Source organism: Felis catus, chromosome C1 (genome assembly GCF_018350175.1).
Source record: "Felis catus isolate Fca126 chromosome C1, F.catus_Fca126_mat1.0, whole genome shotgun sequence".
In the NCBI taxonomy this organism is placed as follows: Eukaryota; Metazoa; Chordata; class Mammalia; order Carnivora; family Felidae; genus Felis; species Felis catus.
Window position 1 is genome coordinate 87,317,315 of NC_058375.1, and position 72,089 is coordinate 87,389,403.

The 72,089-nt window shown below is 33.9% G+C and overlaps 1 pseudogene; it reads left to right on the forward strand.

Annotated features, from left to right (window-relative positions):
- Positions 1-31,269: 31,269 nt before the first annotated feature.
- Positions 31,270-32,615, forward strand: LOC101091888 (annotated as a pseudogene).
- The last annotated feature ends 39,474 nt before the right edge of the window (positions 32,616-72,089 follow it).

Below are 72,089 nucleotides of genomic sequence, written 5' to 3' on the forward strand. Positions count from 1 at the left end.
GCATGAACGGGGGAGGGGCAGAGAGAGAGGGAGACACAGAATCGGAAACAGGCTCCAGGCTCCGAGCCATCAGCCCAGAGCCCGACGCGGGGCTCGAACTCACGGACCGCGAGATCGTGACCTGGCTGAAGTCGGACGCTTAACCGACTGCGCCACCCAGGCGCCCCATGTGTTTCTTCTTTTTAAAAAATGTTTATTTACTTATTTTGAGAGAGAAAGAGAGGGAGGGAGGGAGAAGCAGAGAGAGAGGAAGAGAGAGATCCCAAATAGGCTCCACTCTGTCAGTGTAGAGGCTAACGTAAGGCTCAGTCTCATGAATGGTGAGATCATGACCTGAGCCAAAATTAAGAGTCAGATGCTTAACCATCTGAGCCACCTAGGTGCCCCATAGGTTATGTGTTTCTTCTTGTCAGTTTTATAGTTTGTGTCATTTTCATGATTTGTTCATCTATTATCTGATTTATTTATATATTTTATAGTATTTTCTTATTATCTTTTTTACTTCTACAAGGTTGGTAGCACTTACTCATTTATTCATGATTTTGATTTCTTTCTCTTTTGGTTCTTTCTCTCTCTTTCATTTGCTAAAGGCTTCTCAAATTTATTGATCTTTTCAAATAATCGACTTTTAGTTTTGTTGACTTTGTTTTCACCTAATATTATTTTTTTTCCTTTTGTTTCTGTGGGTTTACACTTCTTTTTTTTTTTATCATTTCTTGGGGTGGAATGTTAGATTATTGATATGAGATTTTTTTCTTCTTCTTCAGTTTAGGCATTTACAGCTATAATTTTCCCTCTAACCACTACTTTAGCTTTGTTCTATGTTTTTAGACGTTGTGTTTACATGATTATTTGCTTCAAAATAATGTCTAATTTCCTTTGTGATTTTTTTGGCCCATTGTTTATTTGGGACTGTGTGGTTTCATTTTCAAATGCTTGAATTTCTCAATTTTTTTCTGTTACTGATTTCTAATTTCATTCCATTGTGGTTGGATAGCATACTTTGTCTAGTTTCAATCATTTTAAATTTAAAGAGGCTTGTTTTGTAGCCTAACTTATAGTCCATCTGGACAATGAATGTTTCATCTGTACTTGAGAAAAAAGTGTATTCTGCTGTTGTTCTATATATGTATACTCTCCGGAGTTTTCCATACATATCTTTAGGTCTAAGAGGTTTATAGGATTATTCACATCTATGTTTTACTGATCTGCTTATTCTATCCATTATTGACTTGGAATATCGATGTTTCCAACTATTATTGTTCAATTGCCATTTCTCATTCTAATTCTGTCAAGTTTTGTTTCATGTATTTGGCTTGTATTGTTAGGTGTTTTGTTTTACAATTAACAGATCTTGATGGATTGACCTTTTTATTATTATAAATTATCTTTCTTTGTGTGTAGTAACAATTATTTTTTCTTAATATTTTGTCTGTTATTATAGCCATTCCAGCTTTTTTAGGTTACCATTAACATGGTATGTCTTCTTCCATCCTTTTACTATCAATCTTTATGTTTCCTTGAATCTAATCTGTAACTCCGGTGGAGAGCATATCATTGGATCATAGTTTTTTTTCATTCATGAGTTTTTTTTTTTCAATCTCTGCCTTTACCCCCTCTATACCTCCAGTACTAAATTTTGTATATTGTTTTAATTTTGAGGATTGAAGTTAATTTATAATAATCTAGTTTGTATTAGTACCAACTTAATTACAGTTTTAGTAGTTTATAATTTCTACTCTATATAGCTTCATTCCTGTATCCTCCTCTGTGCTATTGTATAAATGATATTTTATACATTGTAAGTACAGGTATACATATGTATAATTATTGATTTATGCAGTTTTTGTTTTTTATTTTTATCTTTATTTTTAAAAATAGACTGTTTTTAGAACAGTTCTAGGTTTACAGAAAAATTGAGCAAAAAATACAGAGAGATTTACAATTATTGTTCTATGCAGTTGTATTTTAGGTCAGATAGCAGAGAAAACATATTACTAATAAAAACTGTATTACACTGTCTTTTATATTTACATATTAGTCAACTTTACCATACTTTTTATTTATTCTTGGGGATTCAAAACAGTATCTAGTACGCTTTCATTTTAGCCTCATAGACATCCTTTACTTATTTCTGGTAGGGTGGGTCTGCTGGCAACAATTCTCTCAGTTATTGTGCATGTGGAAAAGTTTAATCTCTCCTTAATTTTTGAAGAATAGGTTTGCTGGATGTAGAATTTGTGGTTAAAAGTTTTATTTTCCTTTAAGCTCTTTGAATATATCATCACAGTACCTTTTGCCTTATGATTTCTTATGATAAATCAGCTGTTAATCTTACTGAAGATCTCTTGCATGTGATAGGTTACTTCTCTCCTGCTGGCTTCAAGATTCTCTTTGTGTTTTTCTTTTGAAGAGTTTGGCACTCAGGATTCTTGGTGTCTAGATATGGTATTTCTTTGAAAGTATTAATAATTGTAATGTGTTGATATTTTTGGATGTCTGGATTGATATTTTTCATCAAATTTGGGAAGTTTTAAGCCATTATTTCTTGAAATTTTCTCCCCCACCCTTTCTATTCTTTCCTCTCTTTCTGGGTCTCCCATTATGTATATGTTGTTGTGTTTGATTGTTTCTTACAGGTTTCTAGGAATGTTCATTTTTCTTTATTCTTTTTTTTTCAATCTGCTCCTCACACTAGATAGCTTAAAATGGCTTATCTTCAAGTTTGCTGATGTTTTCTTTTTTCATCTCAAATCCTTAGGCTCCTTTCTAAGCAATGTTAATGTGGGTCTTGAGTAGCCTGTTCTCTGGGTACAATGAGCCTACCTAAGGTGTGCCCTTTTTGTGTGTGTGTCTGTATCAAATGCCTCTGGTATTATATAAAGTCTATTCTTCCTGGCTTGTCAAAATTCACCTGTCTCCCAGCCCAGTATAATCTCTTGAAATTATTCAGTTTACATCTCCCAAGAAGTTTTTATTTTCCAACTTGAGTTTTGCCAAAGATTATACAGCTTGGTGTTCAGCAAAATGTCAAGGATATTTCTATGGAAGTTTCTGTAAGTCTTGTATTTAGGTCTTTCTTCTCCAGTATTTGTCCCATGAATTTTATTTAGCTGGTACTTTTCCTCTGAAGTTTATATGTTTCCTCAGCAACCATGCTCAGCTTGTGATATCTTTTACTTCACATGGTACATAAGTTGTTTCTCAGTAGAAAATAATGGTGGGTAAAGGGTTCTCCTTCCTACTTTTGCCAGTCTGAGTGATCACAATCCTACACACAATCCTACAGTGTTGTCCAATGTATAACAATATTTGCATTATATATTTAGTATAGTGTTCCATTTCTTTATACCAAGAAAGCAAGTACAGTATCAGTTACTTCTTTACATTAAAAGTGTAAGTCCTTCATTTTTTTGTTAACAGACAAATATTATTTCATTTATTTAACAATCCCTTCGTTGATGGGTATATGCATTGTTTTAAATCTCTACTAATGGAAAGAAATACTTAAATATATGTCATGCTTCAAATCAGCTTATATGGGTGTCTACTTTTACCTGAGGGAGAAATAGTCTATATGATTACTCCATTCAACAAATATATTTTGGATCCAGACATTGTGATAGGCACTATAGATAGACACAGGGAAAAACAGAAGCAAACATGAATTGGACATTTCTTCATGAAGCAAACAGTCCATTTTGACCAACAAGTAGTAGTTAAACAAAAATATACAGTTACTGTAATAAGTGCTATAAGAGAGTATGACAATAAACTCTGAAAATTTTTTAAATACAAATTGACATGTGTATAGGAGAGGGAACTGTGCATACAGTCTTTCTTGTGAAAGTGACTTTGAGCTGAGATCTAAAATGTGTATGAGCGTTAACTAGATAATAGAGAATGAAGAAGTACTTTCTGTGATGAAGTATCAGTATATGCAAAGATTTGAAACTGGATAGTATGCTGCAGATAATATTTAAAAATAGGAGAGTGTGCCCAGAATATAAAACAGGGAAGTGTCATATGTATGCAGGTAAGATCAGTGGGACTTTCCTGCTGTGGACAACTGAAGATTTTAAGTAAAGGCATGGCATGATAACACTCTATATTTAGATTTTGAAACATAGGCAGACAAATTAAATAAACAAATTAAATAAATAAATAAAATACCCAAATGGCCAATGGGTGCATGAAAAGAAGCTCAACATCACCTATCATTAGGGGAATGCAAGTTGAAATAATGGGATATCATGTCACATCACTTAGAATGGCTATATCAAGAAGACAATTTCAAAAGTGTTGGTGAGGATGTAGAGTTAAGGGAATATGTATAAATTGGTTCAACCACCATTGAAACCAGTATGGAGAATGCTCAAAAATTAAAAATACAACTATCATATGACCCAGCAATTCCTCTTCTGAGTTTATATATTCAAGGGCAATTAAATAGGATATTAAAGAGATACCTTCACCCCCATGTTTACTGCAGCATTATTCATAATAGCCAAGATATGGTAACAGCCTAAGTGTCTGTTAATGGATGAATGGACAAAGATGTAGCGTATACATATGTGTGCATGTGCACACACACACAATGGAATTTTTCAGCCATGAGATAGAAGGAAGTCCTGTCATTTATGAAAATGTGGATGGACACTGAGGACGTAATGCTTAGATAAGTCAGACATAAAAAGATGAATACTGTATGATCTCACTTATATGTAGAATTTAAAAGGCTTAACTTGTCAAAACAGGGAGTAGAATACTGGTTATCCCCCAGACTCTGGAGCTGGGAAAATTAGAGATATGTTGTTTAGGGTGCAAACTTGGAACTAGTAGATAAAAAAGTTCTGGTGAACTAGTGCACAGCTTAGTGATTATAGTCAATAGTATTTATTATAAACTTCAAAGTTGCTAAGAGACTAGATCTTAATTTTTCCCATCACAAAAAAGAAAGGATAACTATGTGACATGATAGAGGTGTTTGCTAATGATAAGATGGCAATCATATTGCACTATATAATGTATAATGTATAAGATCAACATTTTGTGCCCCTTAAACTTACTTACAGGAAATTATATATCAATTATGTTTTAATAAGAAAATAAACGTCCAAAATTTAGGGCCTCATCTGCATAGGTTTTGAATCCTAGAGACACAGAACAGTGAATGCAAAATACACAATTAAGTTCTAATGCATCTGGTGAATAAATCAATAAACTACTTTGTGATATCTTCAGTTGTAATTGATGATTTAGAAAATTTTCATGCGACAAATGTTTATATATGGTTTATAAATTTGTCTTATGCAAAAAGTATAATTAAAATAAACTTTTAAGCATTATAAACAAAAACAGAAGGATGATAAACAAATATGATATATAACAACCTTCAGATCCCTTCAGCAAGAAGCTTATGGTAATTTACAATAATGTATTCAAAACTGACTTTAGGGGTACCTAGGTGACTCAGTCAGTTAAGCATCTAACTTTGACTCAGGTCATGATATTGCAGTTCATGGGTTCAAGGCCCACGTCTGGGTCTGTGCTGACAGCTCAGAGCCTGGAGCCTGCTTTGGATTCTGTGTCTCCCCCTCCTTCTGCCCTTCCCCTGTTCATTCTCTCTCTCTCTCTCTCTCTCTCTCTCTCTCTCTCAAAAATAAATAAATATTAAAATAAGTAAATAAATAAACAAACTTTAGAGGTATAAGCTTTCAGTTATGGAATAGATAATTTAAAGATAATTTAAAGGTATAAGCTTTCAGTTATGGAATAGATAATTTAATAGATAAATAGATAGTTGTATGATGACAGATGGAAAATATACTTGTGGTGCGCATAGCATAATATATAGAGTTGTCAAATCACTATGTTGTATACCTGAAATTAATGTAGCATTATATGTCAGGTATGCTTCAACTAAAAATAATAAAAATTTTTCAAAAATTTAAAAAATGACTATAATGAAGTGAGAAAAAAATCTTAGGGTTGAAACGCAAATTTAGTATTTTGACACTCACTGTCCATCTAATATGTAAACCACTTGTGAAAATATTGAAATGGATTGGGATATTATAATATTACAACTATGATGTAGTAAAGTAACCCTCAGAAACTGCAGGTGACATTGGAATGGCCAATTTGATGTCATCAGTTGCAATTAGGTGGGATTAATTATGTCGCTTTTTGTTAAAAAAATCAATATGCTATTATATAATCTTAAAATGAATACATTTTTAATGTAACTGCTGCTTCAAGGTCAAAACTTAACTGAGGTATTTAATTGGAAACGTTGGATCGTGTACCTGGACACATTTGGTGCAATATTGATCTTAAACCCTTTAATTAGACACTTTTATTACATAACATAATTACATAATAGTATATCTTCCTAATATTCTCAGGTCATTTAATTTCAATTTTCCTTTGGTTTCTCATTCTAAAATTAATTTTTCTGACCAGCCTTTAATTATCACATTTTGGAATACTAAAATATTTTTCTAAAAGCACTAAAAATCAATAACTACTTGACATATACTATGCAATTGTACAGGTTTTCTAATCATATGAACTTTGGTCATAAATACAAGTGTTAAAATAAGCTCTCTGACATCCTAAAATAAATGTGTTCAATGTATTTAATATTTGCCACCCACTTAATCCCTATATTTTTCACAGTTATTTTACTACTGAAAAGGAAGGTTTTTAAATCATATTGTTCTAATATTTTAAGCTTTCTCAGTTTTTAAAGACCCAGGGCTTCACCTGAAAGTTGGGAGTCTTATTACACTTAAGCATCACAATATGTGAACTTTCCTTCATAAGATAATGAATGAATTTTCTTTAAAGGGCCTTTATTTCTATTGCTACCTGCCACTTGAAGTCCATGCTTCCCAACTCATCCTCACTTACCAGGCACTTAGCCTGGTTTTATGAGAGCCTCTTACTCAAACTTTATTTTCTTGATGTATGACCATTTGTTGCCAGTCTATCACCAGAGAGTCTAGATCTCTGTACAAATCTTCAGGAGTTACCTATTATCCTTCCCACCTATGTTAAGAACCTGAATTTACATCACTACCAGGCTCCAGTGTTGGCTCCTTCAAAAACTTCAAGGCATTAGTCCTTTGCTTAAATGTTGCTCAGTTCTGTTCTCCTTTACATAGGCTTGACCAAGGTTTCTTGCTTCCTGCCATCCTACATCTTCAGACCATTTCCTCCTTGCAGTAGAAGTACAGGTACTGAATTAATTGCTACGATTTAAGTCATATGTCTATCTGACTCTCCCACCCTACTCCGTAAATACAAATCTCTTTCTCAGGTTCTCCACTGAATGTTTATACAATATGTTGTAACTCTATTTTTCTGTTCTTGGTTTCCTTACTCCCATTTGTAATTTTTCAGAAACATAAATGGCATAATGAATTAGTCAATGTTTATTGCGTAACAATAATCTGATCACAGGCATGTCAGAACTAGGGAGATTGAAAAAGAGGAGAAAGTTGAAGATGTGATAATTAACAAATGATTTACCATATATATGAGCAGGAGATAATGAAGGGAATGTCACTCCATTACTATCTTCTTCTTTTACTTTGTTTTTTTTTCCAAACAAAGTAGGTTTTGCTAAGAAAGTACAAATACAACTATAGAAATACGTTAGGTGATAAAGATTGTCATGTATGGTATAAATGAGGAAATATTGTTAGAATTTACTATTTAAAATAATATCTATATAATAATAAACAATAGTATCTATCTAGAGTTCTAATAAAGATTTACCTTAGGTTTTCAAGTTTGCTCATTTTATAATATCAATTTATTAGGGATAATTAACTTGAGATTTAAAATTATTCATTTCCTTCTTTTTTCGAGTTTTAACCAAGAGTAAGACACTTAGGTGACTGAGCCACCCAGGTGCCCCAGTTTTCTTCTTCTTTTTTCAATGTTTATTTACTTATTTTTGAGAGAGAGAGCACAAGCAGGGAAGGGACAAACAGGGAGACAGAGAATCCTAAGCAGGCTCCATGCCATTAGTACAGTTCCCGACAGAGGGCTTGAACAAAGAACTATGAGATCATGACATGAGCTGAAATCAAGAGTTGGATGCTTAACCAACTGAGCCACCCAGACGCTTCACAATTATTCATTTCATTCTTAAAAGTTATGTGAGCTTTATAAAAGCAGAAATACAGGAATAATACAAAACATGTACATTACTTTTATTCTAATAAGTGAGGCTATTTCAAGTGTTTGGTCATCAAAAAAAGAGCAAGATTCATAGGTGTGCATATTTTAAGAAACCTGGAATGTTTATTTTAGGTATTTTCTATTTTTAAAACATAAAAAACACTTAATGTTTCAGTCATAATTCTCCATGCATTAACTGTATGCAAATTTTATTAGAGAGCTTTAGTTAATATTCACATTTTATTGAGGAAGAAACTAAAACACAGGGAGGTTAGGTAACAATATTTTATAGTAGTTACAAATAAATGGAGATTCTTGAGTACACTTGCTAGAAAAAGAAGTTGTGAGTTTTTTATTCTTTTACTTTTTATTTTTATTGTTATTTTTTTAGTGTATACCTAATACTGTGCTTTTTATTCCTGTAACTTACTCATCCCATAACTGAAGATCTGTATCTCCCACTCCTCTTCACCGATTTTTCTCAATACCCTACCACCTTTCCCTGTGGCAACCAACACTTTGTTCTCTATATTTATAGTTTTGATTCAAGATTTTGTTTATTCATTTTTTCTAAGATTCCATTTATGAGTTGTATCACATAGTATTTGCTTTTCTCTGATTTATTTATTTCATTTAGTGTAATACGTAACAGGTCCACTCATGTTTTCTTAAATGGCATGCTCTCATCGTTTTTTATGGCTGTGTAATATTCGTGTGTGTGTGTGTGTGTGTGTGTGTGTGTGTGTGTGTGTGTGTATACACCACATTTTCCTTATCCATTCATTTATTGATGGACACTTAGGTCACTTCCTTATCTTGGCTATGTCAATGAAGCTGTGGTGAACATAAAGTTACATACATCTTTTCACTTAGTATTTTCATTTTCCCTAGTGGAATTACTGGATCATATGGTATTTCTACTTTTAATTTTTTGAGGAATTCCCCACTGATTTCCCCAGTGGCTGTACTAGTTTGCATTCCCACCAATAGTGCATGGTGGTCATTTTTCTCCACATCCCCACCAACACTTGTTTCTTGTCTTCTTGATTTTAGCCATTCTGAGAGGTGTAAGTTGTTACCTCATTGTGGTTTTGATTTGCATTTTCATGATGATTAGTAATGTTTAGCATTTTTCATGTCTCTGTCAGCCATCTGTATGTCTTCTTCGGAGAAATGTATATTCAGGTCCTCTGCACAGTTTTAAATCAGATTTTTGTTGTTGTTAAGTTGTATAAGTTTCTTTATATATTTTGGATATTAACACTTCATCAGATATATCTTCTCCCATTCAGTAGGCTTTTGTTTTATTGATGGTTTCCTTTGCTGTGCAAAAAACCTTTTATTTTAGTGTTTTTCCCATTGTTTATTTGTACTATCATTTCCCTTGACTAAGGAGACATATATAGAAAAATGTTGCTATGGCTGATGTCAGAAAAAATACTGCTTGTGTTCTCTTCTAGGATTTTTATAGTTTCAGGTCCCATGTTCAGATCTTTAATACATTCTGAGTTATTTTTCTGTATGGTGTTAGAAAGCAGTCTAATTTCATTCTTTTACATGTAGCTATTCAATTTTCCCAGCACCATTTATTGAAAAAAGTCTTTTTCCCATTGTATGTTCTTGCCTCCTTTGTCATAGATTAATTGGCCATTTAAATATGGGTTTATTTCAAGGGTTCCTATTCTGTTCTATTGGCCTATGTGTCTATATTTGTGCCAGTGCCTTACTGTTTTGATTACTGCAGCTTTGTCATATATCTTCAAATCTAGAATTATGATACCTCCTGCTTTGTTCTTCCTCTGAATTGCTTTGGGTATTCAAGGCCATCTATGGTACCCTTCAGGTTTTAGTATTATTTGTTGTAGTTCTGTGAAAAATGTTGTTGGTGTTTTAATAGGGATTGTGCTGAATCTTTAGATTGCTTTTGGTAATATGGACATTTTGACAATATTAATTTTTCCAGTCCAGGAGCATGGATTATCTTTCACTTGTTTGTCTTCTTCAGTGTCTTTATAGTTTTTTATACTTTTTTATATTTTATAGTTTTATAGTTTTTTTATAGTTTTTATAGTTATAAAACTACAGTGTTTTATAGTTTTCAGAGTACAGGTCTTTCATTTCTTTGGTTAAGGTTATTCCTTAATATTCCAAAAAGATATTTTATTCTTATTGGTGTAATTGTAAATGGTGTTGTTTTTAAAATTTTTCTTTCTGTGACTTTGTTGTTAGTATATATAAACACTACTAATTTCTGAGTATTAATTTTGTATTCTGCCCCTTTACTGAATTTTTTTTTAAATTTTTTCTAGTAGTTTTTTTGGTGAAGTTTTTAGGATTTTTCACATACAGTACCATGTCATCTGCAAATAGTGACAGTTTAATTTCTTCTTTACCAGTATGGATGCCTCTTTTTTCTTTTTTCTTTTTTTTTTTTTTTTTTTCTTGTCTGATTGCTAAGACTAGGGCTTCCAGTTCTTTTTTGACTAAAAGCATTGAGAGTGGACATTCTTGTCTTAATCCTGACCTTAAAGGAAAAGCTGCTAGTTTTCAACATTGAGGATGATGTTAGGTTTCTCTTTATTATAATAAAGAAAATAAAAAAAGCTGCTAGTTTTCAACATTGAGGATGATGTTAGGTTTCTCTTTATTATAATAAAGAAAAAAAATTATTTATAATAAAGAGGTTTCTCTTTATTATGTTATATTCCCTCAAACCCCATTTTTTGAGAGTTTTTATCATGAATGGATGTTAAATCTTGTCAAATGCTTTTTCTGCATCTATCAAAATGAACATATGGTTTTTATTCCTTCATTTCTTGATGTGATGTATGATATTAATTGATTTGTGAATATTGAACCACTTTACATCCTGGGAATAAATCCCACTAGATTATGATGAATGATCTCAGAACTTGGTTTTAACTAAATGTTTTCTTGATCAAAATTGATTGCTTCATCTATTTCATAGTCCATATAAAATAATAACCATGTTAGGTTAATACAGTTTTAAAACTGAGCAAGATTATACGTATAATTTGATAATTTCCAAATCTGTGTTTATAATTTTTTTAATATTTTATTTTTAAATCTCTTTATACAATGCAGGGCTCAAGTCAACAACCCTGAGATCAAGAGTCACACACTCAACTGACTAAGCCAGCCAGGCACCCCTGTATTTGTAATTATTATCAAATAATTAGAGGAAGTACTTATTTATAAACTATGAAATAGAGAATATATTTTTTTTTGTCATTTGCTTTAGGGCATAGCCATGAGATAATAACCTTAAAACCCTTTTACTTCTATCATGTAATAGGTTACTTTTTAAATATCTCTGTGTGTATTACTAATTTCTTTCATTTAATAGTAATACAAAAAGTTAACTGAATTTCTTTACATTTTTGTCTGAAGAGTAAATAAAATATAATAAATTCATACATATTATAGGCAAACCATACAGAGTAAAAAAAGTAGGATATGGATATGAGTTTTCTTAAATTTCTCCCTTAAGAGAAATTCTAACTTCAGCCTTTTTTATTTTATTTTATTTTATTTTATTTTATTTTATTTTATTTTATTTTATTTTTTATTTTTTTTAAAAATGGGATCCATGCTCAGTGTGGAGGCTTGAATTCATATCCCTGAGATCAAGACTTGGGTGCTTAACTGACTGAGCCACCCAGGCACCCCCAAACTGCAGCATTTTTTATTCTATTTATCATTTCCATTTCCATCTCATTTCAATTTTTTGCCTTAGATATTATTATTTAACTTTAGACTTAAAAATGCATATTCCTATTCAAATATTTATATCAGTTATACCACACTGCTACTATTATTGTTTTCATTGGGCACCAGTATTTGTAATGATTAATTATATTCTATCTAAAGACAGAGGTGTCTTTTCTGATTATTTTAAAATACCTTTTCAAAATTATTTAGCATTCTGTTCATATAATATCACATACTGCCTCTAATATGTGTAATTGTATTCTATAATGGCATGACTTACTACAATTATGCTTTCATCTATCAAACACTTCTCTACTACTTCCCTCATAGAAAGCCCACATAATCTGTTTTTCTTTTTTTAATGTTTACTTATTTAACTGAGAGAGAGAGAGAGAGCATGAGTAGGGTAGAGACAGAGAGAGAGAGAGAGAGTGAGAGAGAGAATCCAAGCAGGCTCCATGCTGTTAGCGTGGAGCAAAGTCTGACGTGGGGCTTGATCTCATGAACTGTGAGACCATGACCTGAGCTAAAATCAAGAGTCAGATGTTTAACCAATTCAGCCACCCAGGTGCCCCCATAATCTGTTTTTCTTGATGTTTTATAATGAATTGTCTTGCCCCTGGTAAATACATATCAATATTCTTCTCAAGAAGTAAAATATTTTCTCTAGAAATTAATCAAACTATCAGTGATTATTTTGTTCATGGGGTTTCAAATTCCATACACAAATGTTGTTTCTTTTTTAAATTAAATGTTTCTAAAGAATATTCTCTCTAGTTAATCTTCACTATTAAATGTTTTAAAAGTTAAATTTTATTTATATTTGCATAGGATGGCTTCAGTTAATGCCCAGTTTTTGACCATACAAACTGCATTGCATTTCATTCTTATGCATATATTCCACTGCATTTTACAAAATAATTATAGTAGCCTAAGTCTCTTAACATAACACATAGCATATTTTATTACCTTTAGCAACTTTGTTGTGGTATATTTTTAACTTTTTAATTCCTATCTACTTTTATTCTTAACATTTACAATGGACTTTTTCAAGTAATAATACAACTTGTGCCATAGTAAAACTTCTTTATAATATTCTTTGAGCATTTTTGTAACATAAAATAGAATTACTAATCTACAAAAGAGTAAATTGCAGAAAGTGGCAATTGGCAGTGGAAGTAGATTTTGTATAAATTATCTTACCTATATGTTTCTAAAGGTACCATATCTATGCCAAAAACTTTTGAGAAAGTGGTGTTTTGAAATGTCAGAAGTTCAAAAATAGCCAAAGTAAAACCAATGAATCACCAAATACTAATTAGTATTTGTTTATTGTGCACACACCAAAAAAGACAGTGCAAACGAGAGAAGCACTCAACCAAACATGGAATGAGGCTCAGAAGTATATTGTTATAAAGGAGTCTGTATAGTGAGAAAGCAAAGACTGTTTATTCTTTACGGTGATTGCTTATGTTTAGAATTTTCTTAAAAGATAAGGAATTAATCAGCTTTCAGAGATATAAGCAATTAATGACCCAGGTCAAGTTAGGTTTACAAAATTAAATTAAGCTTTTCTTGTATGACTAAACTGGTTGGGTCTGGTCAAGGAATTTTTAAGACTGGTTTCCATTTACTTTTGGTTTAATAGTGAATTAAGTGCAAAACCAACACTATTAGAAAATAAGTGTTTTTGCGTCATTTTCAGCTGGTATAAATTAATGCAATCGACTGCATGAATTTTTATAATCTGTGCAGAGGATACATTTTAGTTCTTACATTGAGTAAAAATACAGGGAATTTTCCATTAAGATGGTGAAGTAAGTGTGCTTTTGTCTTTGTTCTCTCTGAAACCAACAAATATGTAACAAAAAGAATGGAAAATAGAAAAACATAGAATATCTTAATGAAATTAGGAGAAAACAGTACCCTTAGACACTTGAATAATATAAACAAATACTGCAAATAAATTGAAATTTGGACCAAAGTGGAGAGCAAAAATATTTAAATTTACCTCTACAGACTTTGGATGGCAAGCAATAACTACAAAAAATAGGCAACGAAACAATGATTTATGTCTTTCTTTCTTTCTTTCTTTCTTTCTTTCTTTCTTTCTTGCTTTCTTGCTTTCTTGCTTTCTTGCTTTCTTGCTTTCTTGCTTTCTTGCTTTCTTTCTTTCTTGCTTGCTTTCTTGCTTTCTTTCTTTCTTGCTTGCTTTCTTTCATTTTTTCATGGAGCAGCAGGATTGCGGGCATGGATAGGACAATCGGAATATCCTGCAGCTCTGTTGAATATGAGAGTAGTAAAGGAGGTTGTTGAAAACAAAATTCAACTGAGTAAATTTTGAAGGATTTATTGGTTTTATTCAAGGATCTACAAATCAGGCACCATCTAATCTAGCAGATAGTAGCTCCAAGAAGATGTATAAAATCAAAGACTTGTATAGGCAGAAGGCAGCAGAAAAAAAAGCAAATTATCTAGGCAAAAAAGCAAGTTATCGAGGCAAAAACCAGATTGGTTATTACCAGCTTACCTTTCCTTAGGGATGGCAGGTATCTTATTAGGCAGATGACCTAACTAAGGCTGATAACGCTATTCCTGATTGATTGGTTTAAGATTCCATTTCTGGGAGAGGTGAAACTGTAATTAAGTTGAGTCTAAGTTTGGTCTAAGTTCATGGGGTTTGGCATGAAGGGCTTCATTTTCTACTTATTGTTTTGTTTTTAAAAAAGGGAGTGTTGAAACAAATAGAAATAATAAAATGAAAGAAAAGTTTATATACAGAAAAAAAATATAGAAGATACTGATGGCAATTACCTTGAAATTAAACTATAGTTGGCAGTCACCTCTGTAGAAGCTGCCCAGGGTCAGTTTATGTGAAGTATATGACATCTCAGAATGTGAATATGGAGATTCTCTATATGGTAAAATTCTTGCTTGCTCCAAAGAAAGAATTTTACAATGAGGGTGAATCATTTGTAAATATCTTTGCCTATAATCTGATTTTTTTTTTTTTTGCTACTTTTACTTTTGTTTGATTCATCTGTTTGTACAGTATCTTATCTGGAAGAGTTTTTGTTTTATATTGGATTTTCTTATATCTGTTTAATGTTTGAGGATGGTCTTCGTGGAGAATTAAAGGAGACAGAGATTCCTAAAGCTTCCAATCCAGTCTAAGCTGGCCTGAAAACTAATGGTTGGATGTTTTATTAGATTGGTAAAAAGAGATTGGTCAAACTTTGAATTGAATCTCTATGAAAACACTTCCTACCTAGTTAATTCATTAAGGTTTTTCATTTTATTGAAGTTTGAGGGTCAAGGATAGTCCAGGCACTGATGCTGGAGCCCATTCTCATCTTTCTAAGCGGCCAAAAACACACTTTTGTCCAAGCTGGTAACTTTTAGTGCCTTTTTTTCTGTTTGTCATTGCTCCTGGAAGACCTCATATTTCTGTATGAAGTCACAATATAATCCTATAGTTGTTTTGGGAAAATACTCTATATATAAAGAATATCAATAAATCCTAACTTTGGCTATTGTGGGGGAACTCTGGATGTGAGTTTTTTTTTCATTTTAAACATTTATTATGTTTTTAAATATAAATATTTATTTAAATTCTAGTTAGTTAACATATTGTACACTATTGGATTCAGAGGAGAATTTAGTGATTCATCACTTACATATAATACCCAATGCTCATCACAACACATACTCTCCTTAGTACCAATCAAACATTTAGCCCATCTCCCTCCACCCCCAGCAACCTTCAGTTTTTCTTTTTTCTATTAAAAGTCTCTTATGTTTTTTCCCCTCCTTCTCTCTCTTTTTTATCCCTTCCCCTTTGTTCATCTATTTTGTTTCTTAAATTCCACATATGAACAAAATCATATGGTATTTGTCTTGCTTAGCATAATATACTGTAGCTCCATCCATGTCATTGCAAATGGCAAGGTTTCATTATTTTGATGACTGGTACTCTATTGTGTACACACACACACACACACACACACACACATATATATATATATATGTATATGTATATATGTGTATATGTATATATATGTATATGTATATATATATCCCATCTTTTTTATTATTTTTTAATATGAAATTTATTGTCAAGTTGGTTTCCATACAACACCCAGTGCTCATCCCAATAGGTGCCCTCCTCAATGCCCATCACCCACTTTCCCCTCCCTCCCACCCCCCATCAACCCTCAGTTTATTCTCAGTTTTCAAAAGTCTCTTATGATTTGCCTCCTTCCCTCTCTGTAGCATTTTTTCCCCTTCCCCTCCCCCATGTTCTTCTGTTAAGTTTCTCAGGATCCACCTAAGAGTGAAAACATATGGTATCTTCTTTCTCTGTATGACTTATTTCACTTAGCATAACACTCTCCAGTTCCATCCATGTTGCTACAAAAGGCCATATTTCATTCTTTCTCACTGCCAAGTAGTATTCCATTGTATATATAAGCCACAACTTCTTTATCCACTCATCAGTTTTGGACATTTAGGCTCTTTCCATACTTTGGCTATTGTTGAAAGTGCTGCTATAAACATTGGGATACAAGTGCCCCTATGCATCAGCACTCCTGTATCCCTTGGGTAAATTCCTAGCAGTACTCTTGCTGCGTCATAGGGTAGATAGATCTATTTTTAATTTTTTGAGGAACTTCCATGCTGCTTTCCAGAGTGGCTGCACCAGTTTGCATTCCCACCAACAGTGCAAGAGGGTTCCCATTTCTCCACATCCTCTCCAGCATCTGTAGTCACCCGATTTGTTCATTTTAGCCACTCTGACTGGCGTGAGGTGATATCTCAGTTACCACATCTTCTTTATCCATTTAACAGTTGATGGACACATCTGGGCTCTTTCATAATTGGGCTATTGTTGATAATGCTGCTATAAACATCAGGGTGCATGTGCCCCTTCGAATCTGTATTTTGTATCCTTTGGGTAAATACCTAGGAGTGCAATTGCTGGGTCATAAGGTAGGGTGTTTTTTTTTTTTTTGTTTTTGTTTTTGTTTTTGTTTTTACTTTTTGAGGAACTTCCATGCTGCTTTCCAGAGTGGCTGCACCAGTTTGCATTCCCACCAACAGTGTAAGAGAGTTCCCCTTTCTCTGCATCCTTGCCAAAATCTGTTGTTTCCTGTGTTGTAAGTTTTAGCCATTCTGACAGGTGTGGTGGTATCTCATTGTGATTTTGGTCTGTATTTCCCTGATGATGAGTGATGTTGAGCATCTTTTTATGTGTCTGTTAGCCACCTGGATGTGTTCTTTGGAAAAATGTCTGTTCATGTCTTCTGCCCATTTCTCAACTGGATTATTTGGGGGCAGGTATTAGTTTGAGAAGTTCTTTACAGATTTTAGATACTGACCCTTTATCAGATATGTCATTTGCAAATATCTTCTCCCATTGAGTACGTTCCCTTTTAGTTTTGTTGTGTTTCTTTCATGCAGAAGCTTTTTATCTTTTTTTTTATGAAATTTATTGTCAAATTGGTTTCCATACAACACCCAGTGCTCATCCCAAAAGGTGCCCTCCTCAATACCCATCACCCACCCTCTCCTCCCTCCCACCCCCCATCAACCCTCAGTTTGTTCTCAGTTTTTAACAGTCTCTTATGCTTTGGCTCTCTCCCACTCTAACCTGGTTTTTTTTTTTTTTCCCTTCCCCTCCCCCATGGGTTCCTGTTAAGTTTCTCAGGATCCACATAAGAGTGAAACCATATGGTATCTGTCTTTCTCTGTATCTTGATGAGGTCCCAATAGTCATTTTTGTTTGTGTTTCCCTTATCTCCAGAGACACGTCTAGTAAGAAGTTGCTATGGCCGAAGTAAAAAAGCTTGCTGCCTGTGTTCTCATCTAGGATTTTGATGGTTTTTGGTCTCACATTTAGGTTTATTTATTTTGAATTTATTTTTGTGTAAGAGTTAAGAAAGTGGTCCAGATTCATTCTTCTGTATGTTGCTGTCTAGTCTTCCCAACACCATTTATTGAAGAGACTCTCTTTTTTCCATTGGATATTCTTTCCTGCTTTGTCAAGTATTAGTTGACCATATAGTTGTGGGTCCATTTCTGGGTTTCTGTTCTGTTCCACTGATCTGCGTTCTGTGTTTGTGCCAGTACCATACTGTGTTGTTGACTACAGCTTTGTGATACAGCCTGAAGTCTGGAATTGTCACTCCTCCAACATGGTTTTTCTTTTTCAAGATTGCTTTGGCTATTTGGGGTCTTCTCTAGTTCCATACAAATTTTAGAATTGTTTGTTCTAGCTTTGTGAAAAATGCTGGTGGTATTTTGATAAGGATTGCATTAAATGTATAGATTGTTTTGGGTAGTATAGACTTTTTAACAATATGTATTCTTCCAGTCAGTGAGCATGGAATGTCTTTTAACTTCTTTGTGCCATCTTCAATTTCTTTTATCAGTGTTCTATAGTTTTCAGAGTATAGATCTTTTACCTCTTTGGTTAGGCTCATTCCTAGGTATCGTATGTTTTTTGGTGCAATTGTAAATGGGATCAATTCCTTGATTTCTCATTCTGCTTCATTATTGGTGTATAGAAATGTGACAGAATTCTGTATTTTTTATAACCTGCCACTTTGCTGAATTCATGTATCAGTTCTAGTAATTTTTGGTGGAATCGTTGAGGTTTTCTGCATAAAGTATATTTTCTGCAAATAGTGAATTTTTGACTTCTTCCTTGCTGATTTGGATGCCTTTTATTTCTTTTTGTTGTCTGATTGCTGAGGTTAAAACTTTCAGTATTATATTAAATAGTAGTGGTGAGAGTGGACATACCAGTTTGTTCCTGACTGTTGGGGAAAGACTCTCAGTTTTCTCCACTAAGGATGATATTAACTGTGGATCTTTGAAATATGTTGCCTCTATCACTACTTTGTTGAGAGTTTTTATTGAAAATGGATGCTGTATTTTGTCAAATGCTTTTTCTGCATCTACTGAGAAAATCATATTCTTATCCTTTCTTTTATTAAATTGATATATGTATCGTGTTGATTGACTTGTGGAATTTAAACCAGCCCTACAGCCCAGGAATAAATCCCACTTGATCATGGTAAATAGTTTTTTTTTTAATGTACTGTTGTATTCAATTTGCTGGTATCTTGTTGAGAATTGTTGCATCCATGTTCATCAGGGATGTTGGTCTATTATTCTCCTTTTTAATGGGGTCTTTATCTGGTTTTGGAATTGAGGTAATTCTGGCTTTGTAGAATGAGTTTGGAAGTTTTCCTTCCATTTCTATTTTTTGGAACAGTTTGAGAAGAATAGGCATTAACTCTTCTTGAAATGTCTGGTAGAATTCTCCTGGGAAGCCACCGGGCCCTGACTTTTGTTTCTTGGGAGATTTTTGATTACTGATTCAGTATCTTTGCTGTTTATGGGACTGTTCAAATTTTTTCTTTCTTCCTGCTTTAGTTTTGATAGCTTATTTATCCGTTTCTTCTACATTGCCCAATTTGTTGGCATATAGCTTTTCCTATTCTCTTATAATTGTATTTTTGTGGTGTTGTGATCTTTCCTCTTTCATTCATGTTTTTATTCATTTGGGTCTTTTCTCTTTCATAAGTCTGGCTAGAGATTTATCAATTTTGTTAATTTTTTCTTTTAAGTTTATTTATTTTGAGAGAGACAGGTAACACTAGTGGAGCAGGGGCAGAGAGAGAGGGAGAAAAAGAATCCCAAGTAGGCTCTGCACTGCCAGCACAGAGCCCAATGTGGGGCTTAAACCCACAAAGCCATGAGATCATGGCCTGAACCAAAACCAAGAGTTGGCACACCTAACTGAGACACCCATTTGCCCCTCAATTTTATTCTTTCAAAGAACCAACTCCTACTTTCATTGATATGTCCTGCTTTTCGTTTGTTTCTATATCATTTATTTCTGTTCTAATTTTCATTATTTCTCTTATTACTGCTTTATTTGCTGTTCCTTTTCTAACTCCTTTAGGTGTTAGTATTTGAGACTTGTATACTTGAGACATATCTTGCTTCTTGATGTAGTATTGCTATAAGCTTCCATCTTTGGTCAGCTTTTGCTGTATCCCAAAGGTTTTGGACTGTTATGTTTCTTTGTTTGCTTTTCGGTTGCTTCCATGTTTTTTGTTTCCTTTCTTTTTTAATTTCCTGGTTCACCCATTCATTCCTTATAGGATGTTTTTTAATCTCCATGTATTTGTGGTCTTTCCAAATTTTTTCTTGTGGTTGACTTCAAGGTTCATAACATTATGGTCTTAAAATGTGCATGGTATGATCTCAAACTTTTTGTGCTGGTTGAGGCCTGATTTGTGACCCAGTATGTGATCTGTTCTGGAGAATGTTCCATGTGCACTCAAAAAGAATGTATACTTTGCTGCTTTAGGATGAGATGCTCTGAATATATCTGTAAGTCCATCTGGTCCAGTGTATCATTCAAAGTAATGATTTCTTTGTTGATCTTCAGCTTAGATGATCTGTCCTTTGCTGTAAGTGGGGTGTTAAACTCCCCTACTATTACTGTATTATTATCAGTGAGGGTTTTTTTTTAGTTCATTATTAATTGATTTATATATTTGGCTGCTTTCAATATGGGGGCATAAATCTTTGCAATTGTTAGATCTTCATGTTGGATAGACCCTTTATTGTGATATAATGTCCTTCTTCATCTCTTGTTACAGTGTTTGGTTTAAAATCTGGTTTCTCTTATGTAAGTAGGCTACTCTGTCTTTCTATTGATGTCCATTAGCATGATAAATGATTCTCCAGCCCCTTACTTTCAATCTGCAAGTGTCTTTAGGTGTAAAATGAGTCTTTTGCAGGCAGTATATAGGTGAGTCTTGTGGGGTTTTGTTGTTGTTGTTGTTTTTGTGTTTTTTTTATCCATTCTGGTACTCTGTGTCTTTTGATTAGATCATTTAGTCCATTGGCTATGTTAAAGTTAATAAATCCATACACTTAGAGGAAACCTAGAAATTCAATAAAATGATACTCAAAAACGAATTAGCTTTTAAAATTGGAATGGTGAAACCTCAAAACAAAATGCTTACTCCACAGTAGTGTTTCACAGAGTCTCTGAAATTATCTAAAGCATGCTATTTTTTATAAATACATTTCTCTACTCATGACTCACCTTCATCAGCCAATTATATTCATCCTATTCCCTCTATGCTCTTCTCTGGCCTCTTGAATTAATGGCCCCTTATTTCAGGGCTTTTCTCAGGAAATTAAAAATGGCATTGTATAAAATTCCCCTAATAATAGTCAAACTATCTTTAGAACTCATACTGTGATTTCCTTGAACTCTGAAGTTAACACATGCAGTCCAATTTCTATTACTAAATAAAACAGCATTTTTCAAGTAAATAATTATATAATTATAAAATGTGTTACTTGCTCCTTTTCATATTGGCATCTACTGATGTAACCCCTTCCGTCCAGCAACTTTACTACCCTTAAGCATCAAGGATAACCCCTTAATTATGGCTCTGCAGTTTTAAGAAGGGTTCATGACTTGAACAAATTTTTAGATACTGCAGTACCCAATCCTGTTTCACAAGTGTTTACTGGTGGATTTATATTAACAGTGAAAATGGTAATGCCATTAAACTATTCCATATTCTGTAAACTGAAAGTATTTACCAGAATCTAAATCAACTCAAGTGGCTACCTGGAGATAGTGCTGTTTAAAGCTACAAGATCATAGTAGAGATGATTGTACAGAAGTTAGTGTAATGATTTAATACACTATTGTGCTAAACAGGATTTTTGATTGAATCTTGTACAAAGGCCTATTACAGAGCAGAAGGAGAAATTCATAGAGTTGTTCATAAGAGTTTGATCATAAATGAACAAGACTTGGCCCACAATACTGTAAACAAGATGAAAACAATCATGATGTGAGGGCCAAGAGGCTGAGATTTGTTGATGCCAAATGGTGATCTGGTAAATGGATGTTTGCCATCATGCTCCATGAGACCATCTATAAAGGTAGGAAAAAATGTGCCAGAATCTGTAGGAAAATGTTGTGTATGACAGCAGAGGACAGGGACTGGTTGTGGCTAACTTGAAGATGTGGAGATATATATATATATATATAGATATATATATATATATACACACACACACACACATATATGTATACATATATATGTATATATATACACATACACATACACACATACATACATGAAGATATATATATACACACATATATATGTATGTATGTGTATATATATATACATATTTTATTTTTGCTGTGATCCTGAAATGCAAAATTTTTGTGTAATGAAACATTGTGACTAAAAGCAATATTCTTTCTTACTAAATTATGAAACCAATAGAGCAGAAACATACTTGGTATTGAGAGTGATCCACATATAATCTATAATCACATCGAAACAAGGTTATATTCTACCACTGAAACAGAAACTGTAGCTGTCAAAATATAGCAATGTATACACAATTCATAAACCTATTCAAGTAATTATAATATTTTAGGATGAAGTAGCATTGAATATCAAATAGAAAAATAGAGTTTAGAGATATTTAGGATTTGAGGAACTACTTTACGTATCTGGTAAGGTGTTTTGTTATGATACTGAGATTATTTTATACTCACAGAGACAAATGGAGCAATGATAGTTTCTCATATTTCAATGCCATGTTCAAGTTCAGTAAAAATGCTCTTTTTTAATGTTAAATTTGAGGTTGGAAGAATCACACAAGTAATTTCCTTGTCATTTTTATGTACTTCAGCATTTTTATGAATTGCTTTTCTTGTAGATAACATGGTATATATTTCACAACTTATTTAGCTTGTTTCATTATTTCTTAAGCAGAAAAGATTTATATTGCTAGAGATTATGTAAGAGGAAAGCAGTTACTTAAGATATTGAAGTAAAGTAGAGTTAAGATGCTGGACAACAATGGCACAGTAAACTCCATAAAACTTACTTGACAGCAAGGTATTTTTATGATCCACACACTATAAATGTTGGTGTAATGGAGTGAAAAGCATATTTAAATTGCCTAGAGAATAACAATGAAAGATGGAAGGAATTTTATGTGTAAATATTTTATAGTTCTAGAGCACTGCTCATTTAATATGGTTTATTTTTCTGAGTGATAAATAAAATGACCTGGGCTACTTCTATTTACCTATTTCTAAGTTATAAATTGATTAGCTATGCCATTATCTCTTATTTTAATAATCCTATTATTTTAAAAAGCATATAAATAGCGTTTTTTATCTGCTTTTAAGCAAGGCAGATATTTTACAATATTTATTTTACATTAATATAAAACTTAAAATATGTGTAGTTATTGTTGTCATATGATGAAATAGGGCCATTAAAGTGTTTTGGATAATTCCATCACATTAAAAATATATATTGTTAGGGTTATATGTGAACATTGTAACAGGATAAGTTCCTTGACTCTGCATTACAATAATTTAAAGTAAGTTGAGATCTAAATTTGGCTTCACACACCAGTCTTCCAACCTGTTTTCAGAGTTCCCCCAAGTATTTCCCCCTAGAATGTTTATTTATAGTCTAAATTCAATGCCTTTAGTTCCAGTGTTTCCCTCGTATCAGGTTAAAAAATTCTTGAAAGAAGTAAACAGAATTGTGTGCACACATACGTGCCTCTCTGTGCACGCATATGTTTAACAGTGCATATTAGTCACTAGTGTTTGCTGAAATACTCTTCACACTATAAAATTTAAATCTCATGAGGTAACTATAATTAGGTGATACTTGGATGATCACTGTATGTTTGGGGTGTGTAAATACCCTACTAGGGTTGAAGTGTACACTTAGATTAATAATACTAATTAAAAAAAATGTAATGCACTAAGAGATTAAACACCCCAGAATAACATAGCTTTGGCAAATAATTGTCTTCAGATACACTGATGCAGATACATCAATTAATAAGACCATGTTGAAGGAAACTATTTTTTTTATCTTAAAATTGTAGGCAAGGGCTATTATCTAGTCTATTTCTTTGTATAACAATGTCGGTTCAAGCATTTTTTGCTTCATCTTTTAATTTAAAATCTAGTTAGTTAATATACAGTGTAATATGTTTCATAGTTTTTAACATTTAAATAAATATTTGGTAGTAAGATATCAAGGCTTTATTCAATTAATAGACATAAAATATTGAGCATCTACCAACTTAATTTTTTTTAATGTTTGTTTATTTTTGAGAGAGACAGTGCAAACGGGGGAGGCGCAGAGAGAGAGAGAGGGAGACACAGAATCCAAAGCAGACTCCAGGGTCTGAGATGTCAGCCCAGAGCCTGATGCGGGACTCAAACTCACGAGCCATCAGATAATGGCCTGAGCTGAAGTCGGACACTTAACCAATTGAGCCACCCAGGCGCCCCAAGCATCTACCAATTTCTATATAACTTCCTGCATCCACTTTTATATTGTGGTTAGAATATTTCTGTTATTGACTTGTTCAATTTGAGTTGTGAGTTTGATATCTAAGTAAATACATTAGTCAAATACCCAGGGTTGGTTGGAGAGAACAGTAACTTCTATGTGTCACATTCCACTAAATGATATATTGACTTCACCATTTAAAATATGGCAGATATTTTAATTCCATGCCTTTTGGGGGTTTTGTTGTGTTTTGTGTTTGAGAGCGAGAGTGCACTTGCAAGTGGGAACTTACAGAGGGATAGAGAGAGAAAATCTTAAGTAGCTTCATACCCAGTGGAGAGACTGATGTGGGGCTCAATCCCATGACCATGAGATCATGACCTGAGCTGAAATCAAGAGTCAGATGCTTAGCTGACTAAGACACCCAGGCACCCCTTAATTCCATGTTTTTGGACATAAGCAGAAGAATAACGGTGACAGATTTCATTAAAAAAATATTCTCTCAAACATTACTAATGAACTGTTTTAATATATTTCCACTTTCACTGTATGAAATTGGAATTTATGGTGATAAATTCTTTTAAGTAAAATTTACAGTAAAGTTTTAGCTCTTGAACATTATTTTTAGCATAGAGTTTGCTATTTATAAATATGTACCTATTATAATTATGCTATAGTAACTATGGTATATTTGCTACAAAATGATGTCATAAACACGCTTAAAAACTAGTGACTTGTTACGGTTAAAACTAGTGATTTGTGCCCTCTTTGATATTTCTATAAATTATATTTTTAAAGACAACAATATTTCTAAGTCTATTACTGACAGATATTAAGCTCCTTTTTTCAGAAAAATAAAACAAACATAATGCCACAAAAAATTAGGGAATACTTCTTCAAAGACATACCACATAAAGGATACACATGTATTTAAATACATTATTACTGTTATTTTTAAAATTTATTTCCTTCTTCATTCAGATTTTTATTAAAAACTGAAGGAATTTGTACCATTTTGTTTTGTTTGTTTTTTTGGTCAGGTGACATTGTCCTAGCATTCCTACTGTTTTTGCAATTTCTAATTTAATAATGCTTTTGACGTTCTTATTCTCCCCTTACTGCTCACTGCTTTTTGTCTATACTTCTTCTAAATAGTTAAATTGACTTTATTCTTGAGATATTGCGTCTTTTTTTTCTTCTCTCTCCTTTTTTTTGGATATAGCATTTATGTTTATGGATCACCATATAGTACAGAATAACAGCATACAAGTTGTTATACACAGCTTTCTCCATTCCATTATTTAGTAAGTTATTTTTTGTTACAGTTTTTATTTTTTCATTGGTTAAATAGACCTTCTGATATTTTTTTTAACTTCCAAGTGACTTTAATGTTATTAGTGAAAGAGTGGTAGGGTTTGTTCAATTGTTTTCATTAAAATCTAGTACTATTGCATTGTGATGTGAGAATTTCTGATTTCTGAAATATGCTAAGCTTTTTGGACTAGTTATAAAATATTTTTCTTAAGCACTCATTGAACACATTTTAAATTTTCTCTGTATTTAATAAAGCTCAATGAGTTTGTCTTATTCATTTTTAATGCTTCATTGCTTAAAGGACTGCTGGGACATAGGAGGCAACTGATAAATAATTGTTGCTTGAATGACGAGTGTATTGAATAATGCTGGGGTTTTTGGGGGGGGTGTTTTGTTTTTTGTTTTTTGTTTTTTGTTTTGTTTTTTTGAGATTGAGAGAGCACTAGTGGTAGAGGGAGAAGGAGAGAATCTTAAGCAGTTTCCATGCTCAGCGTGGAACCCAACACAGGACTTGATCCATGATCATTAGACACTTAACCAACTGAGTCACCCAGGGGCCCCAATAATACTGTTATTGAAATTTAGAACATATATGACTGTATTTCATGGGAGACCTGAGTGGTTCAGTCAGTTAAGCATCTGATGCTTGATTTCAGCTCAGGTCATGATCTCGCAGTTTGTGAGTTCTAGCCCTTGTTGGACTCTGTGCTGACAGTGTGGAGCTTGCTTGGGATTCTCTTTCTCTCCCTCTCTTTCTGCCCCTTACCTGCTCATTCTCATTCTCTCTCACTCCCTATCTCTCAAAATAAATAAATAAACATTGAAGAACACAGCAATTTGTCTATATTTTAAAAATATATATACATGACTGAATTTCAAAAATGTGTAACCTGGAATAACGGATAAAAAGAAAAAGGGAAAATGGAATCCTGCAGGCAGTATATGAAAACGAAAGGTTTACTCTTTTTAATAAGAACAAACACAAATAATGAATAATGCTTTTATTTTCTCTACTCTCTCTGTTGATATGAAGTTCACTTACAGGGAATATTAAAACTGTGGTAGACTCAAATGTAAATTGACACCTTGATTGTCTATTTGAGGGAGTTTTTTCACTTAGAAGGCTCATATGGAGTCAATGCAGTGTGGTTAATGCATTTCCATGACATCTCACTTGTTTTCAAGTACTTGGGAGTTATCTATTAGTAAATCCAAAATAGTAACAGAAATCTCTTTACCGGTTTTGTTGACAGCATTGTTCACTATGATTACCAATTTTCAAAACTATTTGTATTTAAATACAACTTCCCTTCTATAAGTACTCTTCATCTCTTTGATTGTTTATGAGGCCAATTCAACTTTAATAACTTTTTTGAGATGACAGAAAATATCAGTGGTGACAGAATTAATAACTGAGGTCTTTGTGTATAGACAAAAGGTTTTACTAGTGGTAATATGATTTTCTAATTTTGTGCTGAGATTTGTGACATTAAATTATTTGCCATAGCAACTGTCTGTGTTGTCATAAAACATAGGAAAATGACTTCAATTCAGGTTCAGTAACACAAAACCATAGGAAAACAAAATGAGAAAAACATTGCTAAGTTAAAGATTCTTTTCATAATTTCATTTTTTATATCACTAAGTTAATATCAAGTATTTCTTTGAATATAAAGTATGAATATATACACTATATGTGCATATATGTATAATATAAATAGATAATTATAAAATATTTATTATATACCTAAAACATGCTTTTCAGTGACAACATTATATATTAAAATAATCAGTAAATGTGTAATTTGTGAATCACAGTAGTCAAAGTTTGTTTACTTTATGAAAGAAACATGTATTTGCCAACAAATACTTTAAAATGAAAAAGTAGATTGGGTGCCTGGGTGGCTCAGTCAGTTAAGCATCCGACTTTGGCTCAGGTCATGACCTCATGGTTCCCAAGTTTAAGCCCTGCATCAAGCTCTGTGCTAACAGCTCAGAGCCTGGAGCCTGTATCTGATTCTGTGTCTCCCTCTCACTGCCCCTCCCATGCACACAGTCTGTCTCTATCAAAAATGGATAAACATTTAAAAAATCTTTAAAAATGAAAAATGTAGGCAAGCACATGATTCTATTTGCTTCCTATGAAATCGTGATTCCCCAGTGGATACAATCCACCACCAATAATGGTTAGAGAAAACAAGAGGGAGAAGGCTCTAGCAGCCTAGTGGTCCCAGGACAGGGTCTGTCATTTTATAAAGAGGTGATTGTACTCAGAGTGGAACTTACTTGGAAACACAACCAACACTGAGGCCTGTAGTACAACTTGTGTGGGTGCCTTCCTAGAACAAGCACAAGGGCATTCAAGGAAAGTGAGTTCAATTGATTTATTAAAAAAATCCAGAGGAAATGAACATCAGCTCCGACATGTAAAATGCTAGAAGTCATCATTACCATACTTAGAGTAGGAAAAAAGTTATACAAACTGAAAATCAATGACTTTTCTTGAGCCCATCAGAGAATAGAGGTCAAAAAACAACCATCCACCTTGAAATCTAGAGAAATAAGCAAATACACAGAACCAGAGTTGAGATCCCTTTCCCTGGAAAGAAGCTGCTGGAGCCATAAACTGGTAAGAATACTTACTGGTAATATTGGCACATTGATAGAGACTGTGTGCAGACTACAGTGAAATGAGAATCTCCTTGAGGTCATACTTCTATGGAGGGTCTCCTTCTGTGGGTTTTATCTCCAAGAGACCCTCACAAGGAACTTAATGTAAAGAGCCAAAACAAAAATCACCTCATGTCTCTGGGAAGGGAGGGGAAAATGAAACATTTTGCAATATGTCCAGAGCATTCTTCATAATAAAGGCCAGCTTTCCAAGAAAAAAGATTTTTTTCTAGAGACTTATCTCATCTGTGGGAAAGGGCATTTCTTTGACTCAAGCCCTCTCTAACCTTCCTGTCTCTCCTGAGGTAGGAAATAAAATCAACAAAACTCTTTTGAAGGTAATAACCCAGGGACACAGACCATCTGCATTTTATGACTAAAATGTAATCATAACATAATAGAATGCTTCTCTATTCCACGTTTTACTATGACATTAACAACAGCATGGTATAATAACAGTGGATGATAACTAAAATTGCTGCAGGGCTCAGCCTCTATTTAAGAAGGAGTTTTTAGGAAAGCCAGAAGACAACAGGAGAGACAAAAACAAGGACACAAGAAGAAACTAAAGCCCCTGGCACATACAGCTGCAGTAAATTTTAAGTAGAGCCCAACTGCCAACTGAATTACCTAATATTTTAGATTCACCTTTCAATAAAACAAGTGTCATGCTAAAAAGCAAGAAGAAAATGAAGATGTTGATCCAAAGTGAGCATCAAAACTGGACTTACATGCAGTGCAGATTTTGGAATTATTACAGAGGACATTAAAATAACTATGATTATGTGTGCAATTGAAGAAATAAAACAGATTAACATATGGGGGGTGAAGATGGAGAGAAACCATAAGAGACTCTTAAAGATAGAAAACAAACTGAGACTTGATGGAGGGGAGGTGGGTGAGGGATGGGCTAGATGGGTGATGGGTATTAGTAGGGCACTTGTAATGAGCACTGGGTGTTATATGTAAATGATGAATCACTGAATTCTCCTGAAACCAATATTGCACAGTATGTTAACTAACTAGAATTTAAATAAAAATTTGAAAAGAGCACCTGGGTGGCAGAATCAGTTAATTCTCTGACATTAGCTCTGGTCATAATCTCATGGTCCATGAGTTTGAGCCCCTTGTTGGGCTCTGCACTGATGGCACAGAGCCTGCTTTGGATTCTCTGTGTCCCTCTCTCTCTGCCCCTCCCCTGATCCCACTCTCTCTCTCACTCTCAAAAATAAATAAATGAACATTTAAAAATTTTTGAAAAGAAAAAAAAAATAACTATGATTAATATATTAAGGTCTCCAATGGAAAAAAGTAGGCAACATACAAGAAAATATGAGTAATGTAAGCAGAAGGATGGACACTCTAAGAAAAATAAAAAGAAAATACTAGGAATTTGGGGCACCTGAGTGGCTCAGTCAGTTGAGCATCTGACTTCAGCTTAGGTCATGATCTCCCAGTTTGTGAATTCGAGCCCCATGTTGGGCTCTCTGCTGACAGCTGAGAGCCTGCAGCCTGCTTTGGATTCTATGTCTCCTTCCCTCTCTCTATGTCCCTTCCCAACTCAGGCTCTCTCTCTGTCTCTCAAAAAAAATGAATAAACATTAAAAATATTTTTAAAAAAAAGAAAATACTAGGAATCAAACACTGTAACAGAAATGGTAAATACCTTTGATGGATTCATCAGTAGACTGGATAAGGTTAAGGAAAGAGTAAGTGAGCTTGAAGATATGTCAATAATAACTCCCCCAAAAAATGCAAAGGAAAGAAGGATGAATAATAACAGTAAAAAAAGCAGAGCAGAATATCTAAAAATAGTGGGACATTCAAAAGAGTAATTTATATATAATTGGGAATACCAAAATGAGAAGAAAGATAACAAAGCAGAAGAAAAAACTGAAGTGATAATGACTGAAAATGTATAAAAAATTTTGAAAACTGACAAAATTAATGACAGACACCAAACTAGCAATCCACAAAGCTCAGAGAACCAACCAGGATAAATAGTAAAATGTCTACAATCAGGTGTATCACAGTTAAGGTACAAAAACCAAAGACAGAAAAAAATGTTGAAAGAACCCAGAATAGGAGTAAAAACACCCTATCTAGAAAGGAAAAAGCATAAGAATTAAAGCAGACTTGTCAGAAATCATACAAGCCAGAAGACAGTGAAATGCAATTTTAATGTGTTGAAAGAAAACAAACATTCAATTCCACATGATTGAAATGCATTCAAATCCAAATAAAGAGAAATGCATTCTGAAGGCAAAAGAAAACAAAAATAGAGAAAATTCTTGGACAACTTATCTAATCAACAAGAAATGGTAAAAGAAGCTCTTCAAAGAGAAAGAAAATAATGCAGACCTTTACTGAAAGAGTTGGCAAAATAATTTCTTCATGGAGAAAACTCCAAAGGTATAAAACTTTATCTTTCATTAAAAAAGGAAAGCCTGGGGGAAAAAATAAATGAATGTGAAATAAAATCTTTTAGTTTTCTTACTTGACTTATTTGTTTGTTCAAGTAATCTAACAAACTCTACCGAAATTATAGCATATGCATAAATGCTGGAATATGGAATGACAGCAATTCTATAAGGGACAGAAAGGAGGAATTGGGAATATTTTGTTATAAGTCTCCTGCAGTATTGATGAGATTATATAATGTATTTGAATTTGACCCAGCCTCATTGTAAATGTGCATTTCAAACTCTAAGGAAACCAAAAATATTTCATGAAACAAGCATGTTAATATGCAAATTCAGGAAAGAAAGTAGAATTATATAAAATATTGAACTAAAACCAGAGAAGACAGAAAAAGAGGTGGAGAAGGGACAAAAGAAAAGAAGAATAGGACAAAGAAAAGAAAATTATAAACATGGAAGATGCTATCCAACTATATCAATAATTACTTCTACTACTTTTCCTCCAGAGTCAGTGGGAAATCCTTTTGCCATCCCCTCACCTCCTGCAGTCCCGAGGAGTCCTACAAGTCTCAGTCATGCATGAGTGTATCTCTATCCACGTTGGCCAGGCTGTCCAGATCAGCAATGCCTGCTGAGAGCTCTGTTGCCTGGAACATGACATCCAGCCTGACGGCCAGATGCCAAGTGACAAGACCATTGGGGGAGGAGATGACTCTTTCAACACCTTCAGTGAGACGAGTGTTGGCAAGCATATTCCCAGGGCAGTGTTTGTAAACATGTAACCCACAGTCATTGATGAAGTTCGCACTGGCTCCTACCACCAGCTCTTCCACCCTGAGAAGCTCATCAAAGATAGGAAGATGCTGCCAGGAACTATGCCCAAAGATACTATACCATTGGCAAGGAGATCACTGACCCTGTCTCAGACTGACTTTGTAAGCCGGCTGACCAGAAGCCCAGTTTTCAGGGCTTCTTGGTTTTCCACAAGACACAGCTTTGGAGGGTAACTGGTTCTGTGGTCACCTCCCTACTGATAGAACATCTCTCTTGTCAATTCTGGCAAGAAGTCCAAGCTGGAATTCTCCATTTACTGAGCCCCCCAGGTTTCCATAGCTGTAATTGAGCCCTATCACTCTATCCTCACTACCCATACCAGCTGGAGCACTCTGATTGTGGTAGACAGGAGGCCATCTATGAAATTTGTGGTAGAAACCTCTATATAGAACACCAACCTACACTAAACTTAACTGCCGTATTAGCCAGAGTGTGTCCTCCATCATTGCTTCTCTCAGATTTGATAGAGCCCTAAATGCTGATCTGACAGAATTCCAGAACAATCTGGTGCCCTCTTGCCACATATGCTCCTGTTATCTCTGCTGAGAAAACCTACTATAAACAGTTTACTGTAGCAGAGATCACCAATGGATTCTTTGAGCCAGCTGTCCAGATGGTGAAATGTGACCCTCAACATGATAAATACATGGCTTATTGCCTATTGTACCATGGTGGTGTGGTTCTCAAAGATGTCAGTGCTGCCATTGTCACCATCAAGACCAAGCATACCATCCAGTTGGTGGACTGGTGCCTCACTGGCTTCAAAGTTGGCATTAACTGCCAGTCTCCCACTAGGGTACCTGGTGGAGACCTGGCTAAAATACAGCAAGATGTGTGTATGCTGAGCAACACCACAACCATTGCTGAGGCCTGGGCTCACCTGGACCACAGGTTTGACCTGATGTGTGCCAAGCATGCCTTTGTTCATTGGTATGTGGGTGAGGGCATGAGGGAAGGAGAATTTTCTGAAGCCTGTGAGGACATGACTGCCCTTGATAAGGATTATGAGGAGGTCAGAATGGATAGTGCTGAGGAAGAGGAATAGGGCAAACAGTATTAATTAACCTGTCTGCTATAATTTTACACTCCGTTGTCTTGGGACTGTCTTTTTTCTGTTTTAGAAGCTATCAATTGTGGCCTCACTTGTTAATAAAAATGATGTTTCTGAAATAACAATAATAATAATAATCACTTCAAATGTTAATGGTCTAAATTCAACAATTAAAAGACTGTCAGAGAAAACCAAACACAAACACACAAGACACAGTATATGTTGTATACAAGAAACCTACTTTAATATAAAGCCAAAGATAGGTTAAAAGTAAATGAGTAGAGAAAAATATACCATGCTATCACTAATTTAAAGAAAGATGGAGTTGCTACAGTAATTTCAGACACCTGAATATTTATAGCAGCCTATTCATTACAAACCAAAACTTGGAAGCAGCCAAGTCCTTCAATAGTGAGAAGTGAACAAACTGTAGGATGTCCACACAATGGAATGTTATTTAGTGCTACAAGAAAATGAGCTGTCAAGCCATGAAAAGGCATAAAGGAACCTTAAATGCATATTACTAAGTGAAAGTAGCCAATCGGAAAAGACTAAATACTGTACCATTCTGACTATACGATGTTCTGAAAAAGGCAAAACTATGGAGATAGTGAAAAGCTCAGTGGTTTCCAGTGGCTAACGGAGAAGATGGGATGAATAGGCAGAGCACAGATTTTTAGGGCAGTTAAACTATTCTGTGTGCTACTGTAATGGTGATCCCATGTCATTATACATTTGTCAAAACCCATAAAATGTGCACCACCAAGAGTGCACCATAATATAATCAATGCGCTTTGTGTGATAAAGTTGTGTCATTGTGGTAGGTTCATGGATTGTAATAAATGTGTCACTCAGGTGAGGGATGTTACCATTTGGAGGGGCTGTGCATATATAGGGGAGAGTGTATATGGTAACTTTCTGTATTTCCCACTCAATTTTGCTGTGAACCTAATACTCCTCTAAAAATAAAGTCGATTTGATAACATTTAAAAAAATGAGGGTCCCAGAGAGTCCCAGTTACAACTGATATAAAAGTTAAGCGAGGATTTTTTACTAAAGAACACATTGTAAACAGATATTAAAAATATAAATTTTAGATGCTACGTGGAGTTATGAAAATTGCAGCCTACCGTTTGAAAGTATAATGAAAATAATCAGAGCAATGAAAAAAATGTGTATTTCTTTAACTAGTGATATGACTGTTTTGAGCAGATTGGAGAACAGAAGCAGATACAGTGTAAGAGAGCTGTATCCTCCTGTACTGATAAGACAGTCCATGAAAAAAGTTTACCATTTGACCCTGAAGTATAAGTATATGATACAGAGACATATAAAATGTTAAAAATAGTTACTTCTGGGTTGTGGGTTGATGAATGAAAAGTGCTATGCTAAAAGATATTTTTGTTGTAAGCATTTATATTTATAGGTACATATAGCATGTTTGTATAATTAATTTATATGTCATATGCGTATATACATGATAACTATTTAAAGCATGTTTGGCAATATCATGAGTTTATTTTTTAAATTAAATTTTTTTTACATTTATTATTTTTGAAAGACAGAGAGAGACAGAGCACTAGTCAGGGAGGGATAGAGAGAGGGAGACACAGAATCCAAAGCAGGCTTCAGGCTCTGAGCTGTCAGCACAGAGCCTGATGTGGGCTCAAACTCATGAACCATGAGATCATGACCTGAGCCGAAGTCAGACACTTAACTGCCTGAGCTACCCAGGTGCCCCAATATCATGAGTTTAGATATGACATTATAAGGCCAACTTCATAGATTATAAAGTCTGAGTTTAAATGAGCTGTTTTTGTTTTTGTGTTTTGTTTTAATTCCTTTCCAATTCATGTGTTTCTATCCTCATAACAAATAATATTTTATGGTAAATATTTTTGGTAATTTTGTAGAGAGAAAGGAAAAGCTTTTTGAAGTTTCTTGTCGGGCAAGTCCCATCTGGTGCTCTTATTATCTGTTGTAGACTCTGAACATTTTATGAGTTATTGCACCTGTCGATTAGCACTGTAAAATCCACAGATGGATTCTGGTATTTCATGCATGTTGGTGCCAAGGATATGCTTTAAATTTATATATGCCCTCTTTACCAGCCAACATACTCCCATCAAAATAAGAAGAGAACTATGCTTGAAACATAGATACAACTGAATCTGAAAGTCAAAGCTCTCAATGCTGACTTTCCAAAACAAGGGGATGTATAGTGCCCTAGGGAAAAGGTGAAGGCCAGTGGATGGCCAAAAAAAAATGTTAGAGAAGGTATCACACGTTATAGATAAATGATCATATAACTTCTCATCCAAATTGAGTATTTTTGAGGATGCCATTCATTATTATGCCAAGATAACAAGAATAATTGGAACTATCCTGACCCCTCAGTTTTAAAATCTGTTAGAGGATCCATTATACAGTATTAGGAGACTAATGAGACAAGTTGAGTACATATCAAATACTTGAGGTCTCTGTAGTTAACCACGTCTCAAAGATATTTGTAGTGGTCATTTATTGTTTGCTTCTTTGGTATCCATATGGCTTACTTCCATTACAGCCCTATGTTTCATTTGTTTAGTGGCTTTGTACACATGATCTGGTAGAGCCTCACTCCAAATTTTTATAAGCCAAAGTCATTTGAAATAACAGAAAAATTATGCACTAAAATAATTTATTTATCAATGTTTCGTTTATTGTTTCTTGTTGATATCTTACTGAAGAATTGGCAAGTAAAACATTTTGTTAATATGGGAGCAAATAAGAAAAAGAAAGTGTCAGAAGGGAGCTGTGCAGACATCAAGGCCAATCTTTTACTTTTTCTACAAAGCCTCTTTCATTTCTGCCAACTGGCCATCTATTCATTTGCAGTTCACTATTCTGATGATATGGGATATCACGAGGACAATAACCCCCAATTTTTTTTTGTTTTCTTCAAATGAAGTGTTGAAAACTTTTTCTGTTAGTAAAACTATAAAACTATTTCTGTTATTTATTCTTATAACTCCCACTTGGAGTAGACACAGAAATTAGCATCAAGCTCACATCTAGGTTTAGTTTGGTTTACTTCTTTTATAATATTGTTCAATAAAATATCCTGCTCAAATTGACTTATTACAAATAATGCCAGAAATTATAGATCAGTTTAAAATTCATAACCTTTTATGGATAAAAATAAATTGATTACCAATTTACTACTAGGGAGAAACTTCAAGATCCTATCAGTCAAATGATGACATAAAATACAGCCTAAAATTGTTTTATCATTTCACTTCCACTACTTAACACAGCATGTGATTATACCTTACAGAAGTTTTGACTGTGTCCTTTTTTGTTTGTTTTTTAATATTTTTTCAGCTTATGTCCTTCACAATGCTTATCTATATCAAAATTATGTATATTTGATATATATGTGGATTTTATATACATATGAAATTTCATATTTGTATGAATTTACTGTGAAATTTCATTATATATATATGTGTATGTTAAAATCTGTACTTATAATTTTATGATAGAATTAACTCTTAAAGATAGCTGTCATAAAAAATTGTGGACTAAATCAGGCATGCTAAGAATATATTTTTATTTTGAAGTGTTATATACACATGTCAAAACAACTGACTGAAAATGTGAAGTACTCAGTCAATCAACCAGTTATGTTGTCTATGATGCCAAGCAGCCAGTTTGATTGATATTTGTTCTTAACCAAATGAATTGACTCTATGGAGCCATTGACATTATCTTTATAAAGAACAAAGTTGATCATGCCATATCTCTGCTTAAAAACCTGTCCATAACTTAAAGGACAAAATCCAAAATATTTAGCTTGACCAAAAAGGCCTTTCAAGACCTGTCCACAAATTTGCTTTTCTGACTCATCTTCTATCCTTTCCCCATTGTCCAACTATTGTGCTATTGGTGATTATACTCTCCCTCTGACACTCCAGACATGTTCATGATTCTTTTCTGTGGGCTTTTCTTATGCCAGCATGTTACCTCCATTACCTGCTGTCCCCACTGGCTTGACTGTTCATCTGGCAGTTTCTTTATGACTCTTTAGGTCACATTGTCGGTTATGCCATACCTTCCACCTCTGCCTTTCTGCTCAGTCCCATTTGTTCCCATAACATTTTTATTTGGGGAATAGTGAATAAATGACTAATGTTAGTTGGATGGATACGTGAATGAACAAATTAATAACTTGCTTTTTGGTATCTGAATCAACATTCCTAAAGTTAATTATGTGCCCATTGGGCCCCTTCCATTTCAATTCACTTGGAAATATATGTACCTTCTACCTCAGCAGCATTGAACATTAAACTATATCTGGGATTCTGTATGCCACCTATGTACCAGAATCACTGTGAAAGAAAGTTTAGGATGATGAAACAAGAATCAAGAAGAAAACTATCGAAGATGTTTCAAAGCTTATGAAGATTTAAGAAAAATGCCCGTTAACAAAATCATAAGTATATCAATATATTTCCTAGATTTTCCTAGATTACTTTTTATAACACTGCTGACCTCATATAAGAGGCTGTCACTTCAGTTAAAAATTATTTTCACAGTTTTTGCTCAAATGTCCCATTTTTCATAAGATCTTCCCTGGTCATGCTGTTTACAGATACACCCACTTTAGCCTGATCTATATATTTTTCTTTCCATGTCTTATTTTGCTTGCCAGCTCTCATCACCTCCTAATATTCCATGTAAATAATGTATTCAGCTTATTATCTATCACCCTCCAGGGGAAAATAAGTTTCACAAATGAAGTAATTTTTTGCTTTACTAGAAATTCAGTCATATTTGTGGAATTAATATCAGTGTTTTTCCTGCAAAAGTTGAACTAGAAAATGTGGCTAGTAACTCTGACTAATGACACTTAACTTCAAACTCCCATGTTTGAACTTAAGACTGCAAGCCTTCCCTGAGGGGTAATAATATTTAAATTTACCACATGTGAAGTACACCAAAACTCACCCCTTTAAAAGTTAGATTTACAAATCTATGAGAAATGAAGGCACATTCTCAGTTCCTTTTTCTAAACATGTCAAACATATCACTTCTCCTCCCCAATGGAGAACCTAGTAGCACTTCTGCCATATTTTTTTAAATATATCTCTGTATAGAAATTCAAGAAGTGACAAATCAGTGTTCCTCACTAATGGACATGATCATAAAAAACCTGGAGTTGGGGGAGCATAAAGGCAATTTACCAATTTCCAATTATTTCATACATGAAAATACAACAGTACTTTGTGTTGCATGTAGTCATGGAAACCTGGTGACACCCTAGTATATTAACTACTCATTACTTGTATCAGTGATTCCCACATGGGGAATTGTTGGTTTCTTAGAGGGACAATTCTTTGTGCAGCAAATACTTGCTGCAAGGTGTTTTCTACCTCTGGCCCTAGCCACCATCTTCTAGAAACCTTTTCTATTCCTCAGTACTGTTAGTCACAAACGTTTTCACACATTTTCAAAAGCCTCCTAAGTGGGCAGTCGAATACTCATTTTCTAAATAAATCTTTTAGGAATATACCTCAGAATAACATGTCTATTTAAATAAATCAAAGATGCCAGTATGCTTCCTTAGCAGATATTACCAGAAAATAATCTATTATTTTACTGTTTTGAGGTTGATCTGAATCATCACCCTAACATTTCCTGGTTTAAGGAAACGTTTATGACCATACGTATTCATCTCAATGTTCCATAGGCTTTAACTTGCATCACAGGCTATTTATTCAGAACTGCAATAATTAGAATCCAAAGAACCTAATAATGAGACTTTTCAAAAGCTGTTTAGTAGAAAAAATTCTTGGGAATCTCTTAATGTTCGATAGTCAAAATCAGCATTCAATATAATAACGATTAAGCTATTCCAATGGCAGTATATACCTGGAGCATATGCTTACTCATTGAAAAATAAAATGGACTTCACCCAAGATTTTACAGCAGGGATAGAAATTAGGGAGGCAAATAAAGAAAGGTAATTAAAAATAACAGCAATTAATCACTTAGAACAAATTACTCATAGAGCATTCTTGAGAAGTATTAGAAATTTTGCATTCATAACCAACTAGACCAAAAAAGGAAGGAGAAAAGCAATTAATGATTATATTGTTTTTTCAGATATAAGGGCTTCTTAAAGCAGTGCACACCTTATTAGGCTTACTTTCAATTATTCAGGAAGAAAAAAATTCCAAGGAAAAAGTTGAAAAATTAAGTAATACATAAATATGCTACTATTAATGTGTTAACATGTTAAATGAAGAAACAATTTGAACATACCATTTTGCATGAATTTAAACTTTTTAAAAAGAATCAAATAGTTAAGGGAGCCCTCATGTAAAAAAGCAGGGATCACATATCAACTAAACAGAACTCAAAAGTGTTAAGCACTATGTGAAATAACACAGCATGCTATCTTGCGTATTAGGAATTTGTCCAGACAGTAACACGTCTGAGACAGAGTAAAGCAGCAAAATTTAAAAAGTCATTCCATAAGGTGGGCTCCTGAGTAGGTATTAGTTATCTTTAGACATGAAAATATACACTCATTTTACTCTTTTTCCTTTTAATACTTTCAGGGAATGGCAGAAATCTGTATTACGAATTAAGCTAGTGGCACGTGGCGGCTCAGTCTTTTTAGCGTCTGACTCGTGATTTTGGCTCAGGTGCTTATCTCACGATTTCATAACTTCAATTCCCCCATGTGGAGCTCTGCACTGACAGCAGGAATCCTGCTTGAGATTCTTCCTCCCTCTTCTCTGCCCCTCCCCCGCTTGTGCTGTCTCTGCCTCTCTCAAAATAAATAAATAAACAACAACAACAAAAAAGACACATTGTTTAAAAAAAAAAAAAAAAGGCACTGGGACGCCTGGGTGGCTCAGGCAGTTAAGTGTCTGACTCTTGATCTCAGCTCAGGTCTTGATTTCAGGGTCCTGAGTTCAGGCCCTGCGTTGTGGAGCCCACTTAAAAAAAAAAAAAAAAAAGGAATTCTGATAAACATAGGAGGTGTTGATAAAGAATGAAAGATTCTATAGGAATTTAACTATTTTAAAAGCAGTTTAATAATGAAATAACATTTTAATTCAAATAAAAGCTTATGTTAAATTAAAAAAAGAAAAAGTACAATGTGGTAGAATTATTTGGGATAGTAAGGAAATGCTAATTAATATAGCATTAATGGTTAGAATGCTATCTTCTATTTTTGTTTACTGAATATAATATGTCATTATAGGGCCTTTTGTTGGCTACATTTGGGAATTTAAATGATCTCAGTTTTATCACACCTAATTGAGTTATGGTATGCAGAGTGGATAGAGATTATAGAAAGATAATTTTGTTGGGGTGCCTGGGTGGCTCATTCGGTTAAGCATCTGACTCTTGATTTCAGCTCAGGTCATGATCTCAGTTTGTGGGATTAAGTCCCACATCTGGCCCTGTGCTGACAGCGTGGGCCTGCCTAGGATTCTCTCTCCCTGTCTCTCTGCCATTCCCCCATTTGTGTTTTCTCCCCCCACCCCTTTCTCTCTCTGTCTCTCAAAATAAATAAATAAATAAACATATAAAAGAAAGATAATTTTATTTCCCTCAGTTGAAAAATCACATTTTTGATATTGTCTTAAAAGCCAGTGGAGCAAAGGAAAACCCAAACTCATAGGAATATGGAGGAAAACCCAAAATCATAGGAATATGAAGAAATCAGGTATATGTTATCATAGTTGGTTTTCAGAAACAAAAACTTAATGAACTGCAAAAGAGACTAAGAGGAAGACCTTTAAGCAATCCTGAATTTATCTGTTGAGTTCATATTTTTTTCCCAAAGATCAATAACAATTTATAATAGGGCTTGCAAACTGCAGTGTATAGAACAAACCTGGCTAGCTGCATATTTTTGTAAATAAAACTTCATGGGACACGATTGTTCATGTATGGTCTATGGCTCCTGTCATGCCACAGTGGCAGAGTTTAACGATGAACACAGAGACGAAGTGGCTTTGAAAGCCTAAAATATTTACTATGTAACTTTTATATGAAGAGTTTACTGACTCCTAGGTTAGAATCTTTAAACTATTTTTATGATTTCCCTTTCTTTCAAAAAATAACACAAGCTCATTGTAAAATGACAAGAATTACAGAAAATATAAGTTAGAGAAAATACCTTACTCTTGAAGTTATTTGGATACCCTGGCTATTATTCAGAGCTCTGCATAGGAAAATTGTGTTACTCCAAACCAGTGGGTCTCAACCTCAGCTGTGCATTAGAATTCCTGGAGAACTTTAACAAGTTCCCATTTTCTAGTTATGCCTCAAACTAATTAAAAGAGAATGAGTGGAAAGGAGGAGACATCATGGAGACACCATAATCAGAATTATTTTTAATACTCCCTGGATGATTTCATTGTGTAGCCAATGTTAGGAAATAGGTCTCTAAGTAGATGATGATCTCTTTGTTCCTCCTATAATATTTTGGTCAAGTAAAACCACAGCTAAAAATGAGGTAACAAAGAGACTTAATACGCTTCCAACAAGTCTTATATTTAGGCAATACTATATTTTAAATCACAATAAATATAAAGCAAAAGTAAAACTACTAAAAAAATGTGATGAAAAGGAATTCTTCAAATTACAGTGCTTGAGTCTAGAAAGGAAACTTTGGTAAAGGGTGCATAAAACAGGTGCAGGCAAAGACACAGGGAGCCTGCTTAAATTTTATGTTAATCATGTTTAGGTAAAAATTCTCACTGAGGGTTACTATCCTTTCAGGTCAATTTGTTTCCTTTAATTCTTAACATGGGAAACAATCTTTAAACACCTATCTACAATATAAATTGATACAGAATATAACAGTATTTTTCTACTTACAAAAACATATTCCTTCAACTAAAGATAATATTCAAACAAAGACATAAAAGCAGCAAACTCTGAATTGTTCACAATAAAGAGAAACTTTCCTGCACGTCTATTAAAGATGAAAGTGCAGATAAAAATTTGAGTACACCAAATCTGAGAAAGCAGTGTTATATAAAATTATATTCTGACAACATGATGAAAATAAAGCAGTAGATCTTTAATATAAAGTTGCTTAGGGATTCTTGATAGACAAATGGAGTTAGAATTTGAAATAAAAATAAAACACATTATGTATCTCTAATGAAGAAAGCATATGCTTTATTGCCTCAATGTTGTTTTTAGAAAATAACAAATTGCAAAGGGCAGGAAGAAACATCGGGTTGCAGCTAGAATACTACTCATGTATAAACCGAGGGTCTTATGAAAGGCATAATCACTATTAAAAAGTGAAAAAGTTGCAATTAATGCCAGAATTTAATTTTCTGAACCAGAAGAAAAAATGAGATATTGCCAAACTGAATTGTTTCCAGGGAATATTATAAAGAAAAGAGAACAGGAATGAGGATTGAAAACTTAAAATGAATAATATTAATATTATTGATGTGGATGCTATCACATTATTAATAAAAAGAAACCATAATAGAAAGGTGATTTCATGAGAATAATTTCACAAAACAAGTGTTCTTGAAATTGAATTAAATATATAATTCATATATAATAAATTAAATTAAAAAGAAAAACTAATATCACCAAAGTTTATGCTGTCAGTGATTAATCAAGTTTTAGAATACCCCATTTAAATTGGAATTACAAATTATATGTTCATAAATATTCTTTATTTTGATGTATCTGAAATCATTTTACTTAAGACACCCATGGGTGGGTGGGAGACATGTAACTTTGTACCCCAAAAGGCATCATAACTTTTCCAGTTTATTCAATTCCTTTGGGTAAATGGTCTTTCATGGTTTATTACTACTCTTTCATTCTTTATTTCTGAGTTCGTATAAATGTTATATAAACCTCATGGCCTTAACTGAGAGGCATTTGGTTTTGTGCTCTATCTTTCTAGTCTTTACTGGATTAGCTGAATAATTTATCCATTTATTCCTGGAACATCTGGGTATACCTCAGTGCATATGCACATGGGGTGTTCACACACAGGAAACCCAGGTCTCTTTTCTCACATGATTATTTTCTACCCATACACCCCTTTCTGATTCAGCTCTACCCTATTTCTCAAAGGCAGTGCTGATGATCTGAAAGAGTCATCTCCTCCATATGAACAAAATGATCAAAACTGAAGTAATAGACTAATAAAGAACAGTATTAGACTATAAATAATAAACAGAAAATATTAAAATGATCTGAGATTACAAATATTTATATGTGATATTTGTAAAGATTATAAAAGAGGTCTTTGAAAACATGAGCAGGGAGCAGGATACTGTGAAAAAGACCAGATGTTGAAAGTAACTTAATCCCCACTTTCATTTTCTGTTTAGGATGTCAAGTGTGGGAAGTAGGATGAATTCATCACTCTACCTTGTCCCCACTTCTGCAAAAGCATAACTTTTCTTGACTCTATCAGAAAAGTGGGGTCACAGGGTAACTAACCCTCCTGAGATCTGAGGAAAGATAGATGCTTCCAAAAGAGACAAGATGCCAATACTTTCTTTCCTACAGCAGATACTGTTGGGCAGATCAAAAAATCCAGCTAATTTCTAAATTTAACAAATTTCTAAAGGTTGAATACAGGCTATTGAGAGAATATAGACAAGCACCTGGAGTGACAGACAAAACCTCCTCACAGACATTTCCAAGTGATCACAAAAAGTTCGGGGAAAGCGAGAGTCCTGAGAAAGCACAATTCATAGTGCAGGCCTCAGGGAGGGGAACTCTGGCCACTGTGGGAAAGACTTGAAGGCTTTCCACATCCTTCTCCCCTACCTTTCTCAGGGATCAAAAGCCATACATTGCTAAGTGAAGGACAACAAACACTGCCAGCCCTTGGACACAGCCGAAATCCTATTGCAGCCGGTGGAAGGAAACAGAAAACTTTCTATTCCTGAGGGAGGGACAGGAATACATCCTGGATGCAGACTTAGGGTTGTGGGAGATCATGGGGATCCTACCCCGAGATGGACTGAAGCTTAGTAAGTACAACAGAAGTTTGCTCTTACTTTGCACTGCACCCCTTGCTCCCTCCCTTTAAAAGGCTTATAAACACTAAGTGCCAAAGAGCTATAGGTCTACTTTACATATGGAAATGAAACGCAAAATATATGCAAATTTAAAAATTGCATATGGAAATGTAAAATATGACAACAGTAGCATAAAAATGGGAGGGAGGAAATGTGAATATATTGTCATAAGGCTTTGTGTTATCTGTAGAGAGATATAATTTCATTTTATTATAGGCTCGCATTAATTATAGATGTAAACCATAGCCAAACAGCCAATTTTTTTTAAAGACAGATGAAAATAATATTGATCTGATAATATCAGAAGGAATGATGAGATAATGGCCTCTGAAAATCTGATCCTTCATAAAAGACATAAGAACCCTGCAAAAAAAAGTTGTAAAAATCACTTGGTAAGAGTAGAAAATACAATAAAAGTATTTTAACTTGCCTAAGTTCAGTCCCTCTCTGACCGGATCTACAGCAGCCTTGAAAACAATAATCTCACAATCACATTAGCCGTGAAAAACAGCATTTTAGCAGCCACTGGATGGGGCAAAAAGGGTGTGGAGCTCCTGCAAACCACATCCGCAAGAATGATTATGATCTGATCTGTTTGGCAGTTCACCAGAAACTCCCGTTCTCAGAGGTTGTTTTTATTTGACCTAATGCAGAGCGTACTTACTACAAAAAGCTTTTCTCTGAGATGGTCACTAAAAATTATCAGTGGTGATTGTTCACTTTTGCAACTGCCTGGTGTGGTGAAAACAGTTGAGGCAAACAAGAAGTTGATAAAACACTTAAACTAAAAAGCTGAGGGGGCACCTGGGTGGCTCTGACCATTAAGCATCTGACTCTTGATTTTGACTCAGACTGTGACTTCACAGTGTGTTGAGTTTGAGCCCTGCATAGAGCTCCGCACTGACAGTGCAGAGCCTACTTGGGATTCTCTCTTTCTGCCTCTCCTGCGGACTCTCTCTAAATAAATAAACTTAAAAAAAAAACAGATAAAGAAATAAGTGAGGAATGAGCCTTCCATAAGGGGATTTTAAAAGCTTCAATATATACCTGGGAATCTAGGTCTCCTGAAAGTGCACGGTTATTATGCATGACCAAATGGGAAGTGATTGCTGATGGATATGGGGTTCTTTTTAGGTGGGGGATATTCTTCTGGGATTCAATAGCAGGGCTGGTTTCACTACTTTTTGGTAAAGTAGAAACCACCAATTTATGTAGAAACTGTAGAAACCACAGTTTATGTTAGGTGAATTATATATCAATAAAATAATAGACAAATAGGGAAAATAAAGTGGATTAATAAAAATTCTCAACCCAAAAGATGGCAGAAAAAAAAGAAAAAGCATAGAACATATGGATTAAATAGAATATAACCATGAAGGTAGCAGATTTTAATCTCACCTATAAAATTTACCTTAAATATAAATTGTCTAAATACGCAATAAAAGACAGAGGCTATCAGATTGGATAAGTAAATTAAGAGCCAAAACTATGCTGTATTCAAGAAACCAATTGTAAGTATAAAGACAAAGTAAATTTACAAGTAAAAAGATGATATAAATATATGTATAAGGCCAACACTAGTCAAAACAAAGCTAAAGTAGCTATAGAAAGTCAAAGTAGGCTTCAGAAGAAGGAATTCTTATCAGTGATAAAGAGGGTCATTCCATAATGATAAAGTGATCCGTTCTGCAAGAAAACCTAAGAATTATTAAGTGTTTATCCACCTGGACATAACATTTTAAAAACACACGAAGGAACAAAAAAACTCATAGAACTGAAAATAAAAGTTGAAAAGTGGGGCGCCTGGGTGGCTCAGTCAGTTAAGCATCCAACTTCGGCTCAGGTCATGATCTTATTATGGTTCATGTGTTCAAGCCCCGTGTCAGGCTCTGTGCTGACAGCTTAGAGCCTGGAGCCTGCTTCGGATTCTGTGTTTCCCTCTCTCTCTGTCCCTCCCCCACTCATATTCTTTCTCTCTTTCTCTCTCTCTCTCTCTCTCTCTCTCTCTCTCTCTCTCAACATTAAGAAAATTTAAAAGTTAAAAAGTATTCTATGCAATAAAATGAACTTTAACAAATGTTAAAGAATTGAAATTACATTATGCATATTTAGGGGACATTACAAATTGAACCTGAAATCAATAACAGAAAGATGTCTGTAAACCCCTCAAATATTTCAGCATGAAACATAGCACATTGGTCACAAAGGAAACCTAAAATGAAAATGTAACATATCCAGTTGTGTAGGATGCACCTAAAGCAGTGTATATAATGATATTTACTTCATTAAATGCCTATGTTAGAGAAGGAGAGAGGTCTCAATTCATCGGTGTAAGCTTCCACCTTAAGAAATTAGAAAGAAGTAGCAAATTGAATCAAAATTTTACAGAAGTAAGTGTATAACAGATATAAATGCAGATTCCCACATTCATAGTAGCAATCTAAATGTCCTATGACAGTTGAATAAAGGAAAAAAAATATACACATACATTGGGATATTTCTTAGCCCTGAAAAAGAAAGAAAATTCTCTTATTTGTGATATTGATGGAGCTAAAGGACACTATGATAAGGAAAATAAGACACAGGAAGGGAAATACTGAATGATCTCATTTATATGTGGGATCTAAAATAGTCAAACCCATAGACTTGGAAGGATGGTCATTACCAGGGAATGAGGGGAGGGAGAAAGGCAGTAATGTTGGTCAAAGGGAAAAGTTTTCAGTTATGCAGGATGAATAAGTTTTGGAGATCTAATGTACAATGTGGTGGCTATAGTTAATAACACTGTACTATTAAAATCTGCTAAGAGGATAATGGTAAATTAAATCTTCTCAACATGCACACACACACACACACAAATGGTTAAGTATTGAGTCAATTCATACTTTGATGAATTCTGGTCATTATTTCACAATATATACATACATCACATTGAGTTGTACACCTTAAATGTACAATTTTTGTATCTCAAAAATGTCAGTAAAATTGAAAAAATAAAAATAATAGATAAAATCAATATAAACTAAAGCTGTTTCTTTGAAATTGACAAAATGATAAAACATTCTTCAGAGTGACCAAAAATCAAAAGGAAATAAGCAAACTAAAAACATAGATAGAAGTGGGAATCTCATGAAAGGTGCTTTGGACACTGACCATACATACAGTAAGGCAATACAGAGAATGTACATTTCTAAGCCCTTATATCTGACAACTTAGATAAAACAGAAAAATTGCTTCAAAGTCACAAGTGCCAGAGTTTACTCAAGATTAGTTATCTTTGCTGCTTACCAATATTAGGAATTAGCAAGGAAAGGAACATAAACAACAAGAATTTATGATCTCATAGTTTTTGTGGGTCAGAAGTCGTCCAAGCACCAATTTCATTGTGTTCTCAAAATGGAACAATCAAGATGTCAGTCAGGGCTGTGCTTTGATCTGTGCCTTTCCTGGGGACACATCTGCTTTCAAGTTCAGGTTCTTGGCAGAAATCATTTTAATAATAGTAATAATAATAAATTTCTTAAACTAAGAGTAGAGAGCTACATACTTAACCTAAAAATGAGCCTCCAAAAATTTATTAAACATCTGCTATTTGATTGAGAATTGTTAGAAGCATTCTCTTTATATTAGAAATAAATAAAAACAGGGATGACCATGAACACTTTTTTTCTGATTAAACTAGTACTGAATGTCTAAGTCAGCAAGATAAAAATAGTAGAAAGTAGTATGAGATTTAAAATTGGAAATGCAGAAATAAAACTGGTATTATTCTCAGACAATATGATGACATACAGAGAAACCAAAAACTAAGAACAAGCTGTTAGAATTATTTAAAAATTTTAAAAATCTGCTGGCTATGAAAACTTTAGTATATAACAATAAATCACATCTTAACACTAACAGTAGACAATTAGAATATAAAATTTCAAAAAGGTATCAGGTACCAGAAAAACAAAGTAAGTGGAAAAAATTAAAAATTATGTTAACACATTCTCAAAAGACCTCACTGGGATCCGTGAATTTCTTTTTTTTTTTTTTTTAATTTTATTTTTTCAAATAAATTTTTGTTTATTTTTGGGACAGAGAGAGACAGAGCATGAACGGGGGAGGGGCAGAGAGAGAGGGAGACAGAGAATCGGAAACAGGCTCCAGGCTCTGAGCCGTCAGCCCAGAGCCTGACGCGGGGCTCGAACTCACGGACCGCGAGATCGTGACCTGGCTGAAGTCGGACGCTCAACCGACTGCGCCACCCAGGCGCCCCCGTGAATTTCTTTAAGTAGACATTTTTTTGTTTTCTTATTTGTGTGACTGGAGATCAGAAACAAAAGCAAGATTCTCACTCCCAAGGCTCATACTGTTGTGATTCATTTTATTATCCAGTTCCCCAAATTATTCAAGTACCATAACGTATTTTTGACCATCAATACATGAGTACCACACTTTTCAACTATTTGAGGAACACTTTAAATTCTCTTTGTAAATTAGTGTCATATTTCTTCTTTATATATAATCACTACAAAATGATACACACTTTTCTAAGCTTTGCAAATATGCTTTCTATAACAGGCTTGGAAATGATGCATACATTTAGTAATCATAGCTAAATTTTTATGATTATAAGTGACAGATGTCTGCAGCTTGCAATCATTTTAACTTGACATTTTCAATTATTATAGCAATATTGATGAAAGAAGATTAAGAAGCTCTCAGATGCCAAATCCCATTATTTCAATTTTATATATAGCTGTCAGGGCCTAATAATTCCAAAGGGATACAATTGTTCTTTGGTAAAAATGCACAGGGAAGGTCTCTTGGTAGCTTGAAATGTAATATAAACTCTTGAAAGAGAGATGATTAAAAGTGGGCATATACCTATTTTTTAACTTTCAATTCTCCTTGAAAATGAAAATTGAGCTTAAAATGAAACAAAATCAACAAGATCATACTGCTTAGTATATTTTGACAATTTACTTGTCCTAACTTTTTAATAAATGTATAACTCAGAGTACATAAGCAAAGTTAGAAATAGAAGTTTTCTGAGATTATGCATACTACTCTCCAGGATAGTATCTTTGTCCTTTTGTTTAATGTTTCTTTCAGCAAGAAATGTTTTAGCCTAGTCTTTTTCAGTTCATTTTCTATAAGTAACTTATTTTATTTTATTTTGATTTTGATTTTTAGAGAGAGAGTGCAAGCAGGGGAGAGGGGCGGGGGCACGGGGGGCAGAGAGAATCTTCAGCAGGCTCCATGCCCAGTGCGGAGCCCAATGTGGGGCTCGGTCCTGTGATCATGACCTGAGCTGAAATCAAGAGTTGGACACGACTGACTGAGTCACCCTCAATTCAGTTTTGAGGAGAGATGATAAAGAGTGTAGTTATATTTAAATCCTTGATGCTTGCACAGAAACCTCTTTGTACCACAGCACATTCTAACCTATTGTAAATTATTATGAATTGCCTCTTAAAAATTAAAAAAAACTTCGAAATTTATCCAGTTCCTTTTTTTCTTTAGTTTTGAAAAATGTTTAGTATAGAAGATAAACCTAAAATGAAAATGTTTTCTTTCTTTTTTTTTCTTTAACATTTATTTATTTTTGAGAGAGAGCACGGTGGGAGAGAGGCAGACACCGAATCTGAAGCAGGCGCCAGGCTCTGAGCTTTCAGCACAAGAGCCTGACACGGGGCTCAAACTCAAGAACCACGAGATCATGACCTGAGCCAAAGTCAGACACTTAACCAACTGAGCCACATAGGTGCCCCTAAAGGTCTCCTTTTTATATGAGTTCCAGTCATACTGAAGTAAGGGCCCACCCTACTCCAGTTAATGGATTGCATCTGCAGTGTCCCTATTTCTCATAAGGTAACATTCTGAGGTACTGTGGGTTGACTAAAGATATGAGTTTTATGGGGACGCATTTCAACCCAAGTAATAATGCAACTGTAAAATAGTATGTTTATACTATGTTTATATGTAAAATAGTATGTTTAGAGAAGAAACGCTAAAACTAAACAGATTATTTCAGAAGAGAGGAGGCAACCGTTCTCTATTCATCTTATAAGGAATTGTAAGCCTAATAACAAAATCAGACGAAAACGTTACTAAGAAGGAAAATTATGGGCCATAACTTCCCATGAACACAGACAAAAACAAATCCTTAAATAGTCTTACCAAATAAAATCCAGCAAAATCTAAAAAGAGTAATACAGTGGACTGCTGAGTAATGTGGGTCTAAACTGTATGGATCCATTACACAAATATTTTTTACAGTACAATACTGTAAATGTATCTTCCTTATGATTTTATTAGCATTTTCTCTTTGCTTACTTTAAGAATACAATATATAATACATATCACATACAAAATATATGTTATTAGACTGTTTATGTCATTGGTAAGGCTTTTGGTCAATAGTAGGCTATTAGTAATTAAGCTAATAAGGATTTACAAGTTATACATGGATTTTTGACCACGCAGGGGGTTGGTGCCCCAATTCTCACATTTTCAAGGGTCAGCTATTCATAAACTAGTTTGTTCCAGGGATGCAAGTGTGATTTGACATTAACAAATAAATCATGGTAATTGATCAAAGTAATAAAGAAAAGGCAAAAACCAGGAACATTTTAATAAATCAGGTAAAACTGATAAAATTCAGCAAGCATTCATAAAAATCCTTACTTTCATTAAAGATTGACTAGAATTTCTTCATTCTAATGTAAGGCACTTCTGAAAACCTGAAGATACTTAATAGTGATAAGTTGAAACATACTAAATAGTGAGGTAGTGCCACTAACAAGATCAGAAATAAGGTTAGGATGCACACTCTTGCATTTCTATTCATCTGTGCACTGGAGGTCTAGGTCAATGCAATACAGCAAGAAAAATAAATAAAATGCATAATGATTTGAAATGAAGCAAAGCTTACATCTACATAAAGATATATGAGGCAGTTTAAATCAACTTTGTTCATAATATTCCCAATCTGTGAATCATTTAAATGTCCATCAACAGGAAATTATTGCTAAAATCATGCCATATGGATATAATGGAATACTATGAGGCAATAAAATCAATCAAACTACTAATATGAATAGCATGGATGATTCAGGCATATACTATTCTGAGAGAAAGAAGCTGCATGTAAAGTAGAATGTAAGTCATGATTCCATTAATGTTACGCTCCTGAATAGGAAAAAATAATCCACGGTCATAGAAGCCAGAAAATGGTTGCCTATCTGGTAGAGAAGTGACTAGAAAGGGGGCATAAATTAGCTTTCTGGAATGATTGAGATTTTCTCTCTTAAATTGTGTGTTTGTTTCATAGGTGTCTACCGTTGTCAAAAGTCACATAACTGAGCAACTAGGGTTGGCACATTCTATTTCCTGTAAGTTATATATTAGCAAATGAATTAGTGAATATGAATACATACATAGATAATAAATGGCCATCCTATATCTCCCCATTCTGATTGCCCTATCTCTCCTTCAAAGACTGGTCGAAAAGTCCAGCCTCAGTCAATGGTGTTAATGGCAGAATTTTCCCCGATGTTTCAAGTGTGCTTGAGTGGGATGAAATTAGTGATCATTGTCCCAGCATTATATTTTGGAAGAAGAAATTTAGGATCTAGGAATTTCAGTAACATGCTGAAAGTCATTCAGCTATACTGCTGTATAGCTGGTTATTTTAGCCTGTTTTACTAATATCTTAGACAGTGATTATTTTTTATAGTATTACATTATTTTAAAGTCATTGCAATTATTTTATCTTAAGAGAAGATGGCTTATACCCTGGAGTAAAGATTATTCTGAAAATGTATGGGAATAGTAAGTGGCAGAATTATGACTGGAACCCTCACCTACTAATAAGCCCATTATTCTTTACTTTAAATGATATTACCTTTCAGAAACATTGATAAAAGACATCAAAATGTACTTAAGATGTAATTTTTTGTTGAAAATTATTTCATATGGGCTTAGGTCAAATTTAATCAAAGAAATCATTAAACTGTGTATTAGTTTAAAATACTTTTAAAAACTATTTGGTGGCATGTTTTCCACATTTTTGCCTAACAGGTCTGAATCTTGATCATGAATATGGTTACGTCATTTTTTTTTTTTGAGTGACTCTGAGAACTCTTATAGATGGTACACAGGTTAACCTGTAAAGCGTTTGGTGATAGACAAAGTGTTCTGTTCTTTTGAGTGATGTGTAAGATAATGTACTTAAAGAAATGGCGACTCTTGAAAAAAAATCCCAATTTTTCTCCTTCAGAGAAACACACACACAACACACACACTCACACACAGAGGAAAAATAATTTAAAATATTAAGAATAGAATAATTAAATAATGTCTACTGAATGGAATATAGGATAAAAATGTGGTTATCTCTTCACATGATCTCATTCTGACATTGAGTCTTCCATTTTCAAAAGAAAAATAAAACAAAGGAAATGATGATAAATGCCACTTCAGTCCATGTTTACTTCAAAGTGATCAAGAGTCTCACTGTTTGCATCTTTTTCCCCTCTGTGTCTGTCTTCATCACATGCATGCGCACATGCACACACATCGGTGAAGATATCTTCTAATTTTCCCGTGTCCCACATTTTTCTTATGTCACCCTAACAATTCTTTTCATTTTCACTTTGACAGGGAGAAAAATTAGTAGCTTACTATCTTTCCTCTTGACAGTTACCTGACTTCTAGAAGTCCAACATCTGTTAAACCCTGGTTTTGCTCTGATTATTTCATGCCTTGTGATCACGCTTTATTCCACCTAAATTTGTAGACAGCAAGTTTTCTGGAGTCTCAGTAATTTGTTGGTATAAATTGTTGGAAGATATTCCCTGCTTTGTGTGTTCTAATGAGCCCTGTGTTTCATTCTGAGTGTCTGTGTCTGAAGATAATAAGCCAGGCAACTCTGTTAGTCACAGACAGGTCTGCAGTGAAGGGTGCAAAGAGCTCCAAGTTTAAAAATAGATCTTGCTAGTTGAAAAAATAGTTTGAAACACCCATCCTGGATTTTTTTTACATCGTTTGACATTTTATAACTGTATAGAGAATTTAGAAATCTGATATTTGAAAATTTTTTTCTCTTTCCTCCAGAAAAACAAAATAAAACAAACAATATGTATCACTCTGTGAAATGAAAAATGATAGCTCCAGGACATTTCAAAAACATCAGTGTTTGTTTTAAAGGCAGTTTGTGGAGGGGTGCCTGGGTGGCTCAGTTGGTTAAGCCTCGACTTTGGAGACTGCTTCGGATTCTGTGTCTTCCTCTCTCTCTGCCCTCCCTTGATCATGCTCTCTCTCTCTCAAAAATAAATAAACATTAAAAAAATAATAAAGGTAGTCTGTAGAGAGTTTTATTACTTGGGGTCAAAGCTTAGAAATCCAAATAGTTAAGCAGTAAAGAATACTAAATTTTCCAAGGTTTTATTTAAATATGTTCAAAACATATGGTGGTTTATAAAACTTATTTGTGAACCAGAGATAAGATTTTAAATATTATTGTTTTAAAGAGTTGAGAACAATTTTTGTGTGTTTTTTAATGTCCTGAAAAATCTTTAGCTTCGTGAGAATAAAATTCATCTCTTACTGGATTCTAATTATGTTTTACAAAAATAATATATATTTTTCTTAATTTGTAATATTTGGGGGCTGTTAATCTGGGTGACTATTATATAAAATACATTATTTTCAATCTAGATAAAAACTACCTGTGTAACATTATAGATTTTTAAAATAATAATCTGAGTGTTAAATTTATTTCATGGCTGATGAACAAAGTAAAATTACTTTGTTCTTGAAGTGGGTATTTTATTTTAACCATACTTTTAGGTGTTTCTTTTTTTTTCAATGACTTTTCTTTTGCATAGAATGGCAAAAAATGTTTAGAAAATGAGTGAAAAGTCTTCCCATCAGCTATTTTTTTAATACCATCCACCCAAGTTTATTTTTTCAGTCACTTAACATGTTTACATTGTGAAAATACACTTCATTTTCTTTCTTTCTTTTTTAAAGTTTATTTATTTATTTGGAGAACAAGTGAGCATGGGATAGGGGCAGACAGAGAGGGAGAATCTAAAGCAGATGTGGGTCTTCGGCTTGAACTCATGAAACTGTGAGATCATGACTTGAGCTGAAATCGAGAGTTTGATGCTTATGACTGAGCCACCCAGGTGCTCCAGTGTGGTTTATTTTCTTACCCAGGACTGTTTACTCATACAAAATATTTTCTGTCAGGCAGCCACTATAATTGACAATGTACACCTGTGATCTATGAAGCAGAATTAATTTCAGAGTTTCTCCCCTTCTGCATGTTTTGTTTGGTTTAATTTTGACATTTTGTTCTTTGACTTTCTTCTTCATTTTGATTTGCTTTATATTGGTCAACATGACTTATTTGGGGATTAAACTAGAATGACTCTAAGTTAGGCAACATGTAGATAAAAAAGGAGCATCTAGTGTTTCTAATTTTATGAAAATGGACCATCTCTAGTAGTAAACTTAGTTTAGGGGGGGACTCGAGGGGAGACTTAGTTTTAGTGAGATACTAAATTAGTTCTTAGGTTTTTCAGAGGGGCCTAATTTATAACCAGGGGATAGTTTAGAAACAGGAAGCATTGAGTGAAGAGGACATTTATACTTCATTCAGTTACCCTGAAGGAATTTTTATCTGGCATAATATTTCATGTGATTTTTCTGCCCAGTAATTTCCCAATGGTGAGAAAATTGCCCCTGGAATTGAAGTATAATTTGTATTGCAGGTTTTCTACCAATTATAATAGTAAAATTCATGAAGTACAAAGTTTTTTTCTTTTTTAATTTACCTATGCATTAGGTAAATGTGGAATAAGCCTGTCTCTCTCTTTCTCCCTTTAATGTGAATTTAATCAGTGAAACTCCAGGTAAAATTTGAGAGGTTTCCTCATTCTCGGGAGTTAGTTACAAAACTAGACACAGTTTAATATGCCTCATAGCATCTTGGCATTCTATGAAAGTAATAAGGCAAACCCAAGCATACCATGAATACAGTTATTTAAAGTAATTATCAAACTTTGTTAAAAAAGATAAATTATTATATGTATTATTTTAAAATTATATTGAGAAGAGAAATATTTTCTAGCTGAACTTACCTAATACAATCATAATTGTCATGGAGCATTAATTTGAATAATAGTAAAGAGATAAAAAAATATATATGCCATCAATCAAATAGACCATAAGATGCTTCACATATATTTTCCCTAACTATCTTAACAATTTAATACTAATAAAAAGATACATTTATGCTCAAGTGTATGCAAATGGTAGAGATACAATAGAGGAATGTACACAAAATATCGAAATCCTTTCCTTTGTATCAGGATGATAAATGCAAACTAATGTTTCACTAACATATAGATTCTTGCTTATAATTAATAACTCAATACATTTTCAAGTGTTAAATATTAATTTTATATTTTTAACATTACTTACATTTGAAGTATTACTTTCAGCAATTTGAGCAGATAGATAAGCTAATTAGATCATCAATTCAATTTAGTCCTTTATAAATTACCATATATTATCAATTCAGCTTAATCCTTTACATGAGCATCTGGTCAAATATCTTTGCTTGTGCCCTTTAAAATAAAGTTTAAATCTATATATCATCTCACATATTTTAAGTTGTCAGTTGTTTTCATTATACTTAAAAAATAATACAAAGTAATATACGTTTTGTGTGTTGTAAGAGATTAAAATAAAACTGTTGGTCATACCATATGTAATGGAATATAAATATCATAATAAATTGATTCCCACCATCCCTCATTTAAAAAGCACATGAACTAATTAAAAGAAATTTTATATTGTTCCTTTTATACTTTGAGCTCATATTCACTTTCTGTTCACCCCACAAATTTTACTATACCGTATTTTAGTTCTAGAAATGTATTACTGATCATTTTAATCATGCTTCTCTATGACAAAAACAAGAAAATAAAGTGAATTTTAAATATATTTTCTGTAACTAAAAGACTTAGTGCTGATCATTTCTCTTTTGGATACAGATGTTACTACAATTATTATTGTAAGATATTGTAAGACAGAAGTTTTCTGCTTTAGAAGAGTAAGTGACCCTGGGAAAAATATTCCAAAAGTTTACCAGTGTGAATGATTAGTAATTATACTTAATTCTTTTCTTATTTAGAGACACCTTTTAAACTTGATTTTAAAAGATTTACAAAAATGGAAATAATATGCATTTTATTATGCCTTTGTCTACATAGCATTTTTTTACACAGTACTTTTAATTAACATTTGATTTATTTTTGCCAAAAATATGGAACTACGTATATATGTCTTCAGTTTAATGAAAAAACTTCAGGAGTGCCTGGGCAGTTTAGTTGGTTAAGCATACAACTTTTGATTTTTGCTCAGGTCATGATCTCATGGTTCATGGGATTGAGCCCCACCTCTGTGCTGACAGCACAGAGCCTGCTTGGAATTCTTTCTCTCCCTCTCTCTGTGTGCCTCCCCTGATTGTGCTGTCTCTCTCTCTCTCTCTCTTTCTCAAAATAAATAAATAACTTTAAAAAAAAAGAAAAATGTTCACATAAACTATTTGGTTAAGGGGCACCTGGGTGGCTCAGTTGGTTAAATGTCTGACTGGCTCAGGTTGTGATCTCGCGGTTTATGAGTTCGAGCACCGCATCTGGCCCTGTGCTGACAGCTCGGAGCCTGGAGCCTGCTTCAGACTCCGTGTCTCCCTGTCTCTCTGCCCCTTCCCTGCTCATGCTGTTTCTCTTTGTCTCTCAAAAATCAATAAATATTTGAAAAAAAAAAAAAACCTATTTGGTTAAGAGAGTCTGTAGTGTCATGCTAATTAGTCAAAAAAGCACTAAGTTGATAACTAACATAGTTTTTTTAATTTTTTTTTCAACTTTTTATTTTATTTTATTTTATTTTGGGGACAGAGAGACACAGAGCATGAACGGGGGAGGGGCAGAGAGAGAGGGAGACAAAGAATTGGAAACAGGCTCCAGGCTCTGAGCCATCAGCCCAGAGCCCGACTGTGGGGCTCGAACTCCTGGACCGAGAGATCGTGACCTGGCTGAAGTCTGACGCTCAACCGACTGTGCCACCCAGGCACCCCGATAACTAACATAGTTTTTCAGCTCAAGAATACACAATAATACATACCCTGTAGGAAGCATAACATATTTGAAATTTAATTCTAAGAAAGAATCAAAAAGATCTGTAACCTTGCTGCCGGTTTGTTGTCTGGACACAATAAGGCTGAATAGACTCACTATTTTCTTCTTATGAATCCCTTTGCTTTGCTTTCCTGGTGCTCTCCCTTCAAGTGATATATTCTTTGTGGTGGAGGCAGAAATTTTCCAGAATTATCTGTTTGCTTGGTACCCAGAAGATTTTTATACTCAAGAGCAAGACATCAAAGTAAGATTCTGAAGGGCTGAGAGTGTATGCCTTTCTTTTGTAAAGTGGGAGAAAAGCCATTGTGAAGCTAGGTGAAAGTGGAGATCCTCTGGGAAGTTAAGGACATGACAATTAGTTCTCTGCACACCTCTAAGAGAGTTTTCATGTACTCCAGTGATACTGTATCTCAATTTGAATATCACTGATATATAAGAAAAACTTAAGTGCTTTACAAATTTATTCAATAACTTCCATAACCCAGTCCCAAATTATTTTTTAAATGTTTCTTCTTATTATAAAATGTACATAGCATAAAATGTACTATTTTAAGCATTTTTAAGTATGCAGGTCACTGACATTAAATCCATTCACATGGTTGTGCCAGCATCCCACTGTTTATCTTCAGTACTTTTTCATCATCCAAAACCGAGACTGTACTGATTAAACAGTACTCATAGTTACTTCCTCCCCCGACCCACTGCTAACCACGATACTACTTCTGTCTTTACAACTTTGACTATTCTAGCTAACTCCTATAAGTGGAATTATATAACATTTGCTCTTTTTCGTCTAATTTATTTCACTTAACATACTGGTTTTCAAGGTTTATCCATGTTGTAGCATTTATTAGAATTTCATTCTTACAGCTGAATAATATTCCATTATGTGTAAACACCACATGTTTTATTCATTCATCTATTGATAGTCATTTGCATTATTTCCACCTTTTGGCTACTGTAAATAATGCTGCTTCAAACATTGAAGCTGCATTCAAACATATTTATAAATCCAAATTACTTTTTGAATTATTTTTTCTAATATACCCACACAAAACTTTTCTGTCTATATTTATCCTTTCATGGTATTACTAAATCTGCAATTTTCTTTCTTCATTCATGTTTTCCAATGAAATCTCTCTCTCTCTTTTCTCAATTTATATTGTTTTTGTTGTTGTTATTCTCCAAAACCTACTTTAATTGAACGACTGTCCACATGTATGGGTGTATGTCAGGTTTAAGGAGAGAGGTTATGTATTTTCACATGTCTTATATCTTTTGTTCCTTTATCCCCTTCAACATCTAGGAGAGTTTAACAAAATGTAGATTATTTAGAGGTGATTTTTGTGACGTTTGATAAGTCTAATTAGTTCATCACCTTGACTTAAGCATTATGAAAATTTCCCTCTCTGATCTTTTAAGAAGTTCTTACAACTACACTGCCACATTTCCAATCAGTCCAAATTGATGTGTGTCCAAACATCAATTGGAAATTTAATCTGTGTTTATGTATTTACTAATTATTTATTGAATATTCAGGCCATATGGAAATTAGGCTCACAATGCAAATTTTGAAGCACAAATTACCAATGTGCACAATGAGTTGTATAAGTTGAGAACTGAATAAATGAATTTATCGGGTAATTGATTAAATTAAGTGTAAGAGACAAAAATAAAATTGCAATATTTCAAGGACTTAGGAAAAAAATAAAATTTCCAAACAAAATAAATATCTATGTTTGTGTATTTATATGTGTATATGCCTCAAAGAGCCACTGTCATATTGTTTTCAAAATTAAAAGAAAAAGAATAGATTCATTATATTTAAAAGAAAAAAGAGGCCCCCCTGGGTGGCTCAGTCGGTTAAGTGTCCGACTTCAGTTTAGGTCATGATCTTGCAGTTCATGAGTTTGAGCCCCGTGTCAGGCTGTGTGCTGACAGCTCAGAGCCTGGAGCCTACTGTGGATGCTGTGTGTGTCTCTCTCTCTCTTTTTCTCTCTCTCTCTGCCCCTCCCCTGCTTATGCTCTCTCTCTCTCTCTCTCTGTCTCTCTCTCTCTCTGTCTCTGTCTCTCAAAAAGAAACATTAAAAAAGAAGAAAGAAAACAGAAAAACTGAAGACTTCTGCTTCCATCTTGTAGAAATTCCCTTTCATCTGTAAATAATTAGAAAACTAGGAAAAAAATATGAGGAACAGTTGTTTTTAGGGCACAGGTAACAGCATAGGGGAGTGATCCCTAAAATAAGGGAAACAAATGAGGTCATTCTTCTAGTTGCCCCAGCTTGTGGCCTAAAGATAGTTACCAGGTGTCACTAGAAAGAACAGAATCAGACACAGAACTCTATGCTCTCAGATGGAGAAAAAAGAGATCATTTTAAAGAAGGTACAGATGGCTATATTTTGTGGCAGAATAACAGAGAGAAGAGAGCTGTACCAGAGAGAATATTTTAGAAATCTACAAAAGGAACCCTTTAAGTCTTTTGGCTAAATATTGATATGCACATAGATTAGAAGAAATTGCCCAGGGCTAAGGAAAGATCGACTGATAACAATTGCTTGTAATACTAATGAGCACTCCCTCATACTATGTTTCCGGCAGTGAGAATGGAAACATCTAGTTAGGTTACATTGGTTTTGGGGAAGAATCCTCATAAGGACCATACTTAGTAATGGGCACATTTAGTCCTAGAGTAGAAGTTGTTCTGGAGTCATCACTGTAAAATTTAAAAGCAAATAAATAAAGATGATCCACAAGCAACTATTCACAAACCAAAAACTCAGTATTTCCAAAAGTCATTCAATTATATGCACCATTCAAAGATGTAGAATTCAGAGTCATTCATCTACTAAAAAAAGACTGATCAGAAGAAAAAGCAGGGAAATATGAGCCATAATGAAGAGGGAGAAAAAAATCAGTTAACGGGTACTAACACACAATTGACAAAAATACCAAAATTAGCAGACAAGGACCTTAAGTGTCAATTAAACATACCTATGTTCAAGCATGTGAAGGAAACTAAGAAATATAAAAAGGATTTCTAAAAGACCCAAATTGAACTTCCATTGATGAATAATACACAATTTAAAATAAAAATTACATGGGATGGAGTTAAATAAGATTTAGAAATAGATGTAAAGATCAACAAGCTTGAATCCATTGCAAGGAAACTATCCAAGATTAAGTGCAGAGAGAAAAAAGACTGAAAGAAACTGAACAGAGCCTCCATGAGTAGTGAGAAATCACAAATGTTTATAGTACGTATAATTGAAGCTCCAGAAAGAGAGAAGGAGTGAAGAGAAAAAAAGAAAAGTATATAAAGAAATAATGGCTGAAATGGTTATAAAATATGTAAGCCCACAAATCCAAAAGTCTCAATGAAGGCCAAACAAAAGAAACAAATCGATACCCACCATGACACATTGCAATACAATTGTTGAAGAAGAAGAAAGTCCTAAAAGTAAGCAGAGAAAAAGGATACATTGTCCAGAGGAACAAAGATAAGAAAGAGAGCAGACTTCTTGTCAAAAGCTCTGTAGGGCAGAGATAATGACATCTCTAAGTGCTGAAACAAACAAAAACAACAGCTTAGAATTCTATGCCCATAAATAATGCATTTCAAGAGAAAAATAAAGGGGTTTAAGACCATCTCTTCCTGCAACCCAGAATTTGAAAAGATTCTTTGCCAACTGACCCAGACACAAACAAAGAAACAAAAAATAAGTTTTTCAGGATATGATAGAAGTCAAAAGACACATGTTTGAAGATGAAATTTGAATTTATATAAAAGAGAAGAACAATGGAAATGGTGATTATATGGATAAATGTAACAGGCATTTTCCTCAATTTTTTTAAATATGAAATTTATTGTCAAATTGGTTTCCATACAACAGCCAGTGCTCACCCCAACAGGTGCTCTCCTCAGTGCCCATCACCCACTTTCCCCTCCCTCCCAGGCATTTTCCTCAATTTTGAAATCATTTTAAAAGATAATTGAATTTTTAAGACAAAAATAATAATTTATTACCTATAACCCATGCACCAGTCAAATGTATGGCAATAATAGCACAAATAATTATAATGCTATGAAACTATAAGTCAATTACAGAAAAATATCTAGAAAATTCCTAAATATTTGGAAATTAAATAGCATACTTCTAATAACCCACACTTCAAAGAAGTAGCCACAAGAGAAATTAGAAAATAAAAGCATAAAACATGAACATGAAAATATAGAATATCAAAGATACCAAAATGTGTGCAAAAATAGCTAACATGGTATTTAAAACATAATCTAGGAACACCTGGGTGGCTCAGTCTGTTAGGCCTTTTACTTTGGCTCAGGTTGTCATCTCACTGTTCATGAGTTCAAGCCCCACATTGGACTCTCTGTTGTTAGTGCAGAGTCCTCTTGGGATGTCTGTCTCCTTCTCTTTCTGCCCCTCCCCTGCTCACTCACTCGCTCTCACTCTCTCTCTCAAAAATAGCATAAAAGAAGCCTAATCAATCCCTTAAAAAAAAAATCTACAGCTTTGAACACATATAAGGAAAGAAGAAAGAACTTACAATATTAAAGATTTACCTTAAGAAATTAGAGAATGTAAAGAAACTTAAAGCCAAAGGAGGCAGAAATAAAGATATAATAAAATTAAGAGCAGGAACCAATAAAATATAATACAGAAAAATAGATAAAGATCAATAAAACCAAAACTGTGATAAATAATCAAACAATCAAAAGAATAAAGATGAAAGAGAGCAATTATAAATATTAGTAAAGAGACACATCGGCACTAAATGCACACCTTATGCCTGACCCTGATAATGGATCTGGACCTGGTAAGCATTCTTCCTTTTCTTGCCTCCAACCAACAGTGTTAAACCTTGTCATCAGAGGGACACTGAAGGGTGAGGGATTTTCTCCTCAGGGTTTTGGTGAGGTTGACACCACAGACCCTTACTCAGTACTTTTTCCTCACTGCTATTTCACACAGTCTCTCTAATAATATGTTCCAGAAGAACACAGCTTTCTCCAGAATTTGCTACCCTCCACCCCACCCATCCCAGTGCTTTCTCTAGCTCTCTATTCCAGCATTGTCCACACTGTAGCTGGGAGCTGAGGGCAGTCTGGGTATGTGCTCAGCCCCAGCCCCTCTCCTTAGTCCAATGTCTATGCACCCACACAGAAGGCCGTATGAGGCTTGAGGTGTAGTAAGCCCTAGTCGGACCTTCTCCTGGGCCACACTCGCTGGAGTTCTGCACATAAGTACATTGTGTTTTTGCACACAGCAACCTCTCCAGCAGCCAGTACCACCCAGTGCCCAACAAGTTCCCAGCTTCCCAGTACCAAGTAAGTTTTAAGACATTGGGCCTTTTAGTGGGTGGTCTCCCTTGACTTCCTAGAGGGCAGATTTCCAGCAAGTCTCACCACTGAGGCAGTGAGCAGACTCCCTACCCAGTGAGCCAAGATGGTGCCATTTCCAGCGAGGTGTGGATCTTGGGATCTGTGTGCTTTCTAGTAAGTGGTTGCCCTTTATTTCAGCTATGCCTGCATTCTTTTGAATTTTCATTAAATCCCATTAGCCAATTCCCTGTCATTTCACTCCTCTGTTAATTCTTTTTATTAAACTTCCCCTGTTCAAATTGTTAGGTGATATCTATGCCCTGATTGAACCTGACTAATATAATCCCATTATATTTAAAACTTGCTAAATTGTATAACCTTAAACAGGCTTATCAGAAGTAAATAACTACCCAGTAAAAATACCTATTGATTGCATGAGAGATCAGAGGTAAATGTTTCACTTCTGGATAACAAAAGTTAGAGGACTATGAGTCCACTCTCTGCCATAGTTTTAGATCAACAGTAAGATTTGTGGACAGTATATTTAATTTCCATGGGTCTTACTTTCCGGTACATAAAGAAAGAAAATAAGACTAATTGATATCTAAGTTTTACTTCACTTCTAATATGATTCTAAATCATAATAATTCCAAAATTTATCATGTAACCATCTTTTTCACTGGCATTATGAATAGATTTTTAAAAAATACAATATTCTTGATTCTGGATGTAGAATATTAACATCAGGCACATTTTAAACAACCATGAATTCGGTAGTGTATTTAGCTTAATATTTAGTTTGAAACCCATAAATATAAATCAGTTATTTTAAGCAGATAGCCTATATAAAAATTGTGTTGAAAATGAAGGGATGGTGATATATTATGTCTAACTTTTTAAAATTTGTTAGAGGCCTTAAATGGGTTTTCAGAATACTAATTTGTAACTAGCACTGTGAGGCAGCTATGTGTGGAGGGAGGATATTCTATTTTTATCATAAAGGAAGTGCTCATTCCCTAAATATTCCTGTCTTTTAAGACAATATCTGTATATCTCTATCTCCATTTTTATCTCCAATCTACCCATCTGTTCCATCCATCCTGCCTTAGGGAGAGGCATATATGTATAACTTTAGGTATTAATATACACTTTAAGATTTTATTTTTAAGTAATCTCTACACCCAATGGTGGGGCTCAAACTCAGAACCCTGAGACCAAGAGCCGCATGCTTTTCTGAGCCAGCCAGGCACCCCCTCGTATACACTTTTCTTAAAAACCTCTTATTTTCCACAAGATACTCAGTTTGTGGGAGGAGAAAAAGAAGATTGATAAACCACCAGAATTAACTATAAATTATTCACACAAATCTAGTGTCTATCAACATATTTAATATGCATAGGTTACAATGTTAGAATACTTTCATGACTTTTATGGCTTACCCCATCTTGCTGCCATAAGTTTCCTTATTTACATGATAGGTTAAGATAGATTTCTCTTATTTTACAGATAAGGGCACTAATATACATATAAACATGGTATATCCTTGGGAGTATTCTCTAAAGTTTTCTGAAAGTCAGGTCTCTTTTGTGCTAATTCCTTTTCCATCAAATAGTCCCCATAGCATCCTGGTGCTCTGAGGTTCGAGAAAAATGTTAGTTTAACAGCTTGAAAGCACAGGTATGGGCCTGGGTCAGTCTACCACCTCAGTTTAGATCATGTGTTTTGCACCCACTTAATAACTACAAAATTGGAAGAGCCTCCCAGATTGAATGAAAAATGTCCTAGAGAATTTTTTATTCATTTATTTGAATAATAAATCATTCATGTATTGACAATATTTTAGAAGATCCAATACCACTATCATGGGACTCAAAATTGAGTAAATATGGGGACTCCTGGGTGGTTCAGTCAGTTAAGCGTCCAACTCTTGGTTTCGGCTTAGGTTATGAACTCACAGTTTGTGAGTTTGAGCCCCACATCAGACTCAGCACTGACAGTATGGAGCCTGCTTGGAATTTTCTGTCTCCCTCTCTCTCTGCCCCTCCCCTACTTGCTCTCTCTCAAAATTAAAAAAAAATTTTTTTGAATAAATATGTAGTGTCTATCTTGGAAAAGTGTAAATTCCAGGAGAAGGAACAAGTATGGAATTGATAAATGCTATAGGATCTTGTACCCTCACCATAAAGTTACCATGACATTTGACAGTTTGGCCAGCTCTGTTCAAGTATACAGGCAAGAGGGAAGCAGGGTCCAGCCAAGGCAGGACCTTGTGTATTTATATTGAGCTTTATTCTTTATGAAGCTGTCATTGGAGGATTTTATTCAGGGAAGGAAAAGGATCTGAAGGCCATTAAAAGAACAAGAAGGAGAAAAAAGAGAGAGAGAGAAAAAAAAAAAAACCCTGCCTGGCAGCAATGTAGAGAATACATTGGAGGTGGTAATCTTTGATGAAGGAAGAGGTTTCAGGAGATTATAGCAATGGTGCAGAAAAGAGATAACGAGGAACTATATTTAGCAATGGCAGTGGGAATTTTAAAACAATAGGCTACTTAGGAATCATATTAATGTAGTGAAATGTATGTGGTCACATGAAATGTTCGGTTGGAAATGGTTTTTTAAACAGTGGTTTGAAGGATGACTTTCAGGCTTCTGGCTCTCCTGGTATCACCATGGAGAAGGATAGAATTAATTAGATTTGTCAAGGAAGAAGATTGCCTTTTACATTTTGACTGTCTGAAATGTTGAATTTTTAGTATTCATTGGCCTGTGAAAAATCCAAATTCATGTTATTCCTGAATCGGACCAAAGTGCTGAAATCAATAAAAACCCTTCAGGGTTGTATGTAAATGTTTTAAAAACTCTAAGTGGACATCCCCATAGGCTTTTTATATTTATAGCTAAATTCAGAAGAGTAACTGCTTTAACATTTATGTGTGACACATAGAAAAAAGAAATTTATCTTTGCATATAGTGGTATTTTATCACTGAGTAATTTCACTTACTCTAGCAGAAACTAAGTATGTATTATTCTGAGCATTTATGCCTATATTTTGCCTCAGCAGCACAATCATATTTGGGAAATGATACAATATGATGAAGAAAACATATACATCTTCTAATAAAACTAAAGAAATTCCAGAGGTCTCATGTGCCATAAAACTTCATGTGTCTTTCTCTGTTGTGAATGGCACATAAAAATAATTTGTTCTGTTCCAGACTTTATTGCAGATATTATGCCACATATCTTTCAAAATGAAAGGGAAGAATTATAAGTTATGAATTAGATCAACTACAGCACTGGTTGTATAAAATAGTTTTGTTTTTGAAAGATAATAAAATGCAAAGTCTGAGGAGGCAAAGATACATTGTATCTTTGTATAAGCAGGATAATGTGATTCCTATTTTAATGCCACTTAAGTACAAATAAAGTTAACTTAGCCCTATATTCCTAATATAAATTTAAAAGTGAAAACAAAAAGTTTATAGGCCAACACTGAAAAACATAGCCATTCTCTATATTTTACACTTATAAAATGCAAATATTGGGAAAGCAACAGTCATAATATTTACATTTTTAAAGCATTTTTTTTTATTTACAGCTGTCCTTCTGAAATACCGTTTCTTTGAAATCTAGTATCAGATGACAAATACTGCTCAAAGTTATGCGTTGGAGCACATCTACTGAGGGGCAAAGCCGCACCAAACACAGAGTTCTGGTGCCTGTTCCTGTTCTGCTTCCACTGCAGAGCGCTGCCCAGTTCCGATATTTATTAGTTGTCTTTACTCCATGCCAGTGGAATGTTGGCTCTGATTCTAGGATTCTTGCCCTCCTGGAAGTTATGAATTTGCCCTTTTTTCAGCTACTCTGGTTGACTCTTTAATCCCCTTTTGCTGTAGCTGCTCAACCATTCTGAAATAGCCACCTCTCCGTTTACTGTCCCATCTTTAGCACACTGCAGAAAGGGCTTTTCCAGTATCTGGCCCTGTCCATTTTGACTGTTCTCTCTTCATCAGAGCAAAATTTTCTATTTCACAGAGGAAAAAAAACTGGAGGTAGATAATAAAGAACTATCACACATTAGAATTGTAGCACACTAGTGGAGCTTATTAATATATAAAATACAACTTCCCATAATCACACATATCCTTCATACAGCCTCTCAAATGACAAATTGGACACATTCATTATCAGAATCCAAAGCAACAGCCTCTGTACAGCATATTAAAAAAGAAGCAAAACTGTATGAACTTAAATTCATGTGTCCTAATCAATGTTTTGGTATCCTATCATACTTAAAAATTGTCTGCATATCCAGTAATTATCAATTAATTAATTCAATTTATCATTCCTATTCGATTACATTTCAGGATATGACTTTAAGTTACTTAGAGATAAGAAAATGATCTTCAGCCAAAACGATTACTATTGAAATAAAAAGTTTTAAGAATAATGACGGTTTAGGGGTGCCTGGGTAGCTCAGTCAGTTGAGCATCCGACTTCGGCTCAGGTCATGATCTCAGGGTTTGTGAGTTCGAGCCCCGCATCGGGCTCTGCGCTGACAGCTCAGAGCCTGGAGCCTGCTTCTGCTTCTGTGTCTCCCCCTCTCTCTGCCCCTCCCCCCACTCACATGCTCTCTCTCAAAAATAAATAAACACTAAAAAAAATTGTTTTAAAGAATAATGACAGTTTATATATTAGGAAGTTTATAATTTTTGTAATATTAAACATAATGGAGTAGCATTAACTTGTTTTGATTATTAAACTTAGTTTACGAAAAACAGTCAAGTATAAAATCTATGACTTTTATATTTACAACTGGTAACTAAGAGATCTGTTTTCTTTTAAACCTAAATTATTTAATATTCTCATCTGTCAATAATTCAACTAATTATGTGGACCTGGATTCTTAAAATGGCCCTGGTTAGCTTCTATAAGAATTTTATTTTAGTCTCGGCCACCTAGGTGACTCCATTAAGTGTCCAGAGCTTGATTTCGGTTCAGGTCATTCTCTCGCAGTTTGTGGGGTCACGCCCCACCTCTGTCTCTGTGATGACAGTGCGGAGCCTGCTTGGGATTCTCTGTCTCCCTCTCTCTGTCTCTGTCTCAAATAAATAAATATTTTAAAAAATTCATTTTAGTCTAGTAAACTTAAAATATGAGAAATTTAAGATTCTTTATTTTGGGGGAATTTTAACAATATTCAATTTATATAAGACTTATTCCTATAAACCAATCAAAACAGCTGTCCTTTATTTTGACACTTTATCAACCAAAATTATTAATACTGTCTAAGAGATGGGAAAGTATCTCATACTCATATACAAGAGTTAACACCCTAGTGATTTATAGACACATAGTCCTATAGATGCAGAGAGAGCTCGTAGGTCCAATTCTGAACACAAGAACACAGACATCATCAGTCCAGTTATCAAAGTGCTGTTTTCCTTTTCGATAGGCCTGAAATTCTTAACTGGTTTGACCCCAGATTTATCAGATATATAAAAAACAAACAAAATGATTAACACACTATTCTCTTTTGGCTCTCTCCCAACAGTTAATAAATATTAATGGTAATAGATTAACTGTAAATCCATTACATCGGTTGATTATCAGATAGAACATAAAACCAAACTCCCAGTTATTGTTGCCATAATTGGGTATAACATCAGATGTCTGAGCAAGCCATATCCTAAAGGAAATACAGCATTAGCAGAGAGGGGAGAAAATGAAAGGAAAGGAAAGGAAAGGAAAGGAAAGGAAAGAAATAACTAGAAAAATATTAAAGTACTTTTATCCCTTAGTTTTCACCCCTGTGAACCAAGAAAATAGATGCCTAGTCTAAACTTCTCCTAAGAAACATTTCTCTGACAACACATTTGCCTGTTCCTGTCAAGTGAATTTATCAGGCATCTTGGTGGATGATTTCCGAAAACAACATGCAATAATTTTTTTAAACAAATGCCTGTTAAATATTTAACTTAAGTTATGAATTAATAAGAGAACTAGTAAGACATTACAACTGGTTCAAAGGAAAATTAAAAGAAATACATGTATAGGCAAATAAGGTAAACTGAAATTTATAAATAAATGAAAAATAGGTTTATCTCTAGGGAGAAAAGCAATTAAATTTTGCTGATAAAATTAATTTCTATGGAGAAGAGTCATTTGCCTTGCTATCAGTGTCTACACTTACAGAGTTTGTAAAATGTCTCATTAACAGTGAGAGAATGAGATAACCTGTTAGGGTGACCTACATAGGACATCCATGATCTTTTTGGTTCATTTAAATTTTTCCACTTTTTGTTTTTTCCTACACCTCTGGTAACATAGAGTACAGTATCTACTTCTAAGTAGTTAAGAGTCATTTTGAGGTTTCCTATTATAAACTAAAAAGAAAATGAATAAATGAGATAAATAATTATAAAACTTGAAGTCATATCCTAAATTTTCCTGTTTGAAAGTTCTCTGGAATCTCTAAACATATGGCTCTTTCCCCATCGCCTAACACATTTTAGATTCTTTTCTGGCTCTTCACTCCAACGTTTTGTTTCCCACTCTGAAGACATTATGAGAAACTGAAAAAGAGAAAAAAGAAAACACAAACACATACATAGTAAACATCTGGGATCTTTGGAGAAAAGACATTTTCTTGGCCTGTTGAGTAGTGTAGTCAGTTAAAGAAGAACCAAAGGTTATCATGAGCTATTGCTTGGAGAATTACTTTGATTAGACCATATAAAGTCTGTATAACCTATATGAATTTTTACTCATACTTAAATCAGATGTACTATTAATATTTAAGTCTAAATAGTATTAACTGATACATATTAATTTTTGTTTTAGTTAGGAACAGAAGTATATAAACTATTAGCAAATACTGTCAGGTAGATGTAAACAAGAGAGATTGAATATCAAGGGTACATAAAAACAGCAAATGTAAACTTCAGTGCATGTCTTCCTGACGGCATTTTCCTTCATGACTTTTAAAAGGAAGTTTAGATGTTCTCATGGAAATCTTGTGATGAAATATTAATAAGAAAATTGCAGTAATTTTCATATCGTGATTATGATACATTTTTCCTCAAATACAAATATGCTACAATCCCAATGAAATTTTGGACACAGTCACATCATAATGTCACTGCTGAATTTAGGGAACCTGCAAGGCTAACATGTCAAGAGAACTAAAAGGCAACGTGTGGATATTATGATTTAATACCCTTTGCCTCTGGGAATTCCTGGAGCTCAAAGTAATACGGTCTTCCACATGCTGCATTAATCTTCATAGAAAGTGCAGTTCTTTTGAGAGGAGAAGGAGATAATATCACTGTATATTAATATAAGAAAATTATTAGGTAACATTAGATCATATTATATACATGTTTAATATTGTATATTTGCCATTTTTCGCTATGTAAACTAAAAAATGTTGATTGACTTTCAGTTTAACATTAAATTTTTAAATGACATTTTCCTTTTTTATAATGCAGAATTTAAATATATATGTTTATAAAATCTTTTTAAGTATATGGTTATATTTTATTGTCACATATTTTTGAGGTAATTTGTTGGTTTGTTTTGGTTTAATTTGTTTTGATATCAAATTAGAATATATAGATTAATATTAACACTTTACATTTTAAAATTGCTTTTATATGCTCTAAATTATAATTTAAGTTTTAATTTCAGCGCTTTATGGTTATTTGTAATGGTGTCTTTCTGCTTGCAAATATCTCTTTCTTAGGGGAGGATATCAAGTTAAAGATTATCATTTCAAAACTCACAGCAAAAAAGAAATAGAAGCATAAATATATACTCCATGGGATTTTTCTATTGAACCCTTAAACTGTCCTGTGTCTCTAGGTTTAAATCTTAGAGGTAAAGAAGACATTTGGTCTGTTGTAAGTGTAGTTGTAAGAGGTATCTGTACTTAACCTCCTTATCTTTAGAGACACTAGAAGTTGGAATTTTCTTGATAAGAGGATTTACAAATAATTCATTTCCACTTGACAATTAAGTTACAGAATAATCTTAAATTTATCATACCTACAGCAGTTGCTTGAAATGGAATTCTGTTCTACCTCAAAACTAATTATAGGGATTTTTAACTTCAAAACTAATGATAGGGATTTTTAACTGCAAGCAAAATACTGAAACTACATTATTAGTTACCATCCAAGAAAATCTTATAGAATCTGGTTTTTGCTCTTCTAAAATGATTATTTTTATGTGGGACAAATTAGGATCAGTAAAAACATTTTTTAAATTGTGAGACATTGCTCTATTATCAGATATTCTTGAATTTTACTTTAATATATTTTTTCTTTTTTTCTCAACATTTAATATTTCCAAAACCTATCTTGTTTTAGGCACTTAACTGATTCTGGATAATATTAATCATCACGCTTAAATAATTTTAATTATTTTTTTTTATAATTTTGCTGCTATTTATGAAGAGAAAAATGCCTAATGATACCACTGAAGTTAAATCAGTCTTATGAAAACAGTTTATAATTCTAGCAAACTTGTATGGGGTTTTTAGTGATGTGCTCAGAATAATATGATGGTTTATAATACAGATTTTGCAATTTGCTGTGTGTGTGTGTGTGTGTGTGTGTGTGTGTGTGTATGTGTGTTTTAATGTTGTAAAATTATAATGAGTTGTCAACCAGCTCTATGGAGAGGCCCCTGTGGGAAGGAATTAAGGCCTCCTTTCAGCAGCTGGTGAGGAACTGGAACCTCCTTCCAAAAGCTGTGTGAGAGCTCTGGGTTCAATTTTGTGTCCTCTTCCAAAATTCATTGTTGGTATCTTAACCCCCAGTACCTGAGAATGTGATCTTATTTGGAAATCACTGTAGATGTAATTAGTCAACATGAGGTCATCAGAATGAGCTACAATCCATATGACTGATGTCCATGTAAAAGGAGAAATTTGAACACAGAGACAGATGCACAAGGAGGGAAGACAATGTGGAGAGACACAGGGAGAAGGAGCTACCTACAAACCCTGGAGAGAGGCGCTGAACCAGTGCCAATACTGCCAACAACCCACTTGTGAATTTCTAGCCTCCGGAACTGTAACAATAAATTTGTTTTGCTAGTCAGTTTGTTCCAGGAGCCCTAGGAAACTGAAACACATTAAGTGAGGCAACAGTTTCAAGGTGAAATGATAAATTTACTTCAATGCACAAATCTATACATTCAGCATTTTCCATATGGATACATTGGTCATTTTGAAAATAACTTTAACATCCAAATGAAAGTCTCAGAATAAAAATATATTTACTCTGCTCTAGCTTAGGTTTTGTGATACAGTTGGTGCAAAAAAAAAATCCTTATGCCTTAACCTCTGCTTGTGATTCTTATTTTCCACAGAAGGGAATAATTGTAAACAAATGACATTCAGAATATACAAAAGTTGAGGAAAGTACTTTCCAAGTTCTTGTGCATGAAATACTTGCGTTCAGTAAGTAGAATTAAATCTTCCTTAAAGGAAAAATATTAGGCAACGGTAGCATTTGACAGTAGTAATATATACTCAGCAATTTATGAGTTCCTTACTGACTTCATTATTCGGTGAACAAAATCCATACTTAGTATAGGAGCCTTTATATTCCCTTTATTTAATACATTTAGAAGAGAGAGCACATCAATGCAATGTGATATCAACCAGGAAGGATCTTTTAAATAGATTTTATTCTAAAATATATATCACACATATTTTAATTCAATTCAGTAAGCATTTCTTGAGGATAAAACTTGGCCAGATTTTTCCCTCAGTTTCAATTTCAGGTATAACTAGATAATATGTTAGTAATATTAATTTTTTGAGTGTTTCTTATTTGAGTTGGCCTTCTTCCTATT